Here is a 68,771-nt window from a genome sequence, read left to right as displayed (position 1 = left end):
GATCTGGGTCCTAGCCTGGGTCTGGGGTGCCTTCCAAGCTTTGAGGCTCTTCGCACGACTTTTGGGGTCCTATCCCTGTTATGGGGTGCCCTCCTGGGTCTGGGTCTCCTAATGGGGTTGTGAGGCTCTTATGCAGGATCTGAGATCTTATCCCGGCTCTGAGTCTCTTAATCGGGGTCTGAGGCTCTTATCCAGGGTCAGATTTCAGGTCCGGAGCCCCAGCCCGGGTCCGGGCTCCCCTCCCGGGCCGGGAAGGCAGTGTCCCGGGGTCGGGGCAGTGTCCCCAGCACGAAGGCTCGGCCAGAGCGACCCGGCAGCCCTCGGACACCTCATCTCCTCCTGACATTTGATTATTAAAGGGCGACACTCGCACAAAAGCGTCTGGACCGGGGATAAATAAAGCTCCGATATTGATTTAAAGGGGGCTGCCGCCCAGGGCAGGGGCTGCGGGGTGGCTTCCCCCGCACCGAGCCCGCAGCCGCCCCCCCCGCCAAGGGCCAATTTCTCACGCTCAACATCCCAAGCCGACAGGAAAAAAAAAAAAGAATGCAACAAAATAAAACAAAATACCACCGAATAAAATAAGGGGGGGGGGAGTGGGGAGGGGGTCTGCATCCATTTGAAGCCGACAACTTAAATTAATACGGGGCTTGACAGAGAATGATGCTGTATTTCTGGCTCAGTCACCGTCCCTGGATCTCCCTTAATATTTAATGAAAGTCGCTGAGTTGCTCTAATTTTGCTACATAAAGGTTTACACTAGCAGACAGAGTTAAATATCCCCGCTCGGGCGGTGTGAGACTTGGCTGGCGAGCAGAGGGGAGGGAAGGGAAAGGAAGGGGGGAAAAGCGGTGAATTCTCATCCGAGAATCCGGTGCGAACATTTAATCTTTGCTCCTGTTGTCAGTTTTATTGACTCCTCGCATGTTGGAGCTTGTAAAATATTTAAAAACGCGATCTCCCACTTCCTCTTTCCCTTTCAACACTCCCGGTTAGGACCAATTTGGTCCAGTTTGGAGACGGGAGGGGAGGGCAGCGCCTGACCCCCCATTCTCCGCGGAGGATGCGCTCCCCGCGCTGACATTAAAGCAGGTAGCGGTGCCCCCCGTTTGGGACACACAGCCCTCGTCCCCAAAGCTTCAGCTTCGCTACCCTACCTCAGTGGCTTGGAAGAGGTTTCCCTATTACAGCTCAGCTATATTGTACATAGGAATCACTAAAAAGGTTAACAGCTGCCGGCCAGGTTCTCCTACTATTTAAGCCTCTTTTCAGTGCTTTTTCTCCTCGGAGCTCTGCTTTTCCCGAGGTAAATAACAGGCCCGGGCTCCTAAATAGAAAGACATTCCTTAGAGCACCTTCTCCAACCTTCATCATAAGAACATTATCCTCTACCTGTCCATCCATCACCACAGCAGCCTTAGCGAGATCCAGGCGCTAGAAAGCCACGCAAAGTTCTCCTCCTGCTAGAAAAGCACAACGAATTACCCGCAATGAGGGTTTTTTTTCCCCTTTCTGTTGTTGTCAGTGGTTATAAGGACAACCCGCCACTGCTGGGGTCCCTCGGCAGCGCCCCAGTTCCCGCAGATCCCCATTGTTCTGGTTTTGATGGGCAAACTCCCCTTCCTGCCTGGGACCAGATTCTTGCCTCTCTCACAGGCAGCTACCTTGCAGCTCTCCTGTTGCAATCTCCTTTTTTTTTTTTTTTTCCTCTTCATTTTAAGTCCGATTTCTGTGTCTGGTTTAAAATAGGGCATCTCCAGAAATTGCTTTGCTTTGCTAAAGCAACCTGTGCCTGTTCTCCAGCGAGGAGTCCTGCCGGGGGATGGGGAGAGGGAACTGGGGAGAAAATGAGTTATCGTCGATAAAGGGATGCTGCAACGCAGGACTCCGAGCTGTAATTTTTATATTAAGGTCGTGCTCTTTTACTAGGTTTATATGCCAATGAGGCGTTCCCGGTTTACCAAATTTATACAAATCTCTCCTTAATTGGTAATCACAGATGCTGTAATTTAAGACCCCCAGCTACAGAGCTTTCATATTAGCTGCTGATCTATTACTGTAAATCGTCTGAAATAATCAACTCCAGGGAGTGGGGTAGAGAGAGATCCTCGCTCTAAAATATCATCGCTTGCACATCATTTTCACTCGAGAAATGATTTATCTTGGACACCACTATAAACAACACAACTCTCTCACAAACACACACACAATGGCAGCCGCACTGCTGCTGACATGTTTATTGTAATAAATCAAGAAAGGGGGAAGAAAAAAAAAAAAAGGTTGCGAGGAGAGAGAGGGAGAGGGAGAGAGAGGAATATTCCTAAAAATATCAATGAAATGCCTCGATGGGTATAAACACACATACCACCATGTGAAGAGAAATGGGAGGAAATGAAGACCGCTATTTGTCACATTTTACGACAATAACATTAATAACAAACAATAAATTTACATGGACATATAGACACGCTAGGAATTGGGAAGCCCCTGCTACTTACAATAATCCAGCCCTCGGCGTGGCTTCGTGGTTCCTGAGAATTGTTTTATTGCAGACTCCTCTCCCTCTCCCTCTCTCCTCCTCTCCCCCTCTTTCTCTCTCTCCCTCTCGCTCTTTCTCTCTTTTTTTTCCTCAGCTATAGGCTTGTTTTTTAAAGGACAGTTGAATTTCACGTCAGACACAAGGAGACCATGTCTGCGATTTTCCTGACGAATACATATCTATTCTGCAACCTCTGCATTAATTATTTAATGAATCACGTGATGGGGAAGGGGGAAGGGGGTCTCTCAGTTTCATACTCAAAGGACCACTGTGACCTTCCACCGGAACAGTATTTTTTTAAAGAAGTTTCGAACTGAACTAAGCTTTTCTAGATGGACAGAGATCCCCTCCCCAGGGCTGGGCTCACGGCTGCCTGGCACGGCCGTGCCAGCGTGGGATGAAGATGTGCAGAGGGCACCCACCTCTGATCCACTTCTCTCTTAAAGGGCAGGATTTTAGGTTTATTTCCCCATCCTCTCTCCTGCTGGGAGCTGAGAGCATTTAAACCCTTTTTCTAAACCTTTCCTGGAGGTTGGTTTTGCTGGATCTTGGTTCAGCTAAGCCACATCGTGCTTTTTTCTTTTCTTTTTTTTTTTTCTCTTCACACTGAGATTTTTATAACAGTCTTGTCCTGAATAGCACAACTGTTATAGAGTCTAAACCAGCTGAGAATATTTATACTCCTGGTTTTAAAGAGCTCAGCACTCCCTTCCAGGCCTTTTCTCCCCGCTGCTGTTATTGTTTGGCCAGCCTTTATTGCATTAAACAAAACAAAACAAAAAAAAAAATCAAATTTTGACTCTGAAGAGAGCTGCCAAGTACAAGGATCCTGGGTGAGGGAAAAAAAAAAGAAAAGGGGAGAAAAAAAAAAAGAATCGGCAACAAAGGGAGCCGCTGGGAAAGGCCGCGGAGCAGCCGCTGAGCAGGCAGCCGGGAGCGTGCTGCCCTGGCAGAGCGCTGCCTGCACCGCGGCCCCCCCGACTCCCCACCTCCACGGGGAGGGGGGGAAGGCTGTCACCCCAGAAAAGGCAGCAAGTAGTAGAGCCTGAAAGCCTCAGGACTGTGTCCCAACGCTCCCGGGTCTGCCAGAGCCGGGGGGGGGAACACCCCAGGGCAGAACCTCTTCCCCCCCCCAGCAGCCCAGTAACGCTACACCCCCAGCGGGGTGGCCACACTGGGAACCGAAATACCCCCCCCCCGTGAGTAAAGCCTGGAGGGAGCTTGTATTAAACGTCAAAATTCATCAAAAAAGTCTAAAAGCGGGGTTTTCCCCCCCTTTAAGCCGAGGCTGGGCGGGGGGGCGGTCTGGGCTCCCCCCGGCCAGTGAGGAGCGAGCGAGCGCTTCGTTTTCAAAAGCCCTCGATTATTTCTGCATCGATTTTAGGAATCAAAGTGGTTGTCGGAAGAGAGACGTTTGGTCAAGGTGTGGGAGGAAGCGGGGGGGAAAAATACGATTAAAAGGGGCTCCCGTCGCCGGGGGGGGGGTGTCCCACGAGGGAGGAAACTTCGGGGGGGGCTTTTATGGGAACTTCAGGTCAATTCAGAAGCCGCAACTTTCGCTTCCTACAACCACTTGTTTTTTTTTTTTTTCTTCTTTAGTCATAAAACGAAGTGTCCCTGTGAATGGAGCCGGGTAAATAAATACCAAAAAAAGAGAGGGGAAAAAAAAAAAAAAAGGAACAGAGTCATTCCAGGCAGCAAACGGGGCAGACACCCCCCTCTCCACCTCTGCTGGCATTTTGGGGTTTGTTTCATGCAAAAGAAGCACCCATTTCGGGTTTTTTTGTGTTTTTTCTTTTTTTTTTTTTAAAGCCCCCAGTTCAAAGGGTCGGAAACGCGGCCATAAACAGCGGCTTCGCCCTCCGAGGTGCCGTGATCAAAGCCGTTTTCTTTCTAAAGATAAAATGAACGTTTATATAGTGAGAAAGCGAGATTGATTTACGGATTTAAACACGCCGTTCTTATTGCGGATCATAAATCTGTCACCGGGGCTGAGAAACTCCCAACCCGCTAGCCGAGCCGAGCCGCCTTTAAAGCGACCCAGCGCTATACCGGGGCTGCAAGACCCCCCCAGACCCCCTATACCGGGCAGAAACACCCCCCTCCGCCTCATAGCCATGCATATATACATAGATATACTTATATCTATTTATTTTTACTTTCTCTATACCCCTTCTCTCTAATAACTACATCTCAGTGGGGATGGGTTACGCGATTTTTCTCACACAAAAAAACCCCCTTCTTTTGTCCAATTTTGGGACCAAGAGGTAACAAAAGGGTTCAGCATCCCGACCGGGACCGGTGTTTGCGGGGGGGGGGTCCCGGGGAGAGACCGCCCGAACGTCTCTCGACCCGGTGGAATCCCCCCCGCGCCGCTCCGCGTTGCTCCGCGCAGCTCCGCGCAGCTCCGCGCAGCTCCGCGCCGGCAGCAGGCAGCTGGGCATAGAGAGGCTTTTGAGAGCGTCGTGGGCAGGGGCGAAGTGGGAGGAGGTGCGGGGGGGGGGAGAGGGCGAAGGAGGGGGGGGAGAGGATGGAGAGGGACTCTTGGAAACAAAGGAATTTCTGAAAATAAGAGGCGAGAAGAGACGCAGGCCGAGGGAAGCGGCGGCGGGTCGGGGGCTTTGCTCCTTCGGGTTGTTTTTTTTTTTCCCCCGAATTATTTTTGTAAAGCAAACAGTCTGCTCTGCAAAGGCAAACCGCTGCGGATTCTCCCGCGCCTCTCGCCCTCGCTCCTTCTTTTTTTTCTTTTCTTACAAAGCAGCAAACAAACAAGCAAACACCGAGGGCTTTTGAAGTGAAATCAGAGGGGAAAGCCTCTGTCGGGCCCGGGCTCAGCAACAGAACGATTAAACAGTGATAAACCAGAAATAAACCCACTCCTAAGCCCCTTCTCCACTCCTTTCTTCCCCACCTTTTCCTCCCGGTGCTGGTTCCCCGCTTCCACGGCCCAAAACCCACGGTGAGGGCCGGGACCCCGCACACGTAAAGTTTTGCTGAACTGCGGGCTGAGCTGCTGCCCAGCACAATGTCCAGCCTCGGAGAGGTCAAGGGGTTTGCGAGGTCAGTCCCGGGCTGGAATACACAGCTAATCGCCTAGAAAACGTGTCCTCTGCGTGAACTCTATCCCCCGATCGGGGCTTGCCAGTCCTGGATTTTGTCGTCCCTAATTTTCACCCCTTTCCTTCACCACGCTATTCCCGCACCGCTCCTGGGGTCAGGCAGCAACCTCCCCGGACAGCCAGCACCCCAAGGACACCGATATTCGTGGGACACAGACACCCCCGGGGCACCCGCACCGCCCGGGACACCCGCATCCCGGGACATCTTCATCCCGGGACATTCTCATCCCGGGACATTCTCATCCCGGGACACCCGCACCTCCCGGGACACCCGCACCCCGGGATACCCGCACCCCCGGTGCTCTGTCCCCTTTGGGGACACTCTGCCAAACCCTTCCCAAACCGGCCCGTGACACGGGCAGGGAGATCTTGCTCGGAAAAATAAAATTAAAAAAAAAAAAAGGAGAAAAAATAACAATAAAAAAGGAACCAAGGGGGGGGGAACCCCTCCAACCCTCCCCGTCGAGGGGCCCCGCCGCCTCCCCGCAGCCCTGCCCGGGGTCCCGCAGCAAAAATCCGCAGGGCCGAGCCCCAAACCCGCACAGCCCCAAATCGAGGAGGAAAAAAAAAAAAGAAAACCCCTCTCGCCACAAGTAACCCGTCTGCAAACTTTCTCTACCCGCTCCCCTCGGTCAAAATAAAACGAGAAAACAGAAGGAAAACCCAGCACAAGAATTCATGTGTTGTTTTTCTTTCTGCCCCCCCTTTTTTTTTTCTTTTTAGCTCCTTTTTTCTCTTGCTTTCCCCCAGCTTTCTCGTGAAAGGAGGCAATAAACCGATCAGAAATGCATGCCAAGAGAGCAGCTCTGTTACCTGGTTCGCTCCCACATCCTTTTTCCAACGCCCCAGAGACGGCCCTCATGGTTTGGGTGGTTTCTTCCAAAGTGAGAGGTCTGGGGGAGGGGGTGGCTTGGGGGGGGGGTGGTTTTGTTTTTCTCCCCCAAAAATAAAGCTTTCACCTTTACGATCCAGATTTTATTATTAATATTATTATTTCCCCTGAAGATTCTTGTAGGACTCCGGGTGCTTTTTTCCCAACAGACGGTCTGCGGAGATTTGCTGTTGAATAACAATGGGAAAAGGATAAGTATTTAAAGAAAAGAAGTGATTAATGATTTTCTGTATAATTCTCGCATTTTTCTTGGCTTCTGTCTGCTTATAATGGCTGTGAACTTTTAAGTCCTATAGAAATCTTCTTTTCTCCCCCTTCTATTCTATTCATACTTTCCAGCTTTGATTTGCTTCTATAGACCCCGCATTCCTGGAAGCATATGCTTTTTTTAAAAAAAAAAAAAAGAACGATTTTTTGCCATTCTTAGAAGCACTATCTTGAAAATAACACCCTCTTTACAACTCCAGCAGATCAAAGAGAGAAACAGTAAAATAAAATGCAACAACAACAACAAAACACCCCAACGTCAGGCATTACAATAAAATACAGCCCTTGCCACCCTCCCTGGGAAAAAAAAAAAAAAAAAGAAAAAAAAAGAAAAAAAAAAGAAACTTTAAAGGTTGGCAGTTGCTACCTCTAAAAACGCGATAGTTAACCAAAAATACATCCATAAATCCATTTCTTCTACATCAGAGCGTGTAACAGATCTGTACCATGTGACTACATTAGTATTATTTTAAAGTATTAAAATGTCAATAGAAAGAAAAATCTAACGGCCCTTTGTTTGAGCTGGGGGGCAGGGAGACTTTTGGGGACACTTTATTTGCAAGGTGGTCGTGCGGTGACTTACTACGACTAAAGGAATAACCCATAAACACACTCTGGCTTGAAATATTCCAAGCCCTGCCTTTGTTTCTGAATAATGCGGCGGAATATTTCGGTCCTGATGGGGGGTCTCGGAGAATTCCGTGAACATGGAACAAATAAGCAAAAGCCATTTTATTTTAGAGGCAAGTATAAGAAAATGATTATTTTCTTCAGCTGATGCAGAGGCTTCCTCCCCCTGCGGACCCCCCTGCGCACAACAGTCTTTTTTTTTTTTTTTTTTCTATTTGTAACTTAGAACTGGAATGTTATTTCGTCCTGAACAGTATTTTCGATACTTTCTATGAGAAAGAAAATGAAAATTAATACAAGAGCTGCGGCTCACAAAAGAAGCCATTTGTCTTCTTGATTATCTATTTGCTTGTCAGGCTATGAGCTATCGCAGGAGCCAGCTCCTTTGTAATATAAAAATACACAGAAAACCTGCAAACACCGAGAAACATCTGTGCAAAAATTAGACTCATTAATGCATTAACTACCTTGGAGAAGGAGATTTTTTTTTTTTTTTAAATCGAGAAGTCTCTCTAGAGAAATACAACGCTACATCCATTCCTTACAGCAAAGCAAAGCGCTAATGACTACCTCTGTTTTGTCTGAGACCAGTTTAGGAAGAGCATATTAATATATGCTTAGAACAAATAAATCATAATATGTAAGGCTTAGCAGTACTTAAGGCTGATATACCCTAGTCAAACATCTTTTGTTTTCATTAGGGACTTGAGGCTGTGCCATTGACAACAGAAAACCCTGTAAAAAAGAAACGTGCTGTTTAATTAATTTCTTTAAAATAGATATTTTTGTCTCACCAGAACAAAAAGACAACCACCCCACCCCCCCAAAAAAATAAAAAAAAACCACACAGGGTCAGATTCACAATGAAAAAATTTATTTCCAATTGCGCTTTCTTTTGTTGTTGTTGGTTTTGTTCCTTTTCTCTGCTATTTACAGGTAATCCTGGTCATCCCGAAGGACAAAGGGAGGGGATGGAGGTGGCCGGGCCGGGCGGGGTGTCGGGGGGAGCCTCGCCAAACCCCTGCCTCACCCCGTGCTCCCCCCCCAGAGGGGCGAGCCCTCACCCCTCCGTCCTTAATTCACATTTTCAGTACAAAACTGGGCTAGACAGCGGGAGAGGAGCTCCCACCCCCCCCTCCAGGTGCCATTCTTTATCACCCAGTTTCTAACCTAAACCCCTGCTTTTCCCCTCTCCCCTCCCACCCCCCCTTTCCCAGATTCACAATTAACCTGCTGGACTCAAAAAAAATGGCGGGGGGGGGGGTGTCCTACATCACTCTCCATCCTCTTGCTTTCTTTGTCCACCACCCACTTGACCTAATTTTCCTTTTTTTTTTTTTTTCCACGGGGTTGCCCCACCGCCCCCACTCCCACGCACGACCAGCGCAGTGTCCGACACCCCCTGCTCCCCACGGTCCGTGCCCGGCGGAGATTTTGGTTGGGTTTGGGGGGGGGGGTTGTGTTGGGTTTTTTTTTTTCTCCATCACAGGGCTGTGCTAGAACCGCCGCATCTTTGGGATGGCGGGACAGAAACTTTCCGTTTGTGGCTGGTAGGCGAGAAAAGAAAAAGAGGAGGGGGGGGAAGGGGGGGGGAGAAAATCCAGTTCGTCTTGAAGAAACTGAGCCTCATTTATTAAAGTGAGCGCTGGTTGTCGAGGTAATAGCAGACATAAGGTCCATCCTTTGTACGGGAGAGTAAACATGACAAATGGGGCAGAGCTTGGCGTGATTAAAGATGAAACAAGGATCCATCTTAGCCAAATCTGAAAACTACTATCTACAGCCTTCTTTTAATGGAAGAGAGGCACAACAGCACAGCTCTGCTTTGTTGCAGCTGAGTCTCCCTCTGTTCCCCCTATAAATAAAGAGTACCCTCCTTCCCTCGCTTCTTGGAGCATTTAAAAAAAAAGAATTACCATGTGTTCCCTACACACACACAAACTCACACCCACAACCACGCACACTCCATCCATCCAAGGAATAGTTATAGGCTGGTGGTTGGTCCATGGGATCGGTTTTGAGATCCTCCTTGTGGGATCTGCAGGCTGGCAGAGGAGCTGGAAGAATTAGACCTGATCTTGGTATTTGGTAACTTGTGATCTTTTTTCCATTTCATCCTCCTGTTCTGGAACCAGATTTTGATCTGGCGCTCGGAGAGGCAGAGGGAATGGGCGATCTCGACCCTGCGCCTCCGGGTGAGATAGCGGTTATAGTGAAATTCCTTCTCCAGCTCCAGGACTTGCTGCCTGGTGTAGGCTGTGCGGGAGCGTTTCGGTTCCCCTCCTGAGTAATTGGGGTTTACTGAACAAACACAAAGGAGGAAAAAGAAAAAGGGTGGGAAAAAAAAGGGGGGGAGGGAAAAAAAAAAGAGCAGAAGAATTACTGAGCTGTTCCTTTAATGGGTCCTTTCCCCCCCCAAAAAGCATCACACATTCTTTTGGTGGGGGGATATACTCAAAAAAATACACCGCAAACCTTCTAAAAATATACCCAGAACCTATCTCCAAATCTCCACCTCCATCCTCATTGCTTGACGTGTATTCCTGTCTAAACGCTTTTATAAGGTCCCCTAGACACATTTTCCATGCCCTCTATGTGTGTATATACACACACATATACACACCTCGACTCGAGCATCACTCTATTATCCCCAAATCTTTAAAGTTCCCCCTACACACATGCAAACAGGCAAACACAGACACTCCTTTTTATTAAATATCACACTAAAAAAAAAAAGGGGGGGGGAAATAGTAAAAGTTTACTCAACCCGCCACTTAAATACAAATTACGAAAACATAAAACTTAACTTATGAAGATTCAACAGCCATAAAAAAAGTAGCCTGCAAGAAATTGGAGGAGGATGGTAACAGAGACTTCAAAGGCACATGGCCAAGCAGAGCAATAAAAATTTATGGAGGATGTAATTATACCGCTCTGCAAACAGGCGATCGTAAATCTCCACGAATGGTTATTTTACAACTGGTGCAATAAGATTTCTACAAGACTTTGAGGTGCTACTTAGTATAAAGCAAAGCCACTTTAGTTCACTTACCCGTGCTTACATGGACTTTTTTCATCCAGGGGTAAACTACCGGCTCTTTGCAAGAGGAATTGGAAGGGCTTTGGTTCAGAGAGTTTTGGCTGCAGGAGGGTGGTGGGCTGGGGGTGACCGGCTCGCAGGGATGGTTTGGCTCAGAGAGGTGGCTCTGCAGTCCGGCCGGAGGATGGACATGACCCCGGGGGGATAACACCGCTGCTTGGTGGCCGGAGCTCGGACAGGACGAGTAGAGCTGCTCCTTGCAGGCTGACCGCGGCTGGTACATCGCTTCATGTTGGAAAGTGCTCTCTCGCCTCTGGCTGCTGTAATATTCCGGCGAGTGATTGGGAAGGTAATCGCTGTGGGAATACTCTTCACAGGGTGGGAACTTGGGGTCCACATAGTTGGAGTTGATCAAAAACGAGCTCATGGCCATTAATTTCTTAGGATTGCACACACGGAAAAAAAAATATATATATCTCTCTCCTAAAATTTATTCCCGTCCCCCCCTTTACTCGTTTTCCTGTTTCGTGAAACCCTCCTACTTACTGTCAAGTGAACAAAGTTGGAGTCCATGTGACAGCGCGGGCCAATGGCGAGGTGCCCTGCGATCCCCGGATAAGGAAATCTGCCCAGCCCGGGCTCTCCCGGGGCCCCCCGAGCATCCCCGGGGAGGCGGCCGGGGGCGACCGCTCCCCTCCGGCCGCCCCCGGGTCCGGCGCCTCCGGGCCCCGCCGGCCCCGGGCTCCGCAGCGCCCCGTGGGCGAGAACCGGCCCCCACCCCAGTCACTCACACCCCCCCCCCCAAGACACCCCCCCCCCCCCGGCCCACACCCCTCGGGGGTGTGTCCTGGGGCGGGGGGGTCGGGGGGGAACGGAGGGAAAGGAGGGTGGGAAAAATAAAAATCTCACACACCCCCCCCAAAGCAAAAAATAAAATAAAATAGAGGGTCAAAGTGATTTTTCGGGGGGGGGTTGCGGCTCACAGCCGCTGCCCCAGCACATGATCCATGGCGGTCCCTCCGGGTGGTGGTCGCATCTCATTCCGTGCTAAGGTGATACGGGAAGGGACATTGCGCCCCGAGCCTGGCAGAGATGAATAGGGCTTGTTTGGGATCGATAAGAAATTCATCAGCTAATTCGGGGTACCCGGTCTCCTAAATCACATTTAGCTGGGCTCTGAGATTGACTGTTTTCCCACGCACCGATGGAAAAAGGAGCCCGTCCTCCAAGCAAGAAATCAAGGACTTGATGAACAATTACAAAAGCGAATTTGCCCAAGTCCTAATGCATCTTCGCCTCGCCCTTCTCCTAATAAAGACGCTTTAAAAGCCCGAGCAGAGCAGCAGCCTCGCAAAAGCCACCCCCAATTCCTCAAATTCGTGTTTAAACCTGAAACGCGCAATAAGCTCCTCGCAAGCGGCAGGAAAGCAAGCAATATTTTTTGCCGGTGTCAGTGCTGAGAGTACTCGAACTAAAGCACTAGTGGGATCCTGGCTCTCAAATCGCGGTAATAACGCCCCTGACCCCCCCCGCCTCCTCCCGCCTTCGCAGCTCAGATTTTATCTCGAAGTGATGATAAAGTTTATCGCAGGAGCGCTGGAGTTGAGCTAAGGTCAAATCCAAAGTATTTCTTTTCAGTTATCAAACGGTTTTCTGGTTAGGATCTTGTTTTCACCCTTTAGGGTTTTGGGGGTGTGGGTGGCTTTTTTTTTTTTTTTTTTTTAAATGCCTTCTGGGTTTGTGACCTGTAGTGTTTGTGTCAACTACATATTCCCCTAGATACGAATTTGTGACCCAACTTCCTTTACACAAATTCGGATCTACAGGGTACATATAGAAGACAGATGCATCCTCCTTGGTCAGAGATCTTCGCCTACCGCCATAATTCTCTTCTGGGGAAGGGGGGCAGGGGGGTAAAGTTTTGTAACTCGAGAGATCAAGAATTAATCTATAGGTAAAGACGGTAAAAACATTCACTCTTCAGAGGAAAGACGATTAATTCAAGCATCAACTCAGTATCCGACTAGCTGATGCTAGATCAGAAAAACTAGAACTATTCTGCCTTCTCCCTCATACCTTATACATTAGTTTACCGCTGTGCTGAAAAAAAAAAAAAATCAGCTCCTGGGCTGAATATATAAGTATAGACGCACAACGAGACTCGAATCCAAATAATCGTCATTTAAAAGCAAAATGCCACAGCTCCATCCCCCTCCATCCTGAAACCCTCGTAATTATTCACTGGTACGCAGTGCAAAGATTTCATCCATTTTTTTCGTTCTCGGAGGTCAACCAAGGTTTTGGTTTATACGTGTGTGTGCGGATAAATTATAAAAAAAAAAGAAAGAAAGAAAGAAAGAAAGAAACAGATGAAAAGAAATACAGAATGTAAAGGCAGATGGGACGACAGGTTTTTTTTTTAATGACAGGCAATTCTTTTTACAACCCGAGAAAAAGATCAAAGGCGTTTCATTTCCGAAAAAGGGATATAAAGCAATAAAATATTCATACTGTCTAGGTAATGAACCTTCATTCGGAACTAATGAGGGTAGCATCATGTTGAGATTTCGTTTAAAATTACAGTTGCCCAAGAGATTAAAAGTATAGCATCCTCTTCCCCCCCCCCCTTCTTTTTTTCTTTGTATTTCAAAAGGCAGAACATTTTTTGGTCAAGTATCTCCCGAATTAATTGCATTTAAATGCCACTGCAGAGAGGCTATCAGAGAAAAGCTGCGTTTCCCCTACATTAAAATTCCTGATGAATATCTTAAATATATTTCTCAAACTCCTGCATTTTTCCTAACAAAAAATAGTTACAGCCAAGAAGGAACGTCCCGCAGTTTTCCCGGACACACGATGCCCCGAGATTTTTCAGGTACTTTAAGGTGAATGGTCGGTTTTCCTGAGAAAACGTATAATTCCCAGATAAACAGAAAAACGAAGGCATATCTTAAGAAATAAGACCAAATGCACCTAGGACAACCCCCAAACCATTTTACACGCCTAAACAAAACCCAGGTTTCCAGCAAAAGAAGCAGAGGAAAGCGAAGACGCCTCTTGCACAGAGCAGAGATTTTTTCCCACCTCCACAAACCAGCACCTACACTTTGCTGGGGAGCAGGCAGCAACTCTAAAATTTACCTTCCCCTCTAAAACCTGCCATAAAAGTAAGAAGCCAAGTCAAATCTGCTTGTACAACGTGTAGATGGATGCCATAAAATAATTCTACAGAACCAATCCCATTAGAGCTCTTTTTTTTTTTCCTCCTTAAATTTTATTCCTCCTTTCCATTCCCTTCTCTGATTTATTTTATTGTATTTCCTCGCAGTCGGTACCGTAGCGATCTCCTAACGGAGGAGAGAAGCCTGAATAGAAATAACTAGGCCTATTCCGTATTTTTAACCCCCTCCCACATCCTTAAAAAAAAAAAAATCGGTTTTAATTTTCCTCCCCAATGACACAAGGGGTTTGGTGCCAGCAAACCAGCACCCCTAGCGTTTACCAGAAATCTTCCCCCCACCACACCTCCAAGAAATCTCCCCCTCGCTCCTTCTGATCCCAAATTAAAGGCAGCCCCTCGCTGCCCCCCCCCGACCCCCCCTTCTCCGCACACCTTTCTCCCTTTCGCTGGGAAACCGCCCCACGTCGCGAAAGTTTCTCACAGCAAATTTCACCCGGGCTTTTTTCCATTTCAAAGCAACATCAGTTGGGAAGGGGGGGTTGTTCCCTCGGGCCCCCCGGCTTTTTCCCACACACCCCCCCAAAGGGGGCGACGGGGGGAAGCCCCAAATCCTCACCAAAACCTTCCTCAAGGCACCTGCCAGCGCAGGGGGGGGGGTATTAAACCGTTCCTGATGCTGAGCGTCTCTTTGGTCTCCCCAAAAGAGAGGGCACTAAGCAGGGGGTGCCCCCCCCAGCTCCCCCCACCGCCCAGGTGTAACTCCGACAGCGGTACCTACCTTGACAAAACGTGGGTCCTTTCCTCCGAGTAACCCCCGGGGGGGTTAGGACGCTCCCTTAAAACTTGGGAAGGTTTTGCAGGCGGAATCCTATAGAAACCCCCTGCACCCCCCCCCCCCCCAAATCCAGCCTGGGCTATTCTGCTCTCTCTCCCCTGTGTTGCTTTTTCAAGGAGATTATTTCTCGAGAAGAACACTAATTTCTCTCTCTCCTTCTTCTTCTTCTTTTTTTTTCTTTCTTTTTTTTTTTTTTTTGTGGTGGGGTTTGTTGGTGCCCCCTCCCCCTCTCCCCCAGTATAAACCACTATTGTCCTTAAAGGCGAGCGGAACTGCTCCTGGCAGAGCCAGGAGGCCCTCTGAGCATTTTGGGGTGGGAAACCCGCAAGTTTTGGTATTAATCTCATAGTTTGTCAGTCTTTGTTAAACAGCGAGGCGTGTCCGCAGCGCGGCGGCCGCCGAGAGCCGCGCTGACCCGCGGTTCACCCCGCGCCGCGCTCCCTCCGCGCCGCTCCGCGCTGTCACTTTTAGGGCTTTTTTTTTTTTTTTTTTTCCTTAATTTTCCCCGCGTATTCCGCCCCCCCCCCCCCGGAGATCTCGCTCTCGAGTCTGGCAGCAATGAGAATGGGGATTATTTATTTATTTATTTATTTTAATTTTCTTTTTTTTTTTAATTTATTTTAATGTTTTATTTTAATTTTTCTATTATTTTAATTTTTTTAATTTTAATTTTTTTTTCTCGCCCCTTTCGGAAGCGCAAACCTTTTGGGTTTGGGTATTAAACTGGGATTTTCCTCCCTCCCCACCCAGCAAACGGAGGTCTGAGGTGCTTCTTTAGGGCAGAACTTTTAATAAGGAGCAACCGGCGCCTCGACTGCATCTGAGCTGTATAAATGGGCTGCAGGATTAGGTGGAAATGAGCCCACACCTGCTTTGCAACGGGGAAACGAAGATTTAAGCCTTGCGTGGTTTCCCAGCCAGCCTTGTGTATCCTTTTCATTTCTAATGAAAAAAAAAAAAAATCATATTTTCACCTAAAGCCCGTGAAGCAGCAAGTGAGGAGCGCTGGCAGGGACGGGGGGGTAGCGGGGAACGGAGCATCCCTGCGAGGATTCACCATTTATCTCCGCGTTTACACCACCAGCTCCAACCCCGCGTTTCTTCCCGCGATAAAGAGGTCATTTGGAAAGTAAATCGGGATTAAAAAGCGCATTCAATTGATTGTCCGGTAGGGAAAAAAAAAGAAAAAAAAACCAAAACAAAATAGAAGGAAAACCCACCCTGAATTGTGTTTGCAGCGGCTGGCCGGTACTCAGAGACCCTCACCCCCGGGCCAAGCCAGTCCGTCCCGAGCAAGGGAGATAAATTAGAAATATCCTTGAAAATGCTACCTTTAATTTCCTCCCTCTCTCCTCGCCCCCCCCCGCTCTCTCTCCCTCCTTACATCTCTCCAAATGAACCCACTTCCAACGAACACGCAGCCTCGCGTCCCTAAATTGAAAGTTAAACGTTATGATGTAGGAGTGAATATTATAAGGAAAGTTGGGAGGTGGTTTTTTTTTTTTTTATTGCCGTGAAATTATACCTGCTTGTTTTAATATCCCGAAAACAAATGGCCTTTATTATCCATTACCTGTTCTATAAACCTGGAGTAGAAATGACTGTTCTAGAGAGATAAGTACAGTAATTACAAGGGCGAAGAGATGGATCACCCAAGTTACAACTAAACGGTAGCCCTTATATAGTGATATTTTATAAATACCAAGCAAATTCATGGCAATTAATTAAACCCGAGCCTTATCACGCGAAACAAAACGCTTTACGTTCTCTTGAATTTCACCTACTCCATGAATATATCCGCATCGGGAAAGCAAATGGATTTTCCAGAATGCCTTTCCCAGGGCTCTAATATTCTCTCTTTCTCTTCCAAGAAAAATGACCCCTGTTATAAGTATTTAGTCACTGAAAATATTTAAAAGCCGAGGGGGGAAAAAAAGCAAATTTGCAGGGCGCTTTTTTTTTTTGCCTTTTTTTTTTTTTTTTCCAGGAGAGTTTGCCTTGCTACGACTGTTTGCTTAAGAAGCTATTGAAAAGATCTTCCCCAGTCCCAGTGCAAATAATATTTAGAGTTTGGAGGGTTCAAAGTCTGGCAGTGTAGAAATAACTTTGAAATGCCAAGGGAAATATTTATTATATCAGTTCATTAAACTGTTGCAATGACCAGAGTGGAGTCACATTTCAAGCAAGAAATATAAAACATTTCATTCAAATTCCGACGGAAAGCGTGCTGCAAAACAAAATTAGCTACTTTAACCGGACCGAGAGACGAAACGGGCACTTACAAGCACCTTTATATACATACATTGAATTTTTTAAAGCCACCAGTCCATTGATTTTGCCTATGTATCATTATTCTCGATTTCCTACGATTAAGGCAGAAATGCAAATAGTAAATCAGGGGCGTTATTTCGTGTAATTCTTTTATTATTTTGGATGAGTATTTGCTCCGGCGCCCGGGGGAGGCGGGAGACAGGCACCTCTCCAAGGGTTTGGGAAGTGTTTCCAAGTAAAGATGTTAGAACACATTTTCACCAACCGTGTCAGACGACTTTTTTTTTTTTTTTCTTTCGGTATAATTTAAGCCCTATCCAAACAAAATCGACGCTGGAATGAAAATTATTTTTAACAGCTCGCGTTAATATCCTAGAGGGACCTCCACGTAATTGGATTTAATAAATGCATTTCCCCCCTATATTCTGTTAATTCGACTCCAAATAGCGTTTCAGGGGTTATCTTGGAAAAATACTAAGAAGTCGCTCGGCGTTTCCTCACGAGAGACCCAAATCAATCTACCTTATTTTCTACCGACATCCCACCCCAAATCCTGCAGCCCTCTTTCCCCCCCCCGCGTCTCTCCAGCTTGCGGCTGAAGGTCGCTCCCACCTCGCTATCATCCTCTCCCATCTCTGCCCATAAGCAGAGACTCTTCCTCCCACCTCGCCCCCCTCCCCGCTTTCTTTTTTTCTCCTTTTTTTTTTTCTCACCCTGACATCAGTCTATCAGGGTTATACACAAGACTGAGTCACGCACAGCGTAAACTTTTGACCCTCAACTTTTTGACCCCTCGAGCTATAATGCTGTACTAACAAGCCCCCCAAGACCAGAGTTACCGTCTACGTCTCTAGAAACTAATGCGGCGCTGATTTCCCTATTTTATTTATTTTACTTTTAAAAAGAAAGGGAAAAAAAATAACAACCAAACCCTAGATATTTCTTCTTGATTTCCCCCCCCACACCAGGGGAGAACAACAACAACAACAAAAAATCAGAGCTTTGCAAACTTTAGATGTTTATCGCCAGCTTGTCCATTGCTGTCTAAGACCGCTGTATTTTTTCCCCCCCTTTTGCTCCCCCCCCTTTTATATTTAAAAGAACAGGAGGGATGGGGGGGAAAATCCTTTAAACCACAGCTGCATTGCATTATTTCTCTTTTATTTGGCATTTCACCTAGGTGAGGTGTTGACTGTGGTAATTAGCCTGCTCTGATTTTTTTTTTTAATTTTTTTTTAATTTATTTTATTCCCCCCCCCCCCCCCCTTTTTGGAGGGAGAGATAACGAGGAAGCAATTCCTATGATTATTTTTGGAGAACCGGAGTTCGACGACCAGCAGTTCTGTACCCGTCCGGATGGAATCGGAGCCCCGGGGGGGCGGCGGGGGGACTGCGGGGGGGACCGGTCCCGCTCCAGCCCGGCCCGGCTCGGCCCGTCCCGTCCCCGCTGGCAGTGAACTTGGTCTGAAGCGAGCTCTGCTGGCTGCTCGGGGATGTTACAGCCGAGGAAAATGCACCGAATCCCCCTGCCCGGGGTCCTCTGATCCCCCCCCATCCCAAATCCTTCCCCCCGCCCCGGTTTTGCAAAGTCTCCCTATATAAACAGAGCCCTGATTTGCCACCTTGACGCAAAATCCCAACGCTGTAATTTGTTTTGACTTGAAGGGTATATATATATATGTGTATATACACATGCACATACATACACATGTTAAAAAGAGATAAATCAAAGAGGGAAAAAAAAAAACCACCCCACCTCGTACTAGTCTTATTCTTTCAACGCTCGCTGTCAAAATAGTTTCTTTTTAAAGCTATTTAGGGTAACAGAACACGGGAAAACTACGCCGGGTGGACACCTCTCGAGTTAAGTTATCAACCTCCTTCCAGATACCATTTATTTAACATTAGGAGAGGGAAGAATGGGAAAAAGTCAGCTCAGGCACCGAAATAGCCACGCTCTGAAAGAAAATTTCATTCTTAAATCCATTCTAGGGCTGGAAAGAGACCCCCAGAGGAGGAGCCAAACCCCATAAAAGTCCTTTTCGGGTTCCCTAATTGAGGAGAGACCCTTATCAAGAGGTTTTTAAATAATCCCGTCAGGTCCTTCCCTTCAGGTCGGACGTGTAATAAAAAAAAAAAAAAAAAAAAGGAAGAGGTTGGGGCTGGGGGAAAGAAAGAACAATTTCTCAGCCTGAAATTCAGCTGTGGGGGAGGGCAAGGGGCTTGGGGAGCGGAGCTGCAGGGAAGGGGCTGGTTTCCTTCGAAAGCTTTCCCTTCTTGGGGAGGTCACTGTGTGCGTGTGTAGGCTGGAGTAATTTACAGGACTATTGCAAATAAATAGGTGAATAATAGGAGCCCTCCTCTAAATAGAATGAAAGACAAGAATTACAGCCCGAGCAGTGCAATTTCTAGTCCCTGCCGCCAGCCCATCCCCGCCAAGGCAGATAAGGACCCACAGCCTCCCAACCTTCATTTTTGTGGCCAGAAAAAACCAAAAAAAAAAAAAGGAGATCCCTTTGGCTTCTCAAAAACATAATTACCACATTGTTGGTGTGTGTCTGTACTGGAGCAATATGAACCACATCCAGTCCTTCTCCAGCCCTCCCCCTCTCTTACTACCAGTCACCAACACACCCGGGCAGTGGGAGTTGGTAAATTTAAAAAAAAGGGGGGGGGGGGAAGAAAGAGGGAAAAAAAAAAAACCCAACCCCGGAGCTTATGTTTTCCTTAAAAAGGTGACCCGGCAGCCCCCGGGGTCCGTGTTGGGTTGTGATACGATGCTCACCCTCTCCGCCGAGAGAGGAGCCGGGGCTGTACAAGTCTGCTGACCTCGGAATGATCCCTCTTGCCTATGAATTATTGATGAGATATGAGCTCTGATTTCTCTTTTCAGTATGCAAACCCCATTATACTGTTAAAATGGCGATTTAATCGTTTAGAATAGCTTCGCTTTTTTCCAACTCATTTGTGCCCCTTCCTTTTCATTTAATTCTCTTAATTAAATCCTTTAACAGATTTTAATCACTTTTTGTTGAATAAAATAAGACATCATACACATCTGTAACTAGGTTACCTTGGCGAAGTTTGTTTTTGGTGGGGTTTCTTTGTTTTGCTTTTGTTTTTAGTTTGGTCTGCTTGCCTGCTTGGTTGAGTTTTTTAAACCTGGGTGGAAGGAAATTTTATTTTGTGTTATGCCATACCCGGTGAGCAGAGGTGGTCTAAAATGCACAAACGCTTTCAAAAAAAAAAAAAATCCAAAAAAAAGAAATAAAAAGAAATACAGCCGTGACATTCAAGATGGCCTGACAACTGCATTGCAACACCAAGCTGCCTTTCGCATGGAAGTGCTCCCCAAACCTCTCTGTGCCACTCACGAACACATTCACCCCCCCCATTTATTGCTGACCGAACCTGGGAACCAAATGGATATTTCAGGGGTGAAATTTCAACTTTTTTCACCCTTCAGCAGCAGCCTGGGCATGGGGGTCCTGTGCCCACCCTGGCACAGGGCCCTGGGGAGATGCCCCAAAAGGCAGCTTGAAGGGGGCTCTAATTAATACAGATGCTCAGCTCCGCTCTTCCAGCCTGGGCTGGCTCTTGGGTAAGAAATAACTGCTTTTGGGCTCGGGTTTTTTTCCCTTCAAAGTACCAGGGAGGTTTCTATACTGTTTACTAAATGAAATAAGAAACCTTCAGGCATGGGAAGAGGCTAAAGAGACAGGACAGGGGGCAAAAAAAGGCAAAAGTGGATATGGTTGCACCCGTTTTTAGTAAGTCATAGTTGCCGTGTGCCAGGTGAGCGCACGGGGAGGCTCCTCTAGGCTGTGGGAGACTTTGCACATTTGGGGCAAACAGCCCCCATGTACCCAGGCCACCACCGGACTCCGTTTTGGAGAGTCCTTAAATGAGAGTTTTTTCCCCGTCTGTATCCAGAGTCATGGCATAAAGGTCTGCACAACTACAGGTTTTAAAAAAGAGATTTTCCTTCCTAGGCAGTAATCACGTCCTAGAGATTCTCCATATTCTTAGACTTGATATTAAAGCATTTTGTATTTATTCTGTCTTCTACAGCTACAGAAGAACTAATTGGCCCATGTCTGATGTATGCCATTAAAGTGAGAGAAACGATGAAAAATGCAAAGGAAAATCCCCGCCTACCTGCACGGTCAGAGCTCCGTTTTCCTGTTTACTCTCCTTATACTTCCTTTTCACCAGCAACAGGGAGACTTTTTTTTTCTTTAAAGGATGGGGGGCGGGGGGAAGCCTGTGCTAAGCCTGTGACCCCTTCCAGGCTGTAAAATGGGAGCCAGTTATACCTCCTCATGCCTCACAGGAAGCTGGACATTAACACCACGTAGGGGAAGAAAAAAAAAATCCAACACGCAAATAAACCCCCTAAAATCCAGCTTGTAAAAAAAAAGAAAAAAAAAATCAAAAAATCATGTTACACGCTGCAGGTAGAAAGCAGATCTTGTGGATGGAGAGGACAGGGGGTTTTGTGAGCAATGGGAAGGATGATATTATTATGCCAGCAATAAAATCCAGTCCCTGCTCCTTTGCTGTGGCACAGGCCTGGTGCCATCCCTGTGCAGAGGATGCTCAAATCAAGGGTCGTTACCTGTTGTGACCCATACAGGCATCTCCTCCTCGCTGCAATGTCCTGTAGCTAAACTCTGTTGCAAATTCCCCTTGCTCTGGCTACCTTGGTCTGCTTTTTCCCCCTTGAAATAACATGTTGTGGACACCAAGGGATTAGAAATGGTGGTACTTGAGAAAAAAAACACCTTGTGCCTCCTGTGACTGGAGTGGATTTGGAAGGAAAGTTTGCCTGGGACTATAGAAAAGATGAATCCCTTTGGGTGGGGATGTGGGGATCGGACAGTGATGCAGATGATGGATAGGGAAGAGGTGGATGGATGGATAGATCTATGGCTACATGGATGGATGAATATCTTTTGGAAACATGGTGTTCGTGGGTACATGCGTGCGTTGACCGTATGGTTACATTTTCAGACATACATTAAGGGGGAGGGATGTCACTTTTCTTGCCTAAATCACTCGTTATCATTTGAATCAGCAGAAATTATTTCTAGTCCCCAGCACGGAAGGGTAAAGAATTCGCAGGCCATCCCTTGGTCTAACCCCAACACACTCGCACACCTCTCCCCACATCCCCTCTCCTCCAAGGGCTTCTAACCCCGTGTAGACAAACCGCCTGCAGCCTGTCGGGTTTGTGCGGCTGAATTCACCTTTAAAGACCATGCCAGCGAAGCCCTTTAGGATCCCGTAAAATATCTTTATTATCAACCGAAAAGCAGGCGTCCAGCTTGCACAGAGATTAGGGAGAGGCTGTTCAGCATAAAACCAGTCTGCTGCCTAGGAAAGGCTCCCTGCACCCTGCTTCCCTTCCTTGAATTTCCAGCTTTTGCGTTTGTGTTTACAGGTTTTCAGAGCAGAGGTTTTGCAGGATTGCACTGGCCACCCTCTGACTGCTCAGGGAGAAGCCAGAAGTTCAAATGATGATAGCAAAGATATTAGGAGACACATGGAGCAGGACAGGAAAAACAGCCCAAGGAAGGAAAAGCAATCTCCAAAGTGTGCTAAAGGGGGACATTCTGCTTTGTGTAAAAGAGACGGACATGTGTCCACCAAATGTTGTCTTACCGTAAAAAGGAGGGGGGGGGGGGGGAAGAAGCTTCTGACTGCTCCAAATTCTAGAAACCCCCCACCCCACCCCCAGTACCTCCGCTTTGAACTTTTTTTATTTTATTTTATTTTTTAAGGAGCGAGCGGGAGGAGGGGGGGGAATAGATGCGAGTTGGTTCAGGTGTGGACGAAGTGTCCCCCCACCTCTCCTGCAGATGTGGTGACTCGGCTTTCAAAAAAAAAAAACCCCAACATCTCCAGGGTTGTTTTGGGGTGTGTGTCCCCCGCCCTTCTATTTTTGCTATATCTACCTTATTTTGCTCTATTTTGCTTTATTTGCGCGGCCGCGGAGCCGGAGCCTCCGGCCGGGACCACCTGCCCGCCCCAGCCCCCGCCGCAGCCCCTCGCCCCCCTTCCCATGGCAGGCTCTTCTCTCCTGCCCTTCCCCGCTAACTTGTTTATTTTCCCAAAGAAAAAGGTTGCTGCCTGCCTTTTCCAGACCGATGTCACCCTTAGAGGGAGAGAAGGAAATCTGGGAGATATCGGTGTGTTCAATAAGGTTTGGAGGGTCCGTATGCAAACTGCAGCCTCTCTGATTATTTTTCTGTAGCACTTCAAGACAGGCTGGAGACATAACAGCGGTCATTCAGTGTCTCCATATGGTAGAAACGAACTACGGAAATAGGAGGACACTCGTTCGTATTGGAAAAAACCGAAACCCAAGGGAAACAAAAAAAAAAAAAAAAAGAGGGGGGGGGAAGCCCCGGGGCAAAACCCCCGGTGTCTACACAGGCCGAAAGTACCAAAAAAGTGCACGCATTTCTTTGGCAAGCAGGTGAAAAGAATTAAAATCAAAAGGTGTTAACAACCTGAAGAGCACAGACAGAATATAGCTAGTTGCAATGCAAAGGCACGGGCCAGATTTGTGGCTATTTGCGAGCAGTATAAACCACACCGAATCCCCTCCACTAAACGAGCAAGAGCCTTTTTACATGGCGAAGGACAAACCCAAACTTTGTCTGAAGTACACATGTCCCCCGGCAAAGACAGGATGGAGTTTGCCTTGCAATGATAATGAATCTTTACAGATTTTCTATTTCTCCCGCTTCTCCAAAGTTTACTTGCGGGCCTCGAAGCTGTGATGGAAATGTAATGCAATTCCAGCTCTCGGGAGGATAAGAATTAGGACCTTCTAAAATTGAGAAATAAAGCTCTGAAAGAGAGACAGACCCTCTTTCCTCCCCGCTCAGCCTTTAGCCATATCAACCCTTTAAAATAGTTTAAGCAGATAATATTTCAGAAGAACTTACTTTCAGGACTCCAGTCTATTGGCTCTCTGGACTGAAAACTGGACCCGCAAAACATGTTCCCTGCAATTGCAACGTTTATCTCATCTGGAAAAGTGCTCACCCATTGCTGCCCCTTACAAGCCAAACCAAGCAGTTAAAGTGTCACTTAACATTCTAGAGAATGTGAAATATATTGTACATTGTCAACTCCCCAAAACCATAAAACTAACTTTATGGACCTCACGTGACTTTTGAGAGCCAGTGAGGGGTATCTGTCTGAGGTCTGGGCGATTTTTACGATCTAACTTCTAGATAAAACCCTATCCATTTGACATCTAAATGTCATACCCACTTTTGGTATAGTTTGCTATTGGTAAAAAAAAAAAGAAAAAAAAAAAAAGAAAAAAATATCAAGGGAAGGCGAGCAAATGGTTTGGGATCTGACAGTCCACTTCACATCCCTCTCAAAATCACTTAAGAAGTACCTAAACAGTGGGAGATTAAGTTTGGTAAGTTTTAAGCTCCAACTTTACTTGCTACGAACAAAAAGCCTAAGCTGTATTGTAGAGATGTCAGTGGCGTTTTGCCAAATCGAGCGACTTTAAACCGGAGTATCTCGTGCCTTGTTAGATTCCCTAGGTAGCGAAATGGCAACATTTGCCATCTTTGATGATGTTAAATTATCTGCAGCCGGAATGACTCGTTGTAGTAAGTGTCAGTAGTTACAGAGCTGTGAGCTGTTATTTACATGTTGAGCCAGAGACTAGGAGGTAAAAGCAGTTAAGCACAATAAACCGAGGACGAGAGGTAGCGGAGAGAGTACAGCTTAGCACGGAAATGTATTATGTATATACATGTGGTTTATATAGATAGATAGATATATAATAAATATATCTCTACATACACACGGATCTGTAATTCTGTATAACACAGTTTTACGTGGACATATATGTGGATATAAATACCTCTCGCTTTTAAAATGTGCGTGTGCGTGTGTATATCTGTGTCTGACAAACCCTGAAATGCACGTAAATCTGCCGGGGAAGCGTTTATACCGTGTTATTGCAACTTGAAGTACTTGAAACCAGTTTGTCTGATACGTTGAGGGGGGGTAGGGGGGTGGGGGGAAGGTGTTGTTTTGGGGGAGACGGCGGTTTGGAGGGCAGTGTGGAGGGTTGCGTTTTATTCCCGTGCGGTGCCTGAAGGGGATTTGATGTGAATATTTGGTGTTTCGGAGCTCGCAAGGAGCTGCCCAGGAGAGGCTGCAGCTCTTGCTGAGAGCTCCTAGCACAGGCTCAGCTCCATGCCAGGCATCTCTCCGGCTTTAGCATGGGCTGCAAGTCTCAGAGGTTGTGTATAAAGTGCAACTGGGAGGCTTTGTGAATAGGAGAAACGTTTATTTGACTTCAAGTAAAGCTACAAACAAATACAAAAAGCTTATTGGCAAAGTACTAACAGGCAGCTAGACATGACAGATGCCATTTTTACACATAACATTGCATTCACTCTGCCCACTACAAACCGTTTATTAGTCACATCAGAAATATTTCTAGTATTTACAAACATTAGAGCACTCTATTGTTGGTCCGATTTTATACATTTTTTTTAATAGTGAAGTTTACCCACGTCTAAGAGTACGTCTCGGAATTAGCCTGGGACTAGAAATCCTGGCCTGAAGTTTGAACTAAAACACAGACTGGACAATTTTAAGACAGAAAGATACAAGAGCTTTTTATTTTTTTTCCTTTTTAATTTTTTTACATTTTTGTTTGGTTTTTTAGATTTTTTTTTCTGCGACTGTAGTGCAGGAACCCCCGATTTTAGCTTGGGCAGAGAAGAACTCACCCAAAAGCAGTAAACTCAGGAAAGGGGAAAAAAAAAAAAGCCAACAAATAAACAAACAATCGTATCTGTTCTCGATTTATAAATAAGTTATAACATTTAAAGGGCTCACATAAAACATGCTAGCTTTCCAGAAAGCATCAAGAGAGCACGGACACATACATTTATAAGAACAACAAGAGCATGAGGAGCATCTGGAAATAAAATTTAATTAAGAAAAATTAAAAAAAACCCAAACCAAACCAAACCCAAACAGAACACGACATGAACTCAGTCCTGGGATAACGGTACCATACGCGTTGTTTTAGAATATCAACAACATGCCGAAAAGAAGGTGCCTCACTGTACAGTACTCCGAAACTAAGATCTGCGGCGCTTTATTTATTTATTTACGTATTTCTTTCTCGCCTCCTCTTCTTTCCTCGATATTCCTCCTCTAGAATCTATGGCTGAAAGGCGCTGCCCGCCGAGGCTAAGCTCATGCTTTTCAGTTTATTATCCTTCTTCCATTTCATCCTCCTGTTCTGGAACCAGATTTTGATCTGGCGCTCGGAGAGGCAGAGAGCGTGAGCGATCTCTATTCTCCTCCTGCGGGTGAGATATCTATTGAAGTGGAATTCCTTTTCCAACTCCAGGGTCTGGTAGCGAGTGTACGCTGTCCTCGCCCTCTTACCGTCTGGTCCAGTCATGTCTGAATAACACGGACAACAGCGGGGTTTGGGATTTTGCTTTCTGCTAGGATTTTTGTTATCCTTAAGGCTATTTTTTAATTATTATTTTTTTTAATACCGAGGTAAAATATTCGCCTTCTTCGGGCAGCTAGGAAAGCTGCTTATTCCCCAAATAACAGCCCCCCCCCTTCTTTCTCGCACACCCCCAGACACGTGTAAAACCCCCCACCCTTGGCCCCTCCAGAACCGACATTCGCGACTCAATATTCATAATTTAAATGGAGAAGTGAGGGCTTGAAATCTCCCTTTTTCGCCTCTGCCTGCGTGTTTCTGAGGCTGTTCGCAGGGGCATCAGGTTTAACGCTGCTTGCTTTTCTCCAGGAGAAAACCGGGGCGGGCGGGGGGGGCTCGCTATTCCCCGTGTATCTCCTCGCAATTTCGGTTTTGTCAAGAGCAGATTGTCAAGAATGCACCCAGCAAAATAAGAGTAGGAAAGGACTGAGAGACCCATCTGTGCATGTAATGCCATTTTAATGGTCAATTCTTTCCTTTCCTCTCTCCTCCCCCCCCAAGGAACCCCCCCCTTCCCTCAATTTTTAAATTACCTTCTCCCACCATCCACATAGAGCTAAGAGCTTGAAATAAGGGCACATTTCGCGGCAAGAATAGCGAAACTAAAATAAAATCGCCCCCCCTCCAGGCGCCAGAGGCAGCTTTAAAGCAGCGCTCAGAGCAAGAAATACAAAAGCAAGAAATAGCTGCGTTTCTGATCAAAGCGCCTCCACGGAATAAAAGGAAGGAGAGAAAAAAGGGAGTGGGGTGGGGTGGGGAGGGAAAAGGGGGGGGGAAACAACCCCAAACAACCCACCACCAAAGCAAAAACACGAGAGGAAAAAAAGAGAGGGCTGTGCGGGGAAAAAAAAAAACCCCACCAAAACCAAACCCAAACCAACCAACCCAAACCCCAACGACACCGACAAGGACGGAAAAAAGAAGTAGCCGTACCATGGCTAATGTGAAGTTTCCTCATCCAAGGGAATATCTGAGGTGCCTGCCCTTCTGTCGCTGCCGTGGAGGTTGCGATGGGCTCTGCCTGCGCTCGGGGGATGCTGCTGCTTATTGGAGTGCCCTCGTCGGCTCCCGAGGACGCGCTGGTCTCGTCTAGTTCTGTGAAATTTGTGGTGGTGGTGCTGGCAGAAGTAGCTTGGTCGGAGGGGGACGGGGCGGGTTTGCTTCCATGGCTCTCGCTGTTGGAGCAGGGAAGGGAGTCGGGAGAAGATAAGGAGCAGCTAGACGCCTGTCTAAACCTGCTCTCCTGAGCTGGAGAAGGGAAACCGCGGGAGCTCTCCCCCACAGCCCCAAAGTGACTAGAGGAGGCTGAGCGGTTGATGCTAAGGTCCATCCCATTGTAGTTGTAGCCATAAGAGCTGGAATGCATGGTGCTTGAATCTCTGTAAGAACCGTTCATGGAACTGCTGGTCCCATAATTTAGTAACTGATAGTCGGGGCCATTTGGGTAGCGCCCTGAGAACGAGTTTACAAAGTAAGAGCTCATTTGGGTTATTTTGGAGGGCTTGATTTGTGGCTCGTGGTCGTTATAACCCTGTGCTTGACGATTTATGATGTATTAATGAATTATAGCGATGCACTGTACTTCGTTTTTGCTATGTATGCGGCCAAATATGGGGGGAGGGTGGGGGGTGCGTTTGGGAATCACGTGCTTTTGTTGACCAGTCGTAAATTCTCACTGATGACCTCAAGAGGTAATTCATGCTCTATGGTTACAAATAATGACGATCGCGGAGCCGGTTTTAGGCCCAAGTCGGCGCGCGGCGCCCCAAATCCCCCCCCCTCCTCCCCCCCCCCCCCCTCGCCGCCCCCGCGCCCGCGCGCGCGGGCGCGCGCGCCGGCGCCCGCGCTTCGCCCCCCACCTTGGCGGAGTGCGCCACCTACCGGCCGCGCGGGGAGCACGCACCGCGCCCGGGGGGGGGGGGGGACACGGACACAAGGGGGGGTGGGACCCCCCCCTGCACCCCCCCCCCCCAAAAAAAAAACCTCGACCCGCCGGTCTCTGAGACCCGAAGGTCTCATCCCTTCCCTTCTTTCCTTTCCTTTTTCCTTCCTGAAAATCAACGTTGAGATGAAAGGGGGGGGGGGAGGTTGCAAGTTGGGGGGGGGGTGTCTTCTCGCCCAGCTCTTTTTCTTTATTAAACTCTTAATTTCTTCCTTTGTAACACCGCCCGGGAAGTTTGAGAGGCAGCGAGGGATGAGGTGTCGGGTCGTTGGGAGGCCGGGCAGTCTTCTCTTTTAATATTTGAAGGGGGGGGGGGGAGGGAAAGGAGGGGGGGGGCAAAGCGAAGCTGCTAGGAGGAGGAGGGGGGGGGGAGCGTGGCTGCTCGGGTTTATTTCGCGTGGTTATTGTCAGAAAAGTCGAGGTTTCTTGCACGCTGAGCGTGGAGCCAGCGATGCGGTCGCACCTTAATTCTGGAGGGGAGAGGGGGGGAGAAAGGGGGGGGGAAACGGGGAGGGGGAAATAAAGGAAAAGGAGGGAAAGTCCAGCCGGTGGAACTGGTTGACAACGTTGCTTTTAGGATATTCTTGTTCCTGAGCGGTTCACGTCCTCTTTGAACACAGCATTGTGCTACGTGGTTTTTCCTCTCCATTTGCTAACCTGCAAGGAATATTGGGGAGCAAAAGCACTCTGAAATTGGTAAAAACGTTGTGAAAGAGCTGGGCTTTGTTAAGCATTACTTTCCTTTTTTTTCTTCTTCTTCTTCTCTTTTCTCTCTCTCTCTTTGTTTTTTTTTTTTCCAAGGCAGTTTAGGAATTTCATATGCTTGTCTGCAACTCATTGGAAATTATGCGCCATATTGAAAGTGACATATAATTATAATAATTACGGGCAATGAAAAGCGTGGCAATAATAGTAAATGTCCTACAGCTGTGAAGCTTCTGCATGAATTGATTTTAAAAGTGACTGACATTAAACCAGCTTGTGGCATGGGGGAATGCATTCATACATAGGTATTTCTTGTGGGTAGTGGGGAAAGGGGATGGGAGGCAGGAGATAGTCTTTCATTGCGTTTTCCCCCCGTGAAGCTGCAGAAAACGGTATCCGAAATAGGTTGGGCTGGTCGCTTGCTTCCAGTCCTAAAGCCCCAGCAGAAAAAGCACTTCCTTTCGTTTAATTCCCCAAACCCAGGAAAAGTTTGCCATTTGCATGCACGAGATTCCTCTTTGGTACGGAGCAGAAACGTTCCCCATCCCATCCCGAGCAAAGTCAGCCTCTCAAAAGGAGCCATTGAAAACGCTTGCGAGTAAAAATAAAAATCTACTCTTTCTAAAGAGCTCGGTAGACTTAGTTTAGATTTTTTCCACCCTTCCCTCCCCCCCCCTTAAATGGAGGCAATATTCCTGGAGCTGAGAAGCTCCTCGTTTCGCAGGGCAAATTCCCTTGAAATCTGGACTTTTTTGCAATACACTTCACTTTGATTTGGGGGGATGAAGTAAGGGACCAGATGTTTGAAAGATGCTAGGCAAATGTTAGGTATCTTTGGTAGATAAATGAGAGCATATTTTTGCCTGTTTGCTTGATTTATTATGTATATGGTGAGCGTTTCGTCATAACTCTTTGTACTGTAACAATAAAAAAGAGCGATACTAAAGCAGAATGTCAGCGAGGAAATACTATTGGTGAAAGGTCTTCCATTTAAGATTAGACAAAAAGAGGGAAAACCAGATTTATCTCTCCACTGTAACTTCCGTGTGCTTGGAGTTGCTTGTCCTTGCAGATTAGAAGACATTGTCATACAGAGAGAAGCAAGGCTTTCTTTACAACTCTCTGCTCCTTAAGAATGGCAAGTTCCCCTGGAAAAGGGAAAGATAATAATAATAATAATAATAATAATAATAATAATGACAGGGTGGTGTGCGTGAGATCGAAGACTTTGTTTTTATTAGAGAATTCCATGTTCATACCTAAGACAAACTTCAAACACAACACGTACAAAAATTAATAAAATATAACTTTTGCTGTTGTTGCTTTTGCATCCTTTTAGGTAGTACTCGTTCTTTCAGTAGATTTTCCTTTAAAAAAAAAAAACAAAACCAAAAAACTAATTACAAAGACCCCAGGGCTTGATTAATTTACCAAAGGAGAAAAAAAAAAAAGAAAAATGAAAAAAAAACAACCCTATGTCAACCGTGCATGAAACATTTTTACAAAATTAAGACAATAAACACCCCAAATGACATATATTGCAGCACTTCCATTAAATACAAGAGTTAGCAGATTACTAACAGTGACACCAAGGGTAGAAACACGGGTAGGAGTCCTTTTTTTTTTTTTTTTCTTTTCTCTTTCCCTTTCTTTTCCCCCTTCTCTCTCTACCTCTTTACTTTTTTATTATTATTACTTTACCTCGGGGGGTGGAGTGGGAGGGGAGGGAGGTCTAGGAAAGGAAAAAAAAAATTTAAAAAACGCAACTAGAAGCCTGATTTTTTTTTTTTTCCTGGACACGACAGATCACTGGGAACACGAGTCCATGGCATTGGTGGCCCAAACTTTCTAGCTGTTGCCGCTGCTGCAGAGGGCTTGTCCCACCAATGTGCAGGTTTTCCCTGTCCTCGCAGCCAGCCCACACCCCCCTCATCCTCTCAGCTCTCACACACACTCACTCACTCCCTCTCTATTTTTCTTTTCTTTTTGTGTGTGTTTTAAATAATACTTTCACTCCGCCGTTTTCTCCTCCTCCTCCTCCGCGCTCAGTTGCGAGGAGTTGAGCAATTTATTCTCTTTTTTCCACTTCATCCTGCGGTTCTGGAACCAGATTTTGATCTGCCGCTCCGTCAGGCAGAGGGAATGGGCGATCTCGATCCGCCGGCGCCGGGTCAGGTAGCGGTTGAAGTGAAATTCCTTCTCCAGCTCCAGCGTCTGGTAGCGGGTGTAGGTCTGGCGGCCTCGGCGGCCGCTGGGCCCAAAGGAAGAACCTGTGACACCCGCAAAAAAAAAAAAAAAAAAAAAAAAAAAAGGAAACAAATAGGAAACAAATAGGGGAGGAAAAAAAAAAGAAAGGGAGGGGGGAAAGAAGGGGAAAAAAAAAAAAAAGAAGAAAGGAAAAAGAAGGGAAAGCCCCGAGGTTTAGTGGAGCCGCGGAGATGCCGGATAATCCGCGGGGATGCTACGCCCCGCACCGCGGCTGGGTGCGGAGGGGTGTCTGCCCGCTCCCCTGCCCTCCGAAGGCTTTGGCCATCCCCAAAATGAAGCCCCTCCGTGCGCGCAGGGAGGCTCCCTGGCCGGGCCCGCACCCGCGGAGGATCCGCAGCCGCGCTGCAGGCAGCCGGCTAGAAGGGTTAATGCTGAAGTTGCCAGACTGCAGGCAGGGCTGGGGAGACAGGGCAAGATCTATCTTATTCCGGGATGAAAAATCGCAAGGTGTTCTCCCCCCCCCTCGCCCGCCCTCGCTATTTTCCACCCTACCGGCAACTGTAATAGATCTGAGCATTTAAGCAATAATGAAGTGAATCGATCTGCCCAAACTCTACATTAAAGAGGACACAACACTTTATGTCCCTGCGCTAATGGACATCAATTTGGAACTTAAAAGGCAACAAATGCATCTAAACATGGGAAGGAGGGTGGTGAGCCTCTATTATTTTTCTCCCCCCCCCCCTTTTTTTTTTCTGATTGAGGAAACAGCACTTAAAGAAGTCATATATCACCGGGGGGAAAAAAATTCTCCCCAGGCAGACTTTTCATTATGTGCGAGTTTCATTAAAAATGTAGCCCTCTCCTTTCAAATATTTAAACACTTTTATATTATTTAACTCCAGATCGGGTAGCCAGCGAGAGAGGGAGCTGCGTGGGGGTGTGGGTCCGTCCGTGTGTAAAGTCATCCAGATCTGATTTAGAAAAGATATCTCCCTGTGCGTGTGGGGGAAAGACAGAGACAAATCGTTGTAGCTGAGTGACACGCAAACTGGAATGTGCAAGGGGAGGAAGGAAAAAAAAAAAAAAAAAGGGAGGGAAATGGAGAAATACTGTACGGGGGTTTAAATACGGGGCAAACTTTTTAGCCGGGGGGGTGTGCTGGGAGAAAAGACTTCAGCGGCGTGAAGTTTTGGTGCGTGTCAGGAGCAAGTTGGAGCCTCTCGTGTCGCCTAACTTCCCCGCTGGAAGTTTGGGCTCTAAAGTGAACCTTATTCCTGCTTCCCTCGCTCGCTCGCTCTCTCTCTCTCTGGCGGTAACAAATAAGAAAGGGGGGGAGGAGATTGATGTATTTATTTCTGTAAAAGAGTAAACTCACTATTGCAAGAGTTCATCCGCTGCATCCAGGGGTAAACCGGGGCGGAACACTTTTGCTCCTCGCTCTCTCCGAACACAGTTTTGCTCTGCGCGCAGTCCGACTTGCGCGGCTCGGGGGCGAAGGGCACCTCGTCCAGGTTGGGGGGGGCACACGCAGGGTCCTTCTCCCTGAAAAACCCGCCGGCCCCATAGTCACAGGCGGAGCTGCGGCTGTAGGCTCCGTTGCTTTGCTGGTAGTAAGGAGAGGAGGTATAGCCCTTCTCCTGGACGCCCGTGGCTCCATAGGTGGTGGGGTAGTGCCTCAAAGGATCCGCATAGCCCGAGGGATATAGCGGGATCTGTCCCAGGAAGGGCTCCTGCCCCGCCGCCAGACTCACCGGGAAGGTCGAGTTGACAAAATAAGAACTCATTGGAAGGAGCCTGCCGTCCTTTCCCGGCTTTATGATTTGTTGTGTTTTATAGTCCAAGTGGTTTAGCTATTAGTAGTATATCGGAGATTGGGTTTTAGCTGAAGGGAGATGGCGTGGTGCCAGCGAGGGACACAAGGAAATACAACCATCTGATCATGGGCTGACCAATAGCAGGCGCCTGAGGTTGCAAAATAGCACCCATGAGGAGCTGAGATTGCACCAGGGACCCCAAGAACAAACCATCCACCCCCTTTTCCCTCCCTTTTAAACAACAGAAATGCACCCCCTTAACCAAATATATAATATCTGCCGAAAGAAACATTCCCGGCGCGCTACGGAGCTTCATAAATAAATAAACGTGTGTCGTCCCCGTCCCCCCCCTTCCCCTCCCCCGGAGCTCAGCGCGGGGGTGTGCGAGAGCCCGTCTGCACGGATGGCGGTGTGCGCGCCTATATATATTTACACGCATATAACGTATACAAATACCCGCTGTAAGCGAGGGGAAAAAGTTAATTGTTCGCATTCGGAAAACTTTAACCCCTAGTGTTTGCAAATCGTCCTGAAATGGCTGGGTACTTTGCTACAGTTAAAGAAAACAAACCAAAAAAAAAAAAAAGTTTGTGTGTGTGTGTATGTGTGTGAACTTTGCAAGGAGGAGATCCCGCCGGGTTGATTAACTTAGATTTGCTATAGGAGAAGAAATCGGTTTTGACAACTTATTTCGCTTCACGTTTGTCTAATTACCATAGATTAGCACTCCCAGTTCGGGAAAGCTGCGCTCGCTTGAACCAAACCTTCGCTTTTCATATATTGCACCTTTTTCCTTTCTTTTTCTGCAAAAGGTCCGCATCCGGGAGATAAATGGAAAATCGAAGTCTTTCCTTTATCCCTTGCTAAATCCCGATCTCCTCCGGAGTCCGGTACCGCATTGTGCCCTCTTGCGTTTTTTTGTTAATACCAAATCTATGCCCGACCTTTTATGGCTAAAAGGAAGCCTTGGGTTACGGTCAGAAGCTGAGTTTATTGATTGTTACCGATCGAGATGGGTTTTTTTTGAACGAGAGGAAAGCTGGCGGTGTGATGGGGCTGCTGCCTTGGAGGTGCGCAGAGACCCCGCGGGTTTGCATCCCCCCCTTTGAGCCCGTCCGCACTGCAAAATACCTATTTTTGCAAAGTTAAAAGGCTGGAAGGAATAATTCCGAAAGTCTCGAGCAATTCCCGATCACTCTAAAAGCTGCACTTTGCTCTGGGGTTTGCCTCTCTCGGTTTTGCCAGAGCCGTGTTCTGCTCTACCTGGTGCATCCCCCCTTCAGATCCCTGTTTGCTCAGGGTAGAGTTGGATCTCTGACCGCCGCCTTCCCTTTTTTCAAATGGGAAAATCAGAGCCATCTCACAGGGAACAGAAAAAAACCCACACACACACAAAAAAAACCCCAGCAACTAAATTAAACCCAGGACTGTCCCCCGATCATTCGCATTTTATCAAGGATTTGTTTCCTGTCCGAATTTGTAGCCATCTGTCTGTCGGGTCTTACATGCAATGAAATGACACGCCTTATAATACACACTCCCCTGTACTTGAATCTGTGAATGTGTGTGCTACAAATCTAGAATTACATATATTACATGGTTTCTGTAGAGCTGCCAATGCGGCGCTCTCTGACGGAGCTCTAAGTATCTACGAAACTGATATCTTATTACGAGCTAATTTATTTTAAACCCCATGTTTACCGCAGCAAAGCCAAGATTGTTTCATGCCACGGCTGCAATGAACATTTCGACTGAAACGTAATCCTTATAATTCAAGGAAATAACATGCAAAGGAAGTAGTTTTCATCCTCCACCCCCTCTCTGACTGATATCTCTTATATTTGTTCTTGCAGAGTTTCCCTTTGTGTATGGAATGGACCCAAACTTACGTAGATCTTCTTTATTGGTATGCAAGAAAAAAAAAAAAAGTGAGATTGAAAGGGAACGATGACTAGAGAAGAAAAAAAAAAACCAAACATGAGAGCCTGAAGTTTACTGCTTTGCAGGAGCTGAACAGCTCATACATTTGATTAGAGAGTTACGCAATATTTGTTGCTCTGCAAAACCAGCGATTATCTGGCATGATCAGCTCCGCATGCAAATTTTGGGCTAAGAAATGGGATATCCTGATAATTCAATGCGTGAGTACATCTGCTGAAAATGTTTGGTCTAATATTTTCTCTCACTTCTCGTGATTGCTCTGCAAATAAATCCCTCGAAATAGTTTGGAAAAAAATCCCCCTCACGCCAAGTTTTCCCGTAATAAAATACTGCTCATCCTAGTACCTTTGTGGCTGAAACAGGCTTTTAACGTAGTTTGACAGGCGACATTTTGAAAGAAAATTAAAATGCACTAATTGAAGCTGGCCGCTTGCTAATTGCTTATTGCTGACATCTTAGACGCGCTATAGATAAAAAATAATACGTCTTGCCTCTTAGACGAAGGATGACCCTATAGATGGCTATTTGGGGGAGAAAAAGAACAGAAGACAACTTGGTTCCCAACGTGACAAAAACCCCAGCGCCTGTCATAGTTTTCACCTTCCGGAGGGTCAGGCCCGCGGTCTAATTGATTTGCCACCTATCATACATGTAAATACGAGCAGAGGTCTTAAACCGCACTAAATCTCAGAGAACTGAACGTTTAGCACAGAGGTGGTTTCTATTCCCAGTTCAACAGCTTAAAAAAAAAATTAAATTAAAAAAAAATAAATTACAACGTTGGGTTATTAGTGTAGCTGTTTAACAGGCGCTCTCCTGCCTTCCCCGCTGAAGTCCGAAGGTAAATCCGAGAGCGATTTTGCGAATATATTTTCTTTGGACGCCTCTAAGCGCCAGCCCAGCCGGGAGGGACAGAGACACACAGCAATAACGGTTGCAGAAGCGAGCTTACACAGTAGCCCTTAAGTTAGACCCGTCTTTGAGGGCACCGACGGGCACATCTTTATTCCGTCTTTGGCCTCTTCGCCTCAAAACCAGGCGCAGGGTTTGCTAAGAAGGAGCAATAAAGCAGGGAAGTTGCGAGAGACACCAGAAGGTGGTATAACATATTTCACTGCGCTGGGAAGCCGGCTTTCCCCTCCTGACAGACATCACTCAGCTGGCAGGGTATAAATACAGATAAAGAGAAGTATTTACAGTATGTACAATCCCAGCTCTCTGCCCAGGAAGGTCCCACTTTCTGTCGCTTTGCTTTTCTGGCCAGCAAATGCCAACCCCACCAAGCAGAGCCAGGCAGATAGATGAGGGGATTAAAACAACACCCAAATATTTCGAAATGCAAACAGAACAGAGCATTGCTTGTGTGAAAGCTAAACCCGCTAAGAACTTGGTAGAAAGTTCAGTGCAGTTGGTTCCAATAAAAAATGAAACTCTCTTTTTTTTTCATGTGGAGCTGGAATTCCCGATCCTTCTGAAGTGAGAACACAGCGGGGGTTTCCCTACCGAGGGACTTATTGCAGCCATAAAGTCAAGCCAACACCACGAAAACACTTGAAAAAACCCCTTGTTCCTGGAGCCAGACATAGAAAGCCATTGGCAGCAGAGAAGCCTCCCCTGTAATGCTCATGCACATCCAAAATCACATCGGAAAAAAAACCCCGACAGAGCCATGTAGAGCTCCAGGCTTGGAGTATTTAAAACAATGACCCCGAAGGTGTAAAAAAATACCCGCTCTCCCCGCGCATAACCGCCTGAAACTTAATTTCCAGCAATTTAAGTTTAATTTACCTGACTTCCCGTGCAGTGCATAATAACCTTGTTAATGGGATCTTTGAAAAGAAGCAATAATAATCTACCATTGTTCCATTAAAGAGTGCAGCTAATTATTAACAAAAAAAAGGGGGGGAGGGGGGGAGGAGGGGAGGGCAGAGGGGGAGAGGGACATTGGGGGGGTCAAAATGCATCCAGAACCAAGTATTTCAGCGAAAGCAAGCCCTGGGAAGGGGAAAGGGGGGCTGTTGGTCAAATAATATTGGGAAAGCAGGGGGAAGGAGAGGCAAAGGCGAGACGGATCATGTAATGCGGAAAGCGAATGCTGGGGGGTGTTGGGAATTACAGCATGGAACAAGTTAATCATGGCTGTTGCTGGTCAAAAGACAGAAACTTTTTTTCCCCCCCTCGCCCCCCTTTTTTTTTTTTAACATAGTCCCTGGGCATCTCACTTTCTTCGAGAAAATGTCCCTAGTCTAGACGTAAACAGTTGCCAGGAAACTGTGTGGTAGAAGGAGAAAACGAGAGGGAGAAAGCGAGAGGGAGGGAGGGAGAGAGCGAAACCTTTTAAAATAACAGACACGCATTGTCCCTTCAAAGCCTACAGTAACTTAAAAGTGATTCGTCGTCTGCCTTTACTCCCTGCTCCTTCCCCAGCAACCCCCTCCATTCTGTGTACGCGACTTGACATATCTTTTCCAGACCCCACCGAAATGACCACTCGAAGCAATAAATAAATAAAAGCCCCTCTGCCTTTTATGATGAGCTGAAATCCCCTTCGCCTCGTACGTTATTATTGCATTTTACAACACCTCCGCTTGTGTTCGCGCTCAGCAACCGACCGGCTACCTCTCATCTTCCCTGGGTGTGCACAGAGATAGATGTGAGTTTTTTAGATGCGGATGCATGTGTAGATTTGGACACGCGTGGCACCGAGCAGCTGGACCAGCATAGCTTGTGGGGGGGATGTATAGATCACCACGAGCATCCAGGATGGCCCTGGCTCCCATATGGGTGTACACGTATGTGCGAGTGCATCCTCTATACATCTACCCAGACACTTTAAGGCTATACATACAGCTAAAAACCACATCTACCCTTTGCCATTCACAGCAGGGCACCAGGCCTGAAGGCTGAAGCCCACCCGAGAGCGGGGCCGGGGGTGGGAGCGGGGGTGGGGGGCTGCGGTCCTTGGCACCGTCGCCCGGCCGGGAAGAGGAGAAGAGCAGCCGGGGCAGGGTGTCCGTGTCCCGTCCCCCCCCCCCACGTTGTGTGTATCCCCCCCTCCAGGGGGACACCGGCTGCGGGGAGCCCCCCGGGAGCCGCCGGCCGCCGTCGCTGACGGTAGATGGCAGCAGACGGCGGGGAATGGGCGAGCCCCGCAGCGCGGCGGCGGCGGCACCGGAGGGGGGGAGAACCGGCGCGGCGGGGGGCTTACCCTGGCTTTACGCCGTTTTATTTTATTTTCTTAAATAAACAAGCAGGGAAGGATGCCAGGAAGGGAGTCCAGCCGGGAGAAGGGCGGACCGTGCCGCCCCCCACCCCCCACCCCCCCCCCGCCAATACACACACCGGGGGTGCACGGAGGTTTTCTCGGGCATCCCACGCCGGACCGGGCTGAAATGGTTAAAAAAGAGCTAACCCGCACCGAGGTGCGTGGTTTCCACAAGTGGTTGCCTGCGCAGGACGTGGAAGAATCGGCAGAAAGGCGTTTTGGAGCAAGGTTTCTAAATTAAATTAATTTTTTAATAATTTTTTTTTTTTCTTACGAAGAGGAAAAAAAAAAACGAGCGCGGAGACACTTAGGGAAAAGGGAGAACAGGCGTTTGAACCGGCATTAATTTTTTCTTTCCCTGTGATTTATGAAAAATGTAACAGGTTCAGGAAGAAATAGCTTTCTAACATGACTTTCTGTTTATTATTTCCACGGCTTGCGATCATTTACTCTTGTCCACACAATATTCAGGCACAGTCAGTTTAGGTGAGATAAATCGTCACGTCATAAAATGGTTTATGCTTAAGTAATGAATCTCTTCTTACTCAATCTCGCTTCACATACACAGACTCTTACATTATCTTATTTAAAAAACACCTCGTAACAGTAGCAATTAGTACTATATTTCAAACACCCCACCCCACCCCCTTAAAATCTTGAAAAAAACACATTTAAAATGACGGGCATCTCCGGATAAATATTTTCCTAAACCCGAAGGCAAGCGGTAGGGTATCAGACAGGGAAAGGAGAGGAAGATTTGCACATAACCTGGTGTGGAAAAGCACCGACACACCGTGGGGCTGAAACCCAAGCCGGTATTCCGGTCGGGAAAGCCGTAAAGCCCCGTTAACACTGCAGAACGCAATTAAATACAAGGAGGTTTATTGCATCGCAACGTCAGCTTCATTTGGGAGTTTCAGGAGGGGGAAAAAAAAAATACAATGAGAGCTCTGCGCTCTGGTTTGGCTTCATTCTTATTATCTTTTTTTTTCCCTCTCTTTTCTTTTTTTCTTCCCCCCCCCCTTTTTTTTTTTTAACTGATTTCCAGAACCTTATTTCCGAGGACTGCCGCGAACTGCCCTCTCCGAAGAAACCACCCACATAATAATGACCCTGGAGAGCAACGCAAAACCCAACTGGCTTCCACACAAACTTCGCCAAATTACTGGGCTCGCCTCAAGACAGACAAACTGGCAAGAGATTCTGCGAGGGGGAAAAAAATAAAACACGACAACTACCCACAAAGGGGTTGGTATTTTTTTAAAGGCAGTATCTAAAAGCCTCCGTCACCGAGCTACTGCAAAACCCTTCATTCCAAGTCTACTGTCTCCAGGTGACCTCACAGGCTTTATTTTTCCTTCTTATTCCGTTATGTTATTTCTCTTTCTCTTTCTTATTTTCTTCCCTGTTTCTTTCTCACTCTCTTTCTTATATTTTGTCTATTTTCTTCCTCGATTTCTTTCTTTCCTTCTTTCAATTTCTTTCTCTACCTTGTTTCCATTCTTCTTTCTCTCTCCCTTTCTCTCTTTTTCTCACCTTTACGCTACACTTTTTCGGGGAAATTGTCACTTAAACAGATTTCCACCACCCCTGATTTCTTCCAGTGCCTCCCTTCTTCATCACCCCACCCTTTTCTTTCTATTTCCCCCACCCCCGGGTACAGGGGAGAGGGAGATGGGGAATGGAATAGAAAAGGCAGCTTGACAAATGCATTTTCTCAAAGAAAAAATTAAATGAAGAGAAACAGATATTATTCCCTTACCTTTTGACGTCCATTTCTGTGGTATAAGTAAAATATATAGGGAGAGAGAGACAGCGTTTGCTTATCTGTTAGCTGACAAATATTGTCCCAACCTGATAGCCGTCGATTGCCTCTCTGACTTGTGAGAGCTTCTTGCATTTCTGTCATTTGCATAGAAAATGGAGTAACTTCCCTCTTTGAAAAATGATAGCCTCCACTCGGTCCAGAATCTCCTCTGCCCCTCCATTACTACTGAGATTCCAAATCAGCAGGCAAATTAACAGAGGAATTAAAAAAAAAATTAATAATAAAAAAAAAAAGAGCATATAACTCTTTTCCTATGTGTGTGTGCGGAGGTGGGTGTCTATGTGTGCGTGTGGATGTGTGTATAGGCGTCCCCCCCTCCCCTCTCCCCTGTTTTAGCCCTATCGAGCTTATACACAAAAGTAAAAAAATGTAAAGAGGCGAGAGCCCTATAGAGGACACTGATCCGACCCAAGGTGCAGCGGACAGAAGAATGGTGCAATATAACCACATGGGAAATAATAAAAAGTTCATGTTCACGGTTAGCAGTCCACATGACCGGCTCTGGCCAATCCCAGAACCCAGCCACTCATAAAGTTCTATCACAAAGTTGTAAATTTTCATAAAACAACAAGGAATTTATTGCATTTCTTCATGACCGGTTTAACAGCAGTCTTTTTCTTAGCCGCCATCTTTTTTTTAAACAAAAATAAAAGAATATGAAAGGGGGTTCAGGAATTTTTTTTCCCCCCCTCCTTGGTTGCATGTGGGGGGGTGTTGCAAAGAAATAATCGAATAACGCCTCACACGTTAGGCTATGAACAATAATAGCCCCCCCAGAATAAAGAGCTTGGGGTTGGGGTTGGGGTTGGCTTTTAAACGGGGAAAGGCACAGTAAAACAGTGGGGTTCGGGTGGGATTTTTTATGTCTTTTTTTTTTTAACGCAATTGGGATCCTTTCAGCTGAAAAGGGCAATTAGATTTCCGGGGGGGGGGAGGGAGAAAAACAAGAGGCAAATAAAGGCAATAAAAGCGTGGCCGGGGTGCCCATGCCCTGGGCAGAGCCGAGCCGGCGGGGTTCGTGCCTGCCGGGCTCCCCACGGCCAAAGACCCCCCCAAGAACCGCCGGGTCCCCCCGCGACCCCCGCTACAGCGCGGGGAGAAGGGGGGGGTGATCCGGCAAGGTGGGTCACCCCACCGGTAAAACCGCTGCCCTGGCTTTAGCATATTAAAGCGTCGGTGTGACTCGCTTTGCCTTTTTTTTTCCTGGAATTCTCCTCAATTCCTACTTGCCCCCCGACGGCAGAGGTCCGTGCCGGGGGGGGGCAGCCAGCCGGGCCACTGCGGTCTAGGAACAGGGAGGGGGGAAATTTCTGGAACCGCTGCTTTTTTTTTTTTTTTTTTTCCTTCCCATCCCTGCTATGCACAGAGAGCTCCTGCAAAGAGATTGCACCAAGGGATTTCAAGGAAAAAGGAAGATTTTCATCTCTTTTCCTTTCCCTTCAAGAGAGAATTTCAGTGTGCAAAAGCCATAATAGCTGCTGCCTTTAATAATGGGCTTCCCATAATTAGTATATGCAGCATATACTGCAAATCTGTATGATAGACGTGGGCGCGCAGCTGCTTGACGTGGCATCTTATTTTCGCGAAAACCTGCTAAAGGATGCCCTGCGCGCCTTCACTTAGGACATGAAGTCATTTGTGGTGGTGGGTGGTGAAAAAGCAGAGAGACAGAGAGGGAAGGAAGGGGAGAAGGTGGAAAGCTGCCATCGCCAAGTCCTTCCAAAGCTGGCTGCATTTTTTTTATTTTTTTTTTTTTCCCTGTGCATCTTGCGCAACGCATTTGTGGAGTAAATTACGTGGAGCCTCCGCGGGAGGAATCCGCGTCTTTTACTGCGCAGCTTGGCAATGTAAATAAACAGGCAGGGGCGGGAGGGGGGAGAGGGCGGCGGAGGATGCTCCCCCGCGCAAGTGCTTAAATTTACTCGCCTTTTGTTTTGCATTGTTGATTTTTCCTGCGTTTAATTGCTTTAATTTATTTTATGCGTGCTTTGATGCTAAACATTATTTGGTGCTAATGAAAGAGTTCCAGTCCGCAGTAAAGTAATTGAAGGGCGGAGGGAGAATCTAAAAAAAAAAAAAACCTAAAGGCACGGCGAAATAGATAGCTTTTCTGCAAATTAGTTACCAGAAGAAGAGAATTAAAATAAGGGGCGGAAAGACTATTTGGGCTGATTCTGGCTTCTTTACATTCCTCCTTTATGCTCTTGCCTACTTCAGTAATAGCCCCAGCGCAATCACAGAGGGAGAGAGAGAAAGGAGACCAGCGCGCCTTTCGAGAGCCCCGAATATCATCTATATCTTAGTATATTCGCCGAATCTATTGAAAAGGTACTAAAATTTTGAAGGGAGTGGCTCCCCCCAAAAAAGAGAGAAGCTTAGGATGATAGATCGGGGCATGCATTAATCTAAAAGGATCTTTTAGTATATTTATTTTACAGGGGAAAAAGCAATTCCAAAATCCCGTCTGTTATTTTTAACAAGAAAAGGGGAAGGAACCCAAAGCGATGGTAGATTATTGGAGATTTCCTTTTTATTTGGAAGAATAATAATCACAGACAAGGGGAAAAAAAAAAAAAGCAACGCGTCGCCATTAAATAATTTGCTACTTTGATATACAATGTATTACGTAGCACAATATTAATTCCTCTTCTTTTTTTCGTAGAGACTTGAACAAGGAAGAAATCCAGGTAAAAATATGCACAGACAAAAGAGCATAGCAAGGAGAAAAGAACCACAGAGGTTACAGGGAGAAGGCGTAATAATAATTCATATTATGTACAGGACTATATACGCTAAGTATAATTTGCATTCAGACTTTCAGGTCACATTTTCTAAATTAAAGGTGCTAAACACGACCACGTTACTTCATACCAAAAAGTACACAGCGAAGTACAAACGGAGATTTACAAATTACTTGTACTATAGGAAGACTCACATAGAAAAATGTGTCTATTCTGACTCTAAAGCCACATTTAATAGGTAGATAGTCATTCTATTGTACAAAAAAAAAAAAAAGACTTTAATATAGGTAGTATTTTTTTCAGTGTCAGGAAACACAATGTATCATTCCTAGGGTTTTTAATTATTTATGCACTTATCATTTATCTATTTTCATATATAGTCTTTTTCTGTGTGTTTTCCCCCCCCTTTTCTTCTCGCGTGGGCTTCCACGTTTCCTGCATCCACCCCTCGCCCCTTTCATTCCTCTTCATCGTCCTCCGCGTCTGGTTTCTCCTGACTGTTGGAGCCGGAGCAGGCAGTTTTATTCTCTTTTTTCCACTTCATGCGCCTGTTCTGGAACCAGATTTTGATCTGTCTCTCTGTGAGACACAGAGCGTGGGCGATCTCGATGCGTCTCCTCCTCGTCAGGTAGCGGTTGTAGTGGAACTCCTTCTCCAGCTCCAGGGTCTGGTACCTGGTGTAGGTCTGGCGGCCGCGTTTTCTGTCAGTGCCTGGGAAATAAATGCAGATTTAGATCAGCTGGGGGGTTTGGGGGAGATGTTTTGCGGGGCTGCTGGTTCGGTTTGCGCTCTTGCTTTGGTCTTTGGGTGCAGTCTAGCAAGCACCCATCCACTGCGGTCCCACGGGGGGACAAAATCCTCGGAGGAACTGTGCAACCTGGGACAGCCCTTCTTTTTATTTGCAGGATCAGCTCCTTCTGCCTGAGGATTTCCCTGCCTCACCCTCCCTGTTCTCAGCCCCCAAACCGCATCGGCTTTAATTTCCCTTCATCTAGGAAAAGGGTGCAGTGCTTTTTTTGTGTGTGTGTGCCTGTGCGTGTCTCCGAGGGAACAACAAACTTCAGAAAGTTTCCTGCCCTCGTAGCACCGCTCAGACTCTGAGCTCCTGCTTTAATTTTCATTTAGATACCAGAAATTTCGGATGGTTGGCGAACAAATACAGAAAATACAGTCGAGCAGAGCGAGAGAGGCATCTGCTACCTACACAAATCCAACTATTTGTTCTCTCTTAAAGCTGTCATCAGTGTGCCTGCTGGGAAGGTGTGTGATGGTCTTAATTATTTCAGGGGATCTTTTGGGCTCAGTAGTGACTTCTGGGGCTGACAGTGAGGCTGCTACCCCCGGGATGCTCTTGCGCCTCATCACTTACCCCAGCTCCCCACCCTGACCCTCCAGCTGCCTGCAAGTGGGGTTTGGAAAGGGCCCAGCTCCTAATTGTCCCCTCCACCCGACATTTCCTGGAATCTGATTGGAAATAATTCTACAATATGGTGTTTGTGATGTGACTCTATTTTCTATGTAAATGCTATGTATATCTATAGTATAATGTATTATTTCCCAGAGCAGTGGGGATGGCGAACAGCAGCCCTCGGCCTCTCCTCCACACATTCCACCGGACTCCTCTTCTTCTTCCCTTTTTTCCCCCCACCCCTCTTTCTTTTTAAAAGAAGAAAAGATCCAGTCATTAAAAGGAGAAAAAAAGCAAAATAGCCAGGCTAGCTGTAAAGTAAAAATGTGCAGGTCGTGGAATGTGGGTTGTAAAATCCGCTGAGGGGAGAGCCATAAACTGCTGCTGAATAGGGATGACAACTCTATCTCTGCTCGCTGATGAAATTCCACAAGCACGATCGCACAGTGGGCATGAGGCACTGGGAGGGGGGGGGGCAGGAGGGGGGGACCCCACTTTTACGACCGAGGTCGAGTTTCTCGGGTTTTAGGCTCAGCAGATCCCAGAGCATCCAGGGATTTTTGAGCACAGGACCCCGCGCGTTTGCCCCACTTCCAAACCCTCTCTCATGTGCATCCTCACAGCATCACAGGCTAAAAGGGGGGTGAGGGGGGGGGCCTTCTTAAATCTAAAGTCAGATAAAAGCGGAGATGAAGTGTTTACGACCAAAAATATTTGGTCTTTGATAAATCAACTGTAAAAGTGAATGAATTATGGAGCAGGTAATGGAAAGAACTGACCACCAAATAAGTGTGAGGGTAACTCCTGCCTTTATAAGCCGCTATACATTGGCTGCTTTGCTGTTTTTCTTTTTCCTCTGCTTCCCAGGGAGGCTGGCCCGCACTCCGGTCGCCCCTGAGGTTTACTAATAAGACCCTCGCCGAATATTTGGCCGCGGAGGGAGGCTCGCCCGCAGGGATGCTCTCAAGTTGCAATCTGGCAAGGCAGAAGCGAAACCGGGGCTGCTGGAAAATGAACTCACGCCTTCCCCTCCGCTCCCAGCCGGGACAGCAGCCCTTTTCTCCCCCCTTCTCAGGATTACACGAGTGTAAACACCACCACGCGTGCCCACGGACACCGGTCGGGATGCTCCGAGCTGGGAGGGGGAGGACACCCCGGCCCGGAGCGCCCAGCCCGGCCCCGGTGCGCTCCATCCAGCGGGGTCCGGGGGGAGCCGGGACACCCCGGGACCGCTCCCGCGCGAGGGAAATGAATATTTATTCAATGTTAATTGACATTAATACCCTGAGAGGGAACGCCTTGGGGACTGAAAGCAGCGTGGCCGCCCGCCGTTCAGTCGGTTTGGGGTTTGAGACACACGTACGGGGGCTGCGTGTCCCGGCGTGGGGCGGCCCCCGCTCCGCTCCGCTCCTGCGGAGCACTGCGCGGCCTTCCGCGGAGCTGAGCTGCCCTGCGGAGCGGCGGTGTCCCGGGCGGGACCCCCAGGCCCCCAGCAAGGCTACTCTGGGCAACTCCATGGTCCCCAAAAAGCCTTGCCCAAGGTGCGGAGCGCACCGCAGCCCTCCGCGGTGATGCTTGTAGGGAGGTGACACAGATAAACATCCTCCTCCCTCTATCCATCCATCCATCCATCCATCCGTCCGTCCATCCATCCATCCATCCAGATTCCGGCCGGAGTATGACCGTTTTGAGAGTGGGGCTTTTAATTGCACCGGGAATGATGCGTTGCTGTTTCTGATGGCAACACGCTACGCTTAATTGCAGTGTCTGGGACATTGTGGTGAGAGGCTGGCAAATGAAGGTTTTGCAATTTAACAGAAAACAAACCAAGCTTGCAAGCACCTCCCATAAATAGTTTCTTTCAGAATCTATATCTATATCTACATGGGGGTAGCACAATCTCCATCCTGTAAATATAGGAGAAGAAGGGGCTGGCCATTATTTCTGCAGCTCTGTCTGTCCCCACTAAGACAAACTGCCTTTTGCATGGCACATACACAGCCCCAGCAACACCAATAAATATTTAAAGCTAAAAGGATGGCTTTATGGCGGGGGGGGGGGGGGTGGTGGTGGTGGTGATGATGGTGTTCGCTCTCTCCCTCTCTCTGTTGAAGATGCGTTTTCGGTGAAACGTCATGAAAGGAGTTGGGGACAATTCCCCCCTCCCCTCCCCCTCCGCCACCCCCCGCGCACGCCAGCAAATAATTTACACTCCCCTTAGCCCCCCCTCCGTCCCCCCCCCGACCCCGGGCTCCTTTCTTTAGGGAGGCTGGGGCTTACCTGTGCTCCTCATCCAGGGGTAGATACGGAAGTTACTGTCGCTTTGCAAATCTGAGTCCCTCTGGTCCGTTTTGCTGCAATTCTGCTTGGAGGCATCTCCCGGGCACATCATGGAGAGATTTTGCTCAAAAGGGGAACAGTGCATGTTGAAAGAGCCCGGCTCCAGGCCGTAACCGGAGGAATACATGCTGGGGGGCTGGGGGTGCACGGCGCTGCCACTGGAGTAGAGCCCGGGCATGGAGGCGGCGAAGGGAGGCGTGGATCCGGCCCCATACCCCGCTCGCTGGGTGTTGGAGGCGAAAGCGCAAGAAGTTTGCTCGGGAAAGACTCCGGATGGGAAAACCGAACTTGCGGCTTGATATTTAGAAAATAAAGCATTCGCATAATACAATGAACTCATAATTTGGCCGGGTGATTTGTAGGTCGGGACGTTTTAGTGTCGGTTTTACGAGGTACCGTGATATATTACGGAATTAGAGTCCAGATTTACACCAAAAAGGAGCCCTTTTTCCTCCCGGCCCATGTGACGCGCGGGCACGTGGCTCCGGCGGCGCCAATCGCCGCCCGCTCCCTCCTCGGGGGCAAAAAATTGTAGTGCTGCTGGATTTATAAAATATGATAAATAATTGATGCGATATAAAACCCTCCAAGATCTATGCTGGAAGGGGTGAAATTGTGCTGGAGTCGATAAGCAACCTGTAATCAGTTTTCGGCTCAGACCGAGAGAGAAAGAGGAAAAAAAAAAGGGGGGGGGGGGTAAAGCACGTTGCTGATAAACCAGCGTCTCCCTCTCGGTCTCTCTCTGCTGGAGGAAAAGGAAGGGAGCTCTATTTATCCCTTTATTGATCCCCTCTAAAATTCCCCCCTTCGCACCATTTCCTCGGCTCCGAGGTACTTTTTCACAAGACTGTACATAATTCCTTCCCTTCCCCCCTTGACCCTCTCCCCCTCCCCGGCCACCCCCCCCCCCCAAAAAAAAAAAAAAAAAAGACAAATGTCTCATTGATACCTAATAGTTTCAGGGTTCTTTTTTCCCAAATGCCATTCAGCTCTATATCTAATTTATTCCAGTGCCACGGGCTTTGAGCTTCGTATTGAGCTGGCATTTGCTTTTCTTGTTGCGAAAAATAAAGAGTGTACAGATCCCTTGTTTAGCGTGTCAGCGGTTCTGCAGGACTCAATTACAGTTAGAAGTAAAACCTTACCAGCTGGCTGATTTGCTTTCTGCTGGAGAAGCAGAGAGACCTTCCAAAATGTGATCTGCCTCAATTTTTTTTTAGGGGGGTCGGGGGGGGGGGGTTAGAAAGAAAGAAAGTCTTACAGGCAGGAAAAGCAGCCCAGACAATGGTGGATGTGCATCTAGGGTTTGTGCTGTTTCTCCTTTCCCAAGGTTATGTTGCAAGGGGATGGGTGTGCATCCCCGCACTCCTCTATTGCCATGGCAGGGCAGCTTGAGAGGCGAAGGAGCAGAAAAGCAGCTCAGCTGCGCGACTGCCTGCCAATTTTTTTTTTTTTTTTTTTTTTTTGCAGCGAGATAAGTGGGAGGAAAGGAGAGGGGGACCCAGAGCTGGGCTTCATCTTGCGGGGACAGTGGGGTGGGCGAGGAGAGAGGGAGAAAGGAGGAAAGAGAAAGGAGAAAAAAAAAAAAAGCCACAAAAAACCAAAACAACACACGTTACCTTCAGGAAGGATTTCCACAGAGCCTCCCAACCTGTCACCACCCAGGAACTGTTAGAAACAACAACAAGAGCAGAAGCCATCGCAGTTGCCCCGTGTCCCCCCCCTTCCCCACGGCTCCCAGGCAGCAGCTCCCCGGCCCCAGTCCCTGCCTCCGCCCGTCCCAGCAGCGATCCAGCCCGCCAGCATCTCTCCAGGCAAAGAAGTCTTTGATGGCCAGGGCTGCAGCTCCGACACAATTGACTTTTATTTCCTTTCTATCAAAGTGGTCCTGGAGGAAATGGAGCAGAGTAAAAGAATGATGTCACGGAATTCTCGCTTGTAAACTTTATTGTAACTTTCTTCCGCCGCTTCCAGGTTTAGACAATAGAACAAAGTGATGAAAGAACAACAAAATATATCATTAGTTCCCCCAATAAAGTAATTCACGTATACAGTATACATTCTTTTTCACAGTTAACCTAAAGATCACTTTACAACTTGCTTCACTGTGCGCATGCTAACTAAAGGAGAGAAAAACGCTTTTTTTCTTGTCTTTTTTTGTCTTTTTTTTCCCTTTTTTTTGGAAGAGACATTTAAAAATTGTAAACAAAAAAAAAAAAAGAAAGAAAATCCCGAACCAAAGAAAAGAACAGAAGTAAGGAAAGTGAAGAGAGAAAGAGAGAGAAAGAGAGAGATAACTATAGCATAAATAGGCAGTTTCATGTTGTTGGGATGTTTGTTTCAATAGCTACCTCCAGTACATACAGATAAACCACAACAAAAAAAGGTGGAAAATAAAAAAAAAGTGCACAAATGTAATTTCACGTAACTCCTATAGCATTGAAAGCTATGTTAACCAACCCACCCCCCAGGAAAGAAGAGAGAGACAGAGAGAAAGACAGAGAGAGAGAGAAAATTTCACAGTCATGTTTTACATAAGCTATTGCGTTACACTACCACTAGTTAATAACTGGCAAAAGGCAGGAGAGACCTCCCGATCACTTTTGCATACTGTTCATTGTATCAAAGGATAATCAGGAAAGTGGTGCTTACAGCTATATTGTTTTACAGCAATAAAAGGGTTTTTTTTTTCCTTTCTCTTTTCTATGCATTGTTGGTTTTTTTCCCACCCCTCCCTTACATTAACTGCCATTAACGTGGGGCTCAGGGGCTCTTCCACCCCAGCAGCGCTTGCCTTTCAGTCCTTAAAAATCCTTTTATTTCTTGTCCGCCTTCTGTGCTTCCCCTTCCTCGTCCACCTCCTGGGCTCTTTCCATTTTCTGTTTTTCCAGTTCTTCCTGCTCGCATTTGCTGCTGGGAAACTTGTCTTTGTTGTTTTCCTTTTTCCATTTCATCCTCCTGTTCTGGAACCAGATTTTGACCTGCCTTTCTGTCAATCCCAGGGCATGCGAGACCTCGATCCTCCGTTTGCGGGTCAGGTAGGGATTAAATAGAAATTCCTTCTCCAGTTCCAGCGTCTGGTAGCGGCTGTAGGTTTGCCTCCCCCTCCTCCGTCCAGCGGCTGCTGGGGAATTGCAAAGGTTGGGTGGAAGAGGGGAAGAAGAGAAGGAGGTTGAAAGATACATAAACCAGGCTCGGGAATAGGCACACACAGGCTCACACACACTCACACACACACACACACACAGGCACGGGAGGGGGAGGAAGAAAGGACTCGCAGGAGCAAAGGCAGGAAGCAAACAGGGAGAGGGAAAGGCTCCTGTAGAATATTATAAAAGGGAAGACGGTTATAAAGGAAAGGGGTGATGGTGACAGGGGAGGGGGGGGGTCACCCACCAGCCCACTCCGAGCAGCCCAGCTAAAGCCTGCACTTGCACACTTATTATTACCCGAACCACCACAACAACAACAACAGACTCCGGCTCTTTGGGATCCCGCAAAAAAAAAAAAAAAAAAAAAAAAAGAAAAGAAAAAAGAGCTGCAGCCCGGGGAGAGCAAGCAGCACCACCGAAATCCCAAATCAAACGCAAAACAAAAATGAAGGGGCTTTTTAAGGCTATAAAAGTGCCATAAACTTTAAGGACGCTTCCTTCCACAGAAAGCCCGGCTCGCTCAGCCCCCAGAAGAAAAGGTCTCCTTCAGGGTAATTAAACTATAAAGCAATTTACAAGTGCAAAAGTTTACCCCCATAAAGCAGTAAAATACAGTCACCGGGGAAGAAAAAGGGAGCGAAAGCAAGCAAGCAAGCAAGAGGGGCAGAAAGCAAGCAAGAGGGCTACTTTCTGGGCTCAGGAACTGCCTCCTCGCTGTCCTTTCCATCTCGCCTCACCTTGCGGTCGCATCCAGGGGAAAAGCTGGGTCGGAGAAGGGCTCTGCTCCGAGCTCTCCGCCTCCTCTCCAAGGCCGCTGGCAGCAAGCTTGCAGTCCGTGTACTGCACCAAGTCCGACTCCTGGGCGCTGAAGAGGCTCTGCCTTTGCAAGGGGTCGTAGCCATAGAAGTTGCTGGGGTCCCCATGGCACGCCACGGCGCAGGGATTCTGTTGGTAAGGGGAGCTGGAGAGTGAGGATGCTCCGTGGTAAAACTCCTGGATTTGGGTCGGATGCTGGAAGGTGCCCCCCGTGCTGGGTCCGTACACCACCGTGGGTCTGCCCCCAAGATCCTGAGCGAACCCACAGTCATAGTAATTGGGACGCAAGGAGTCCCCGGTTTTGTATTTGGAGAAGAGTGAGTTGACAAAATAAGAGCTCATTTTAATTTAAATAAGAATATTTGTTTGGAGGAGGAAGAAAATAAAAAAAAAAAAAAAAAAAAGAAGCCAACCAAACCAGACCACGGGAATCTATTAGCAAAAAAAGAAAGCGCTAAGATGCTAAGCAACGACAGTTTGTGATTTCCAGGAATATAAAAGGAGGATATAATCAAAACTCTAAGCCTGCATGATATTGAATTCTTTCCTCCCCCCCACCCCTAAAAAAAAAAAAAAAATCGCCACTTAAAGAGTTCTCGCTTTACATTTCCAAGAAGAGATGCCAGTTCATAAACAGTTTTCAGTGATTTACTTCAGCGCAAATGAGTTGTTTCATATTTTGCAGTGTCTTTTCATGATCATTTGCATCTATTACCAAAACCTCATCCTATTGGCTTCTCCTTACTCCACACGGACTCTGCACTGCATGATTGTGAAAGGAAGAGTGTGAGAGAATAAAGAAGGAAAAGCAAGCGAGGGGGAGCGAGAGAGGGAGAGGGAGCGAGCGAGAGAGAGAGAGAGGGAGCGAGAGGGGAAGGGAGAAGGAGGTGGGGTGAATATACGGATTAAATATGTTTAACTACCTACATTAATGAGATATCGCTCGCCTCACAACAAATCACATACCTAGACCACCCAAAAGATTGATTTTTGGGGAGTGTTGGAAAATTAAAGAGAAGCGCTCGCAGTCGTTAATTTCAAAATTTTAACGAGGCAGTTTTAGCCTTTTTAAATGTCAGGGTCGCTTTGGAAAACTGTAAAAGAACACGATTTAATTGCTACCAGTTTTAAAAGGTCCTATAAATGTAATTGGTATTTTAATACAAGTTATCAAATCATACAGCTTCTTACCCTAAACATATTTTAAAACAAACGAGGTAGTCATATTTAACATTTTAATGATCAATTTCCTTATTATTGATAAAGGTTTAACTATCACATGAAGGGAATTGCATTTGTAATAGCCCCAAAAAAGGCTGTAAACTGTTTAACAAACTATAAAACGCCATAAAGCCGGGGATGTTGTTGTTGTTTATACCGCACTACATAAAAGCCGTTAGGATTTTACGAGTTCGTTCCTCTACTGCTATAAACCAGAGGTTTCGATTGGACCCGTCCGCATTACAGCGAGATGTTGAGGTGTCAATATTGAATTAAAATGATTATAGTTTTTCATATATAACATTGACTTTTTGTGTCTCTCCCGCAGCCCCCTCCCTGCCTCCTCCCCCGCCGAGGACTTGTTCAAGATGTGGTCGGGGATGATTACGAACTAAAAGTATTGTGTCGCTTATCACATCCAGAACAGAACCTTTATGGTCAGTAACTGATGGCTGTTCCCTACCTCACCCCCTCCTCAATAACTTCCATTTTTTTCCCTTTTTTTTTTTTTTTAATTTTTGCATGATACTTGTAATGAAAACTGGGGAGAAGAGGGGGATGGGGTAAGGGAGAGAGGAGACAGGCTTTCTGTTTTATTGGCATTTGGTAACAACGGAGCAAACTTACCCCTAAGATGCCAACGCTGCGATTTTCCACCATCTAAACACACAGGGGGTAGATTTTGAAATTCATTTCTCGCAGTCAGCAAATATTACCGAGAGGTATTTCAGCTAATAACGACACCAAACCCTCCCAACCCAAACGCTGCCCCAGCCTGCCTAGACACCCACGACGCCCCTCCAAGCTCCTCGCAATGCCAGCTATATTTCCCAATCCTTCAACCTTCAATAGGAGTTAAAGACACTCTTTTAAACCTCTTTTTTTTTTTTTTTTTTTTTTCCCCTTTGCCCTGGGTAGATTTCTGCTGCTTCTCGTTGCATCCCTCTGCGTGGTTTTGACACGAGAAAGGTGAATTAAAGGCGGTTTCTCTCATGCCTGCCTTCAACTGAGGGACAATTTTCAACCTCCACAACATGGAAAACAGGAAAAAGTTGAAATGTTTTGGTTAGTCTGTCTTGCCAGGGCTTTGGTAAAAAAAAAAAAAAAAAAGAAAGAAATACTTGCATTAAAATTGGCAGTGGGAATAGGCAGGGAATTAAGAAAGACAGAAAGAAAGAGAGAGAGAAAGAAAGAAAGAAAACAAAGATAGTAACGGAATAAAACTTTAAAACCATCCTTAGAGAAATAATTTAAGTAAATACGTTTCCTTTATTTTGTGTAGGGATAATTTCAGTCGAGTCTAAGAGCCTTTTCAAGTAATTATTGTTGTTGGAGTACTTGCAGTGGTATAATTAAGGCTTTTTCCCCCCTAAAAGACAAGTTAACATTTTATTTTTCTCAACACTTTTATTGTCGATTGAGCAGATTTTGGTTTCATCTTTGAACATAAAACCCCAGAAATGGTGCACACAAGTAAATAGCGCTTTGCAGCCTGGCATGGGGACGCTCGATACTAGAATTTTCAAGAAAGGAAAAAAAAAAAAAAAAAGGAATCGACTAAAGTATTTTTAGAAGAGAAGCTATCTTCTTCTATGTGTATTTACAGGCGTACGCCCATCTATTGAAGTTTGTAAAGTAAAAAATAACAGGAATTCCCGTTCGTACATGGACCCCAAGAAGGCAGGAGTGAAGTTGTTCTTGGAAGTTAACATTTTTATCAAGTGCAGTAGAATTTTATGGTCATGATGTGATGGTAACTCACCAATGCACCAGAAATCAATGGCTGATCTTAAATCATTCCTATACTGTACTCAGATTCCTGATGAAAGGAAAATGTTTCTATTATAAGAAAAAACAAGTGGGGATGTGTGTGTGTGTGCGTGTGTGTGTCTGTGAGAGAGAAGATAATTTATAAATACCCAGTGGAGGAAAGATTTATTAGGAATTCACAAGGAAAAAAAAAGAACCCCAAACCCTTTCCTAGGTAAACCTTAACTTTTCACTGCTCTGCATTTTACTGAATGCACAAGGGCAGAGTTTTTCTTTATTTTCCCCATCTATTTCTGTTTACATTTGTATTTCATTTTCTAGCATTTAAACAGAGTCTTGAGATGCTTAAACTTTGCCTCTTGAAACAACATATCGCATCCTGGTCTATTGTGTGTATCGGTTTAATTTGTTACATTCTACCCCAGAATACTGCTTATCGAGGAAGGGGTGTATTTTCTGGTGTAACTTCAGAGAAAAATTTATTCAGAAAATACCTGTTTATAACAATTTGAAAGAAAACCTATACTGAAATTATTGCCACCGTTCCTTTCTATGTTATTTGTAGCTGAATTTGTCACTGAAGGACTGGAACATCTGAATAATTTCGGTCTTGTAATTTTGAAGAAACAAAGGCCAAAATAAAAGTGAACTAATGGAGTTAAAAGTTTACATTTTTGCTGCTATGGCACCAGTGGAGTATTTATACCTATCACAAAACGTGGCAAGTTAATAGCCTTTTGGATTAATTTGCTATTTTGTAGCACTGAAAAATATTTGCAAGCATATTAAGTGAAGACCTTCGGCAAAGAGCAGCAGCATTACCAAAAGATGGAGCAACTATACCAAAAATGACCGGTTCAACTCCTAAAAAGCTTATGCTGGCTTTTTTTCCGCGATGCCTATGAATCTAAAACATATAAAATAAAGAGCCGAGAAAGCGCAGATCATCCTAACGGCTAAGGTGAAGAGCCAGGGAAAAAATGTCCTGATTCTGTGCGCGCCTTTCTCCCCGAATTCTTGGAGCCACTCTCTTTTCCAGTCCTGCAAGCGTAAATCTTCGGTTTGGAGATAATTAAGCTGTCCTCCCACCTCCACCCGAACTAGCAGAAGACAAAACCCGATGGGTTTTTTTCTCCCCTTTAAATGAACGTTTAAAATAGATGCGTGTCCCACCTCTCACCGCATCCCAGCATCAGATTAACTCTTTTTTCTTTCTTTTTTTTTTTTTAGCCTCACATAATTTACCCTCGCGGGGAAAAATAGATGTAACCTATAAAATCGGCAAAATAGCTATAATTAACCCTATATTTTATGCCTCGGGATTATTCATGCTCGCCAGCAAACAGCCCGGTTGCTGCCGCTAATGAAATCAAGGTGTTACGCGGAGCCCCGCGGCCGAGCGCGGGAGACGCGCGTCTAGCGTGGAGCAACGGCGCCACCTAGCGGCGCGCCGCGGCGCCGCAGCCTGCGCCGAGGGGCGCGGGGAGCGGAGGGAGGGGAGAGAGCCTGGGGAGGGGGGGGAGCAGAAAAAAGAGGGGGAAATGAAGGACCTGGGGAAATCAAACTAGCCAAAAGCGAGGGGAGGGAGGAAAAGGGGGAGAAAAAAGGAAAATCGAGTTTCTCCTCCTCGCCCCAAGTTTTACGCGCGGAAAGCTCCACTATCCAGTCGCTCTACCCGGCAATAAAAAAGAGGCAAAATGGGTTTGCTTTTGAAAACCGCTATTGTTTCAAATTCCGAGACTAAACAATTGGTCATTCTGCTCTGGAGGGGGAAGGCCAGAGCTGTAAACCGATAAAGAGCTTCCCAAGCCCAGACGTCTCGCCAGAACTTCGAGTGTGTGAGCGTGGGGGTGCGTGTGTGTGTGTTGTTGTTGTTGTGTGCATGGCTCAGCATTCTGGCAGCCTGGAATTGCTTTAAAGAAAAAAGAAAAAAAAAAAAAAAAAGGGAAAAAAAAAAAAAGAACAAAGGGAATCATCCAGAGCACTGGATTTTCACGGCATCTGCAAGAGAAGAATAAATTAGCAAAAGTCCCTCCCCACCTTTTCTCTCCCTCTCTTCTCCCCCCTCCCCCTTATTTTTTAACTACCCCCTCCCTTAGGGGGGAAAAAAAAAAAAAAAAAGAGGGGGACTTTGTATGTGACTGAAGCAGAAACAAGAGCATTTACACGTTGGGTTTCCCCACATTCCCAAGTCGTTGTAGTAATTTAGGAGTTCCTGAAAGTTTTCTTGCACTGTTTGCTTTACAGCCGTTTAGTTCCTTAACCTTCAGAAATTTATACCCTATAAAGTTTTATAGCGGTCATATTCTTTTATTGCAGCACACTGCACTGAATTTTCCTTTTTTTTATGACAAGTTACTTCCCTTTCTCTCTCTTCCCTCAGTAAGCTCCAAATATCTTTCTTCTTCTTTTGTTTTCTTTTCAGAGCTGCCCCAAAGAAAGGATTTTTTTAAGAAGTGAAATATTGCCCTTTAGAGCGCCCATTATGTTAAAAATTAGTGGAAAGAGATTCTCGGTTATATTTCTCACTACCTGCTTCCTGCAGGGCTGAGCAGGTCTTAGGGTTTGTTTGTTTTTTAAATATAGAGATAGAAACACTTTCCAAGCGCCTGTATTTCTTCATGAGCAATAAAATGTCAAACGAATTTAGAGAAGGAATTATAGGAACCGCTCATTGAGCCCTTGGAAAAAGGAACCGCGTGTCAAATCCGAGGTGATGCCAAGCAGGGAAAGCGGGGTGGGGTTTCCCACTGTTTGTTTTGGGTTTCTAATTTTTCTTTAGCAAAGTTTTCCTTGCGCGGTAGGGGAATAAACCAAAGAAAGTCAAATAAAGCTAGTCCACTCTGCACCTTTACTTCTGGTCCTGTAAGGCTGATGCAGGAATGCAAAGACTAAACCCTCCAAAACAAACAAATAAACATGCAAACTAACAGCCAACCAACCACCGGTAAATGTAACCAGAAATTAACGGTCTCCAGTTTAAAAACAAAAAATAAAAAATACTGAGAAGCGCAGCAAGTTTGTATGGGACCAAGTAAGCACTTGCTACACCGGAGAGGAATGATTTCCATTTGTCTCTGGACACTTTTTTTTTTAACCTAAGCAAAAATTGATTCTTATAATACACTTAACGAGCCACTAAAGAACGCAGGAAAACACAATGAAAATATTTCTGAAATTTTAGATGAAGCAGTATAACACAATGACATATAGGTGCTGTTGTTCTAAAATCGATTTTTATTCTGGAGCATTAAACATCTCTGGAAAATACATCCGGGCTGATGCTACAGAAGACAGTTTTTCCAACATTTTTTAAGTAAGCATATTTCCTAATAAAATGAACTAACATTTTAAATTCTATTTAAAAAGAACCTTATATTGTCGTCTTAAAAATATCCGCTCTTTACCACAATTCTAAGGAAAGTGAAAAACGTTTCTAAATCCTAGTGGCCGATGGGTTGCAAACATCAATTAAGTCACGGATACGTTTCTGAAAAATATAGTAATGAGGGTTTAGGCAAGTCCATACTCAGTTCGAGATATGAGGAACACACCAATTCAGCATGAAGCAGATTTGAAATTCATCCATCCTTGAGAAGAATCAAACAAAACTGAAAAATTTGACTGCCCAGCTTAAGCACAGCTAAATCACCTTTTTCGACCCACTATCATTTTTGTTTTAAATAAATCCCGATTTAGAGAAATAAGCCTGCTGCCACCAACTTTTTTCCCCCAGCTCAAAATATCTCCGAAACTGCTTTTCTTAACTGAGTTTCGAGGAAGGAGATTAGGGGCTTTGACACAGGGTGAAGTTTGGTTACATTTAACTCCCTCCGGCAACAGAACAGTTAAATTTTGAAGCCCCAAGGAGCTACTTCATGATGGAAAGTTTTACACGAGAAAGTCTAGGCATTAAAAAAAACCAAACACAAAACCAACCAAAAAACTTTCTGAAGAATGGTCTTAAACACTTAAAGTCTGGTTTCTTGTCGAGTGGAAGATTTTAATTTATTTTTTACCCCTTTCAAGAGGAATTGAAGTGGTGGAAGTTTCAGTGCACCGAGGCGCAGCTACTTGATCCTTATCTCTGGATCATGGGGGGGGCGGAGGGGGGGGAAAGCAGGAACACTTCCCAAAAAAGCAAATCTGCCTATCGCTTCTTCCCAGAGCAATCTCTGTTCAGCAGATAAAAGTGGTCTCACAAAACCTGACGCTAAGGACACACGAGTTAGCGCTTCTGAAATCAGATTTGCACTGGGTCGTTCAGAGATACAGCAGAAATAAATTTCTTTTCTCTATTTTTTTCCCCCCACCCTATGAAAACAAGCCACCTTACACTCGCCTTGTTCCTAGAAAGCCTCCTGGCAGCTAAACATACAAATTTGCACACGAAGAAAACGAGAGAGGTTTATTTCGATATTTTCCATCCACTATCAACTGCAGAACTCTTCGCATACTTAAAAAGCCACAGTAGAAACAGAAAACGAGCTTCAACATTCACAGAAACACAACCACAAACACATTTTACAATACCCACCATATAATCAACTGGTACTAAACCCCCACCCACCCACCCCCCTCCCTCCTCCCCCCCCCACCCCCCCCATTCCCAAAACAAAGTTAAGTCTTACAGAGATAAAGGGAAACCAGTCCCGCACGGGCGGGTTGGAGAAACCTCCAGCGGATCTGTCAGATGAGAAATCAGCTCCGGCCGGCATGACATGAGACCAGTAAGGTCTAGATTTGTTACTCTAAACGCTTCTTCGGGTGAGGATGAGGATGGAGGAGGAGGGGGGGGACCCAGCGCGGAGCCGCCGCATCCCCCCCGGTGTCACCCGCGGGACGAGGCTCCTTCCCCGGGGAGGCGGCGGGCCCCGACCCCGGCGTGGCACCGGGCCCCGGAGGAAAGCGGGTGGCAATGGGAAAACATGCCGGGAGCTCGCTTCAGGCGAAAAAAAAAAGAAAGAAAAAAAAAACCAACAACACAAAAAAAACCAACCCCACCCCAACAAAACCCTACCGACATTCAAGTATTAAAAGCATCTCAGCAAACAGGAGGGGGAAGAAATACACACAGGCTAGGGTTGGCACTTTATCTCTGCAACAGCCTACTGCTTTAGGAAAAGTCAATTCACAATAAATTATAAATATGCTAGCACTAAGAACACAACCTTCCCCTCCCTTATAGCTCTACTAAGGTAGTTTTTTAACTAGAAAATCCCATTCTTCCTCTCCTCTAAAAGTTAGGAATAAGTTGGCAGGGGTTCTTCCGCCCCTTTTTCTCCTAAATAATTTACAATGTGGCTCTGAGAGTGCCCCCCACACACTCTCTCGCCTCCCTCCCCGTCTTTTCTCCTCTTCCAAGTGACCCAGTATAAAACTACCAGATGAGGAGGTTTGCCTGGAAAGATCCTACTAAACTTTCAGGTCAAAGTCACATATCTGCCATGGCACGATTCAAATAAAAATCCCGCATAATAAAACAAACTAAAAAAAAATTAAAAAAAATAAAAAAGAGAAGGAACAAAAAAAATTTTTAAAAAATTAAAAAAGGAAGAAACCCAGCGCAGTTGGGAGTTGGGCTGTCATTAACCGACTACCCCGGTATAAAGTTGGCGAAGTGAAAATGATTTGTTGGGTGCAATTAAACGCAAGTCTTACGAATGTGTCTGTCTTGCAGTAGTTTAATTAAATCGTCTGGTTCCTTGGCCACCTCAACGTGTGAGTGTGAGTGTGTGTGTGTGTGCGCCGGGGTGTTGTGAATGTTATAGAGAATCATTGTCCTTACGTGGATAAAGAAAGACAGCGAGGTTTGGTGGGGGCTTGGGCCGGGGTTGTTTGTGGCCAGTTGTGTTTGCCGTCTTGTTTTCCATGGAGAAAATGCAAGCAGAGAAAGCTGCTGCTCAGACAGGAGCCTGTGTCTATGTTACACTGTAGGGAGAAGAAAAGGGAAAAGGGGGGGGGGGGAAATAGAGAAAGAAAACAAGAGAACAGAAACAAAACCCAGCATGTGTCCCCAAAAAGGAGCTGCAGTTTTGGCTAAGTTGCCTCCTATGTGGCAATACTAAGAAGATAAAAAAGAATAATAAGCAACATCTCGCATGCAAAGGTGGAGATGGGAAACGGGGAGGTTTTCCCCTCGTGTTTGGGGGATTTGGCAGCACTACAGTGGGGGTGCGCGGCCGCGGAGGCTGGGGGGAAGGGGGGGGGATGCTGCTTTTCTGGTTTTTCATTCTTTGCCCTGTTCCTTGTTCATTTTCTTCATTTTCATCCTTCGGTTCTGAAACCAGATTTTGACTTGTCTCTCACTCAGGTTGAGGAGTCTGGCCACTTCGTGTCTACGGTCCCTCGTCAGGTACATATTGAATAAAAACTCCTTCTCTAGTTCCAGGGTCTGGTATTTGGTGTAAGGGCATCGTTTTTTCCTGGAGGAACGGGCGTGAAGCCAGCTGGCAGCTGGGTTAGCTGAAAGAAAAGCAGCAAGATCAATACGATGCAGCTTGAGTGTTTCTCAGAAGGTTTTAATCATGCCATCAAATATTAAGATTATACATACGCATATGCACGCCCGGGTGAAAAATGCTCCCTGCCATAGGAGTTAGCAGCAGGGGCCGTATGAAAATCATACGGGATCGTCAGGGCGAGCACAGGCTGCGCAGATTGGGGGGGGGGCGATCCCGAAATACCACCGTACACGCACCCCATCCCTCCCCAGTGTGTGTGTGGGGGGACTGGGACCCGCAGACCCCTGTTGTCTGTACGCACAGATTTGTGACTGTGCACACCCATGGCTGTGTGTGTGTGCACACGCGTGTCTGTGCACAGCCATGCCTCTGCACACCCGTGTCTGTGCGCACACGTATGTTTGGGTGCACACGTGCCACTGGCAGAGCTCCCCCCACTTTTCCCCAGGTCCATCTATGCCAGGTAAACACCCACATGCACTTATAGATTTGCATAACGCCCATATCTGCACGTTACGCACCATATATACAAAGAAACCGAGGCAAAAATTATTTTTTTTTTCCCAGACCTGTTTTCCCACGTGTCTACAGATTTACTCCTACAGACATATCGCGCAGGAAAAGAGCAGAGAGAGGAGGTCTGGAGAAACCTTTCATAAATCCTGCCTATTTTTTTGCTATGTGGCAAGAAACGGTCTCGATACAATAAACATCCTCTGAGGGCTGGAAGGACTCTGCTGCCGGAGATCTGGACAGTGTTACCCAGAGACATGGACATTTGCAGAGCTGCAAATGCAGCCCAAAATAAATAACAGGCTGCCCGTCACCCTCGCGTGTGGGAGAAGTTACGTGGGAATCTTTTGCAAAAAGGACATTTCAGGAATTAGCCCATTCAAGGGGGGGGGAAACAACATTTTGGGAGCAGAAACCACCCCCACAGACACGACAGTGGTGAAGGTCGCACCCAAAGGTGAAGTGGGTTTAGGGTAAATAATAGAGCATTTACTAATCACATGCAAATATTAGCTGACCGTTGGGTAACTGAGAGGCGAGAAAGAGTAAAATGAAGGGTTACAGACAGACCACGTATTTCTATTTTATTTCCTTTGCCTCCTCTGAAATTATGACTGAAGCCATAAACCTTTACACCAATTAAATGGACCATTATAAATATATACATACACACACGCGCGCGCCATCAGAACGTTTCCTCTACGTAAAATGAAATATATTGAATATTTTTTAAAAATAATCCGGTTAATCTTCCCCTGTAAGTACTGCCTCTTACAAATTTGCACGGCTATTTCCTTAATGTAATTGACTTGATCTAATATGCAGAATTAAATATTAAAGAGGAAGAAAGCTGTTAATAATTGATACTGTTAATCCTGCTACCCATCCTTTAATGGCAATGGAGGGCTCTGCTTCATAACGGATTTTTATTCAGTTTGGTTTTGTTTTTCGGTCATATTTTGGATCGTTAAAATATAAGATATTTTAAACGCCAGTGTTGCTTTATCTATTCACTAGACACAAATCCCTAAACAGGAAAGTGAATGGGAAGAGGTTCTGGCGCAGCTTTTCTTTAAAATCCAGCAAATAAATTAACAGATCCCTGTGCCATACACAGGGTGGAGATTCATTATTACGAAATACTTTCAAAAATTGAAAGAGTCAGGGAAATTGGTGGAAGTACTTTCTGCAAAACAGCTCCGTCTTCCAGCCCTGGCAGGCTCTCAACATCAGCCCAAATTAAACTATTATTTAAAACAAAATATGAGTCGTAACCACATGCCATAGAAACCACACAGCATCCTCTTAGCGCGCGGGTCCCTGCACTTACTTATAACTTAATAACATTTTCTTGGACAAGATTTTTATATATTCAATTTCAGGGACATTGAGCACAGAACCTGGATATTTAATTCTCTCAAATCATTCACCTCACGGTTGCAGTTTGTTCTGGATCTCTGCCCAGTACAATAGAATAGGACTTTCTTTTTGTGTGTGTGTGAGTGTGTGTGTGCCTGTGTGTCTGCATGCAAGTTAAATGATAGGAAAAAAAAAAAAAAGTCACCATAACATCCTGCACAAGGAGGGGAGGAAATCGTGAGGGACGAGAATATACTGTATTTTTAATCGTATGGTTGCAATGGCAATCTCTGTTGCTGTTCCACGTTGACTGGGGGGGGGGGAATAGAAGTTAATTCAAGGGGAAAAAGAATGACTGTGTCAGTGCGTCCTGCACAGACTCCGAGGAGTTCTACCCTCGGCGGGGGCTGCTCCGCTGCCAGTTTGGAAAACTTCGGCTTTCACTGCAAAATATTTACCGTGGGGGTGAAGCCAAGTTTCTGTCTTTGCCTCCTGCTCGGGCTCTGGCTCCGGTTTACCTTTCAGATGGAAACCAGGTACCAGCCGGATCGGCACGAGGTGAAGATACTGATTCTTTCTTACTCAAACGCCATTGCATTATTCTTAATATTATCACCGTTATTATCATTATTATTAATAATAGTATTATTAATAGCATTATTGATAGCTTTATTAAATATTTTCAAGGCGAGTGATTTTTTTTTTTTTTCTATATTTCAGGGGGAAAAAGGACGAGCCAGCTCGCGGAAAAAGCACATGCAGAAGTTTAACTGTTTCCCCAATCTGGCTACATTACAAATAAAAGCTAATTAGGTTGGAAGCACACACACCCCCCTCCTTTTTTTTTTTTTTTTTTTTTTTAAACTAGGAAGGAGCGTGGCTTTGAAATATTCATACCCTGGACGGTTGCATTTAATAAACAAACACTAACAAACAAAGAAACAAACCCGAGGAATACTACTACTACTAAAAAAAAGACACGACCCTCCCCAAACCCGCGAGGAGCTGCGGAGGGGAGCGAGCCCGTCCCCGCATCTGCCGGGCTACACCGGAGCCGCGGGCACGGAAAAGCCCCCGCTGCTGTTTACTTCCCCCCCCCCGTGAACTTTTCCTCCGTAATTTCTCCTCTTTCCCCCCTTCTTGTTCTTCTCCCCCGACCGCCACCCTCGGCTCCCCTTTCCCTACCTTTGTTCCCCGACATTTCCCGGCTCCCCCCTTCCCTTCCCCACCGCCCGCACCCGCGCAGATTTACTCCCGCTTACTAAAGTGGTCTCTGCTGCCGGAGCCAGCGCTCTGGAGGAAAGAGGATGCCTCGCTCCAGCTTTTGTCCGCTCTGGACTCTGTTTAAGCTCAGAGACGACGCTCATTTTTATTTTTATTTTTATTTACCGGCAGAGACAATGCCACCCCTCTCCCCTCCCCACCTCTCCCCTTAGGTTGGCATCGGCAAGCTGAGACTTTTCTTTAAGCCCTGATTTTAAACTTTACGCAGCATTGTCCCCTTTTATTGCACCTCCTCCAGCTTTTATACTGTTTACTTCCTCACTTTTATAACTTACTTTGATCTGTCCTGTCTTTGTCTTCGCTTCCTTCACAAACTTTATTGTCCTCGAAGCTGGGCCTTTGATTGGAAACGATCCCTTCCCTTGCAGCAGAAGTTTCTAAATTGTACTCCTGTGTTCCCTGTTTATGGACATCCCCGGGACGGCCCAGCAGCGGCTCTGCCTTAACAGATCCCTGCCCGGGGAGGTTCTCTGCTCTGGGTACTGGATCCAGCCAGCTCCGGAGATACCTGCTATCAGATGGGACGCTTTGATGTTGAATATATGGATGGTAGACGGCAGGAAGGGTACCAGAAGAATGTGGATTCAAAGGAGTCCAGGAGGCGCTGAAAACTGGAGGTTTTGGCTGAAAACTACAGGAGGGGAATTCTAGATGCTCATTGTGCCCAGCTTGCCTGGAACTTGTATATTGCCCAGATGAAAATTTAGCTGAAGGCGAGTCTTCACTTTCATGACTTATAATAGAGTCGACATAATAATTGCTAAGAGTCCCAGAAATGGACATTCTCAGACATCATACAAAGCACGGTTCAATGAAGGGAAAAAAATATATAGGACAGATCTAGATTTGTACTCTACCCCCTTCTCCAACTTCCCAGCCAACAAAGTACAGTTGGGCTGCTGTGTTGTGAGCTCCCAGCAAAATGATTGGTCAAACTTTTTTCGTGTGCCTGATAAAGCGTCAGTCTCGGCGTAAATCAATCGAAGCCGAGGGGGCTGCGCTGCGCTGTCATCCGCCCTTGCATTCCATATCAAGGATGGATTGTTTTATGTTTATGCAATGTTGCAAAACGTCAGGAGTTTCGAAAAGCCACCAAACGGACAGAGCTGGGGCTAATATCCCTTCCTAGATTTGCTCCTGAAATATTATTGGGGGGGGGGGGGTCCGGAAGGGGAGGGAGGTTGTTTTTTTTTTAATTTTTTTTTTTTTAAAGAAAGATGCTGATGTGCTCGCTTTGCCTTTAATAACCATCATGGGGGAATAGAGATAAAAGCTATTCTTTGCCACTCGGGCTCCAGAGTACGATAGCAAAAAACCCAGAGAATAAGTACAAACCAACACGCGCCTGCCCCCCCCCCCGCCGTGATTTCATATACATACATATGTGTGCGTGCATTACAGGCATATATACATAAACACACACATATATGTGTTTTTGTAAAGAAAAAGATGGATCTAGGTAGCCAGAGTGGTGGGGAGGGTGTTATAAATAATTAACCAGCTGGGGTGGGAATATGGATTGTTAACATGGTGAAATAACGTGGGTAAATATGAAATTTAAAATGTCACTGGCATGGACGTGGCATTGCAACTTTGACCAGCAAGCTGCCGAGCCGCAACCCCTGTATACATCCAAAGCCTGCCTTCGACTTTATGCTTAGATATATATATATAAAAACATCTTTCAAATACCTCTGTATATGAACATATGTTCGCATGTTTCACGGCATAATCTCAGGGTCGCTTTGCTTGGGCTAAAATAGTTTCCCACATTGCTGAAATCAGAAGCCTTCATTTAACTTTACAAGGCTAGTAAAATACAGTGCGCCACTGATCCGGCTTTGTTACAGAATGCCTTAAACTTGTGATGGTTAAATAGTTTAATAAAACTTACATTAGCTTTCTTTGATTTTTATAGCCTTGAATTTATTGCCTGTGGAAAAGAAAGGGGGCAAAAAAGGAATCCCTCGCGTTTTCAGTCACCGTGCCCCCCCTCACACCTCACATGTATGTGCCCACGGTGTGTGTGCGTGTCAAACAACATCCACCCACCCACCCCCCCGCTTGCATTTTCCCTGTGTTTTCGAAAACCCGACGATTTGGGGTTTTTTTCCTTCCACCGAAAGGAATGATTGACACGGGGTTAGAGCTCGGTGCGGCTCCCAGCCCAAATGATGGGGGGTAACGGGGTCAGTTTTACCAAGTTATGATGATAAATCCGTTTATTGCAAGATGCTCCGATGGCGTCGTAAATGTTGGTTAAGGAAAAGGTGCTCTCTATGATTACGGCAAAAGTGTTTCTCTGGACTTCAGCTGTAACAGTCTGGATCAATTTGCTTCCTTTAATCTATTACCCCTCCGCCCTTCTCCCTCTCACCCCACCACTGAAGGATATTTAAAGTGAAGGGCAAAGAGATTTCTAGGAATGATAAATCATCGCGAATCCTTCCTGAAGTGTATAGAGATGGAAGTCTGTATTAACAGGCTAATAATAACATTGAGGGGTGCTAATAGCCGCCTGAAATGAAGGAAAAATATATTTCGCATTTCTCTCTGTCTATATGAGAGTCTGCGCGCCTATGTGTCCATATGTCCGTGCCTACACAAAACGTATGTGGGAAATTGCTATCAGAGGTGTTTTATCGGTACTGGAAGACTGTGAAGGCGCTTAAAAACCTACACCCAAAGCCTTAGATTTTCCCTTATTCCTATAAGCTGTGCTTTTCCATGAGCATCTGCCCTTCAGCCTGATGGAGGGACACGTTTCCCCATGTCCAGGACCAGAGCTCCTCTAAATGAGGAGCTATTAGGAAGCTGTCCATTTTCATTTAAAAAAAAAAAAAAAAAAATCGAGAGGGTTGGGATGATGGGCAAGGAGAACCGGAGCTTAATGCCGGAGGTCAGATTTATTTTTAGTTTTTGCATCCATCGGGGTAGCAAGAGCCCCCCAGGCAGCTCAAAATCCTCCCTGTGTTGGAGAAGCAGATTCAGTCTGCAGGCTCCAGCCAAGGTGAGGTTTGAGGAGTGCTTGGGGAGCCCTCGCCAACCTCTGGGCTAAGATCTTGCCAAGACAGCCGTGGGTAAATGTCCCCAGGTGAGTACTCCCCACTGACCTGCAAACTCTCCTCTCCTTCCCGGGGGGGGGTGGGTTAATCCAAAGTAACTCCACTTCACCCCTTTCGCGTTTAAACTGGTAAAAGCAGAGAAATCCTACCAGTGAGCAGCGTGGGGCAGGATCGCTGCTCTCTCCAGTGCATCTCACACGAACAGGGGTAGTGTGAAACGGGGGGGGGGGGGGGGGGGGGGAGAAAATTCCTGCTTTTTCCAACTTTTCAGATTTCTGTCTCCTTCTCCCCCCCTCCCCTTCTTTTAACTTCCTTAAGAGTTGAGGAGGTTTGGAAATGAAAAGACCCTGTGTCATCAGACGTGAAATACGAGCTGGTTGCTCACATTGTCATATTTCTCGGCTTTATTGCCTTTCAGAAATGATTTTTAAAAATCAGACTATTTCACAAGAGATTCGGAGGGACTCTGCAAATGTTATGAGAGCTTGGGAAAGGAAAGGGCTGATTTAAGTGTGTTGTGGAGATTAAACTCGCTTGGCACATGGAAATGTGTTTATACAACTGATGGATAAACAGCCGTGTTGGTAGCAGGGTGTTGAATAAGTATAGATGAAATTATTGAACGTTAATTGAAGCAAAACACCTGTTCTCTGTTTGCTAGATAGATTGGCCATGTCTTACCTGTAATAAATATATTCTTGGAAAAAATCCTGGTGCGCCTCCTATAAATAATGATGAACTATGTCAGCATGTGAGTATATAATTTTCTGTAGTATATAAATTTAAACCAAGAAGACTCCTAGGAGCGTGGCTGTGAGGCAGAAACCAAGGGGTTTCAGATCCCTAGTGACTGGAAACCTCACAAGAAGATCTGCAAAATCCATTTGCTTTTGGTCCTCTGGAGGTTTCCGTTTGTTCAGTAGTTTATTTTTTATACATATCCCCATAGCTCATCTCTTTGTAGCCTTTTCTGAGAGGGGCTTAAGGCAAACTACAGCTTCATCCCAGGTCTGCCCGCTTGGAGAGACCACGTCGTGCGGTGCTGCCTGCTTCGGGTGACACTATATAGGCATTTATATTTTCAAGCCCCAAACAGAAGCCATCAGAAATTGCACGAAAATCTCTTCTGTTTGCAAAAAAATCTTGGAGAAGGAAAAGTCAAGGAGAAAGTGACCTCGGAGCAGAGTCTAAAAGTCTAAAAGGATGAATCTTTGGGAGAGAGGAGGCAGGATGTGCGAGCTTTGCTTGGTTCGCAAACTGGATTAATTTTAGATATGTGATTGTTGTGAGTTGGTAAAGGGAAGTGGAACTGGAAATAGTTATTAAAAAAAAAAAAAGTCCGAAGTGGAAACTTTTTCCTGCTTTCAGAATCAGCGCCAAGTGTATTTGGCTGTGAGGAAAAATTCGGAGTATTGTCAGCTTGCAATGGAAAGCCAGAGGCTTCTGAATTCAGATGCTGTTTATAAATAATCTTTATTGTTTGTGAAGAGAAGGAATCATTTCCAAATAGTGCTTTGAAATGCACAACTGCCAAAATCCATCCTTAACAAACAACTCTTTGGGTTGGCATTTCTAAGTTGAAAACAACCAAATACAAAATATTTTCAAAATATGCAGATTTTAAGTCTGTGCAGTTGCCACCTTTTACTGATTTATAAGTTTTGGCATAAGAAAGAAAAAATGCGGATGATCCGTTTCTTACCGGAAACATATTTAACCACTTTTTAAAGACTGTTGTTATCGTTTATTAGAACTGGCACCTTCTTCCAGCTGATTTTGCCTCTTTATCACTGATATGGAGAAGGTGGGGGAGACCTGGGGGTGCGGAGCTTTCCCCCCGTCCTGATGCACGGACAGGGCAGGACGGGGGGGGGGGTGTCACCAGGATCTTTACACCAAGAGGCCGACATGGCATCGGGGTGTAACCTGCATTACTTGAGGCATATTTACTTCTTCAGTTTGGGTTTGGAAGCCGATAAGGATAAGCTAAGAGAGGATAAAAGCTGAGAGTGAACTTCATGGCTATGGAGTGTCTGGAGACCAGATTCTGAGATAACCCAGCCTTCAAAGAGCTGAGCGTTTATTTTAGGCGATATAAAACATTCCGAAATTATACCAATAATAACAATAATAGTGATAATCACAACAACAACAAACGAATAACTTTTTTTTTCTTTTGTCAGGAAACAGAAATAAAACCTCAGCATAAAGCAAACATAATTTATGAATGATACATTTAGGCAGGTCTAAGAGGTTATGAAAGAAACTTCAGTCACGGACCCCTCCAAACGCAGGAAAGCGCAGCAAAAAAAAAAATCCCTCCTGAAGAGTAAAACCTTTTAAAAAAAAAAAAAGTGAAATAAGTTTCTGTAGCCTAAAAGCCGAAGGATCTACCTTTGCCATTTCCTGTGCTAGCTCTCAGTTTGAATGCTGCCGTCTGTTAAAAATCCGTAAGTGCTGAGGAGGGAGGGAGCGGGGGGGGAATTCCTTGTCTGAAGAGAAGCAAAAACAAGTTACACATGTGGGCAATTTTCCAAGGACCGAAAGTATACTCTGGCTAAAAACCCCAATTCCAAATGAGGTTTGTAATCTCAGCAGTTAATAAAGCATTTAGTTCCCCTGTAAAGTAAAAGCGTAT

General features: G+C 46.2%; 6 protein-coding genes across 8 annotated transcripts; all 6 read right to left on the bottom strand.

Moving 5' to 3' along the window:
- Positions 1-8,842: 8,842 nt before the first annotated feature.
- Positions 8,843-14,590, bottom strand: HOXB4 (homeobox B4). The gene is made up of 3 exons (XM_052785298.1): positions 14,447-14,590; positions 10,500-10,926; positions 8,843-9,748 (listed from the first exon to the last, which is right to left on the bottom strand). The coding sequence occupies exons 2-3, from the start codon at positions 10,918-10,920 to the stop codon at positions 9,432-9,434; spliced, it is 738 nt and encodes a 245-aa protein (XP_052641258.1). The 5' UTR covers positions 10,921-10,926; positions 14,447-14,590; the 3' UTR covers positions 8,843-9,431.
- Positions 14,591-24,866: 10,276 nt separating this feature from the next.
- Positions 24,867-27,847, bottom strand: HOXB5 (homeobox B5). Its single transcript, XM_052785297.1, has 2 exons — positions 27,228-27,847; positions 24,867-26,242 (listed from the first exon to the last, which is right to left on the bottom strand). The coding sequence occupies exons 1-2, from the start codon at positions 27,775-27,777 to the stop codon at positions 25,995-25,997; spliced, it is 798 nt and encodes a 265-aa protein (XP_052641257.1). The 5' UTR covers positions 27,778-27,847; the 3' UTR covers positions 24,867-25,994.
- Positions 27,848-30,907: 3,060 nt separating this feature from the next.
- On the bottom strand, positions 30,908-40,419 carry HOXB6 (homeobox B6). Its single transcript, XM_052785293.1, has 3 exons — positions 39,935-40,419; positions 32,528-33,114; positions 30,908-31,211 (listed from the first exon to the last, which is right to left on the bottom strand). The coding sequence occupies exons 2-3, from the start codon at positions 32,934-32,936 to the stop codon at positions 30,952-30,954; spliced, it is 669 nt and encodes a 222-aa protein (XP_052641253.1). The 5' UTR covers positions 32,937-33,114; positions 39,935-40,419; the 3' UTR covers positions 30,908-30,951.
- Positions 40,420-42,569: 2,150 nt separating this feature from the next.
- On the bottom strand, positions 42,570-48,318 carry HOXB7 (homeobox B7). Of its 2 annotated transcripts, XM_052785296.1 has the most exons (3): positions 48,109-48,318; positions 46,430-46,712; positions 42,570-43,452 (listed from the first exon to the last, which is right to left on the bottom strand). In XM_052785296.1, exons 1-3 carry the CDS (start codon positions 48,187-48,189, stop codon positions 43,199-43,201), a joined length of 618 nt encoding a protein of 205 aa, XP_052641256.1. In that variant the 5' UTR covers positions 48,190-48,318; the 3' UTR covers positions 42,570-43,198. The 2 variants fall into 2 exon arrangements, with proteins under 2 accessions (XP_052641256.1, XP_052641255.1); XM_052785295.1 differs by lacking the exon at positions 48,109-48,318 and having other exon boundaries at positions 46,430-47,369.
- A 138-nt stretch (positions 48,319-48,456) lies between these two features.
- Positions 48,457-51,159, bottom strand: HOXB8 (homeobox B8). 2 transcript variants are annotated; one of them, XM_052785883.1, is made up of 2 exons: positions 50,379-51,159; positions 48,457-49,613 (listed from the first exon to the last, which is right to left on the bottom strand). In XM_052785883.1, exons 1-2 carry the CDS (start codon positions 50,797-50,799, stop codon positions 49,306-49,308), a joined length of 729 nt encoding a protein of 242 aa, XP_052641843.1. In that variant the 5' UTR covers positions 50,800-51,159; the 3' UTR covers positions 48,457-49,305. The 2 variants fall into 2 exon arrangements, with proteins under 2 accessions (XP_052641843.1, XP_052641844.1); XM_052785884.1 differs by having other exon boundaries at positions 48,457-49,610.
- An 8,497-nt stretch (positions 51,160-59,656) lies between these two features.
- HOXB9 (homeobox B9) lies at positions 59,657-63,851 on the bottom strand. Its single transcript, XM_052785882.1, has 2 exons — positions 63,344-63,851; positions 59,657-59,913 (listed from the first exon to the last, which is right to left on the bottom strand). The coding sequence occupies exons 1-2, from the start codon at positions 63,849-63,851 to the stop codon at positions 59,678-59,680; spliced, it is 744 nt and encodes a 247-aa protein (XP_052641842.1). The 3' UTR covers positions 59,657-59,677.
- Between the last annotated feature and the right edge of the window lie 4,920 nt (positions 63,852-68,771).

This window comes from Harpia harpyja, chromosome 4 (assembly GCF_026419915.1).
Source record: "Harpia harpyja isolate bHarHar1 chromosome 4, bHarHar1 primary haplotype, whole genome shotgun sequence".
NCBI lineage: Eukaryota > Metazoa > Chordata > Aves > Accipitriformes > Accipitridae > Harpia > Harpia harpyja.
This window is presented reverse-complemented; position numbering and strand designations above follow the sequence as displayed.

Coding starts and splice junctions, on each gene's coding strand:
- HOXB4 (XM_052785298.1), bottom strand. CDS start 10,920: ATGGCCATGAGCTCGTTTTTGATCAACTCCAACTATGTGGACCCCAAG. Junction 9,749..10,499: donor AAAAGTCCATGTAAGCACGG/GTAAGTGAACTA, acceptor GTGTTTGTTCAG/TAAACCCCAATTACTCAGGA.
- HOXB5 (XM_052785297.1), bottom strand. CDS start 27,777: ATGAGCTCTTACTTTGTAAACTCGTTCTCAGGGCGCTACCCAAATGGC. Junction 26,243..27,227: donor GAAACTTCACATTAGCCATG/GTACGGCTACTT, acceptor CGTGTTATTCAG/ACATGACTGGACCAGACGGT.
- HOXB6 (XM_052785293.1), bottom strand. CDS start 32,936: ATGAGTTCTTATTTTGTCAACTCGACCTTCCCGGTGAGTCTGGCGGCG. Junction 31,212..32,527: donor GCGGATGAACTCTTGCAATA/GTGAGTTTACTC, acceptor CGGGTGTCACAG/GTTCTTCCTTTGGGCCCAGC.
- HOXB7 (XM_052785295.1), bottom strand. CDS start 46,829: ATGAGTTCATTGTATTATGCGAATGCTTTATTTTCTAAATATCAAGCC. Junction 43,453..46,429: donor CCCCTGGATGAGGAGCACAG/GTAAGCCCCAGC, acceptor TTTATTTCCCAG/GCACTGACAGAAAACGCGGC.
- HOXB8 (XM_052785883.1), bottom strand. CDS start 50,799: ATGAGCTCTTATTTTGTCAACTCACTCTTCTCCAAATACAAAACCGGG. Junction 49,614..50,378: donor CCCCTGGATGCGACCGCAAG/GTGAGGCGAGAT, acceptor GCAATTCCCCAG/CAGCCGCTGGACGGAGGAGG.
- HOXB9 (XM_052785882.1), bottom strand. CDS start 63,851: ATGTCCATTTCTGGGACTCTTAGCAATTATTATGTCGACTCTATTATA. Junction 59,914..63,343: donor CAAAGACAGGACAGATCAAA/GTAAGTTATAAA, acceptor CTTTTCTTTCAG/CTAACCCAGCTGCCAGCTGG.